This window comes from Phyllostomus hastatus, unplaced genomic scaffold (assembly GCF_019186645.2).
Source record: "Phyllostomus hastatus isolate PE091 unplaced genomic scaffold, TTU_PhHast_1.1 phas_scaffold_78, whole genome shotgun sequence".
NCBI lineage: Eukaryota > Metazoa > Chordata > Mammalia > Chiroptera > Phyllostomidae > Phyllostomus > Phyllostomus hastatus.
Window position 1 is genome coordinate 13,214,338 of NW_025334041.1, and position 72,089 is coordinate 13,286,426.

The 72,089-nt window shown below is 44.0% G+C and overlaps 1 long non-coding RNA gene across 1 annotated transcript; it reads right to left on the reverse strand.

Moving 5' to 3' along the window:
* Nucleotides 1-11,572: 11,572 nt before the first annotated feature.
* Nucleotides 11,573-29,648, reverse strand: LOC123811046. Its single transcript, XR_006784340.1, has 4 exons — nucleotides 29,514-29,648; nucleotides 26,861-27,007; nucleotides 11,929-12,065; nucleotides 11,573-11,834 (listed from the first exon to the last, which is right to left on the reverse strand). It is a non-coding gene; the product is annotated as an uncharacterized LOC123811046 (long non-coding RNA).
* Nucleotides 29,649-72,089: the final 42,441 nt, after the last annotated feature.

Consider the following 72,089-nt stretch of genomic DNA (forward strand, 5'->3'; position numbering starts at 1 on the left):
TACTGCCACGGCTTAATTTCATTTTACAGATTGGGAAATGGCCCCAAAATTGTTGTTTCCCCAAGTTCACAGAACTACCAAGTAGCAGAAACTGCTCAAAACTAGGACTGTGTGACTTAAATAATAATAACAGCCTTTTTAGAGCTTTCCCATGTACCAGTCACTTGTTAAAGCCTATGGTTCAGGTACCATTAGGTTCGTTTTGCAAGTGAGGAAACTAAGGCATCGAGAAGTCTGGTAGCCTGCCCATGCTCACGCAGCTAGTCAGGGCCAGAGCAGAGGATCAGGCGAACAACCTGACTTTGGAGCTTGTGTTCTTAACTATGACCCTGTGCTGATTTCTATCCCCTTTCTGCACTCCACAGAGTTAGGGTTGGCTGGATACAATTCTTTTCTCAGAGTAGCTGATCTGAACTTTTGATAGCTCAAGGTAGACACTTCTCTCCCCTCTGTTGTCTTATCTTTCCCTTGATCTTCCATTGTTTGAGCAGCTGCTGGCTTTGATCTGGGAAAGGATGAGCCTCGCTGCGGAGCTGTCTCCCTGCTTTGTTTACGAGAGCGAGAGCGTCTTTCCAGGACTCTGTCTGCCGAAGGGGTGGAAGTGCCCTGCCAAAAACTCCAGCTCTCCGCACTGGCTGTGTGGCCAACATACCTCCCGTCCTTTCGACGATTCCTCTGTCCTGGACGGAGAGCGGTGTCTCATAACAGCTTGGAGACACTACAAAAGTTTCCCTGGCAGGATGAACGATCGACTCGGCAGTGTGTTCTAGCCTTTTGGAATTGCCCTCCAGTTTTTCCAGGCTCGATCTTGTAAATCATTTCATCTTGTACAAATACTGGGCTGTGAGCACAGATGATCTCAAAAGCAAGGGCTATTTGAAACTCCGTTTAAGAATCTATCCTCCTTTCAACAGGTTAATGTAACTTGAATTTGTGAATTAAAATTTTCTTCCATGCATGCCAAGGCACAGGTAGTTTTAGGGTCTTTGAAAGGGAGTAGAATATGTGTCTGTCTATTCCAGGAGGCTGTGGAAAAACTAACTTGTCTGTGTATTGACAACTCATTTATTATTGAAAGCTTTTAAGCCTCTACTCTATGCGGGTGTTCATGAGGTGACTGGAAGTTGAGGGGAATGAAGTAGGAAAAACTGAAATGTTTTGAAAAAGATGTGTAAGCCAGAAAGGTCATTTAGAATATCCCCTTGCTTCCTGTCATCCCATGAAGATGGAAATCTATTGTGGTTTTCAAGATAAAGGTAAGACACAGAGTTGAGTAACTATTTCATGTTGTAATCTATGCTTGTTGGCCTTGCGCCCACAATGACAGAGTTGATTGAAGGCGGGCTGTGGTAGCAAAGGTCCAACAACCGCAGATTGGTGCATATCCCATCAGCAAGGAAGCTTCTGTGACATCTCTGTACTTTAATGTGAAAACAAAACAGTTGCCCACACGCACTGACTGTACACTTTTGGAATGAGCATTCTCGAGTGTCAGATGTGAGAAATGCCCTTGTGACGTTGGGGTGAAGGCAGACGTATCTACCGTTTAAGCGTGCTTGGGATGGAAGACCTAACTTGTTTTTCAGGGTTAGAGCACATGAGATTCACTGTGACCTAGTGAGTTTAACAAAAATGTAACAAAACATTCTGTGTCAACTTAAAAAGACAGGAAATGCTTCCCATCAAACTACATCCTGGGAGTGGAATTTTGTAAGTTGTTTTGTAAAGTGATTATGCTAACAGCTTAGCACAAGGAGACGTAAACTGATCAGCTTGGGAGGAAGAAGAAAAGACCGGGGCACCTTTATAGGCTTTATATCACGAAGTGTAGGTTTCTAAATAAATACATGTTATCTCTTTAAATTTCACAACATTTTCTCCTTTTCCCAGGAGACAGAGGTTTAGAGATGTGAGTGAATATTTCCAAGGCACAACTGATCGATCAGTGGCTGAGCTTATAAAGAAAGTATGGCTTTCGAACTCTAAAACAAAAGCTTCTTCAAACGAGGCTATCTTGTTTTCTGCCTAAGAGAGTTCCTAGTGGGGGACTTCCCGTCCGCCCCTGCGCTAAGGCTCCAAGTGTCCCATCTAGAGCTGCCTCCTGACCGAGGAGGGGCAGTTGCCTAGGTCCTGAATTAGGCTGCCTGACCCAGTAGTCCAGCTCTGCTGGTCACTAGTTGTGTGGTTAGGAGCGAATTACTGGAACCCTTTGTATCTCAGTTTCTTAATCCATAAAAAAGGGGATAATATACATGCCCAACTCGTGGGACCTTGGTGAGGATGAAATAGAATGGGAAGTGCTTTGTCCAGTGCCTGGAAAAAAATGTTCAACATGACCATACATTTTCTCATTGATTTGGAGCCTACATTATGCTTTCACATAATTTATTTAGCATAAAACCACCAGAATAAAACATGGAGATTCTTGTGCAAGGCAAATGTAAGCAACTATGAGTCTAATTGAATATACCAAAGAAGATATAGGCAATCCTAGGGAGCGACATAGAATAGCTTACTATATTCGCTTTTCAAAAAAATTAGAAATTCAAAATTAAAGAATGAGACTGGAGCAAAGGTGAAAATTATGAGCAATTGCTATGAACCCTAACTCCCTTTAGTGACCAGGCACCCAAGAGCTATTAAGGAGAAGGAACCAGACTCAGGCAATGTGTCTCTGTTGTAGTTAATTTCATCACTATTATTACCACTGGCATATTTTTTTTAAAGGGGGCTTTAAAAAAAAGCTCAATCTGTGGAAAATTGGGTGTCATATAACCTCAAAAACAAGCTATAAAATGCATCCTGAGCCAGAAAAAAAATAAGTTAACTATCTTATGAGAGTATTCTTAAAAAGAAAAAAGTTAAAAAGAATAACTAAGTTTCTTACTAACTATTTGATTTACATTGGACATTTTGAATTTTCCATTATGTGAAGGGTCTAAAGCTTTTGCCAAGAGCGATGAGAATCATGGGAAGGAAAAAAAAGCCAACAAAATAACGCCTTTGTATAAATGTCATCAATTTCTGCACAGTCAGAATGCATATTAGTTTTCTTTGTACCCATAGAAAGCATGCTGACCAGGAGACTCCATCCTGGTTATGTTACAATGGGACCTTTCCCAAACAACTCAGACAACTGAAAATTTCTCCTTAAAACTGAAGGTCATTTTTTTTTTCTTCTAGATTTTTCCCTAGGTGAGTTGAGCTTCTGACCATACTCCCTCTGGGGCCCTGCATTTCAGGTGTATTTTATTTAGCATTTCACCTTCAGCGGTGATATCATTGTTCCCTGCTTGCGGGGGCGGGAGGGGTGGTTATGGAGGGATTAAGGGAAATAAAGGTCAGCCCTTCCCCATCTCCACCGGGGCTGTGTTGTCTTAGTTTTGATCATTTCTCCCAAATTAAGATTTCTGCATAAAACTCCCATGTCTGTGTTTGGCTGGCAGTTTTATGGCTGACCAAATTGTGCACTGGCCAGTGTTCTGGTTGGCTGAGTGTTTACACAGGCTGTTAATCAGAGGAGGAGGGGGCTGGATGTGGGGACTGTCTGTGAGCCGGTGCGGTCCTGCTTGCTGTCGTGTGCAAGGGCCTGCACTTTGTTACTACAAATTACATAATGACATGTTACATTTCAAAGTGTATTTTTACTTCAGGGAAAATTAAACCAATAAACAAACAACCCTGGTGGAAAAAAAAAAAAAGAACGAAAAAGCAAAAAAAAAAAAAAGATCCCTGGTTTCCAGATCTTCCTTTTCCAAAAGGTTCTTAATTAAAGTGTAGCTATAAACAAATCTTTGTTTTATTGAAAAGCGAGCAATTGCATATAAAAGCTATTTTTGAAAATTAGGATTTGAACATTTGTTGGACCGGGATCTGGTCGGTGTTACGTGTTTTATGATCTGTCCAAAAGGAAAAGGCAGGCTTGTGGTGGTGATGGTAGATTTTCAATTTTTGATTGCTAATCCCTCTCAAATGTTGCTCCTGCCCTGATTGAAAGGAGTGTGTAAACACAGGAATTATCTTAGTTTTTCCAGGTACGGATTCAAGCAAAACTGCTTAGTGTAAGATGATGTTGCCAACTCTGGATTTTCAGTCATGTAGAAAATTGGGCCTCTTCCGTATTCTGTGTGCATTTTAGTAACTTTGAAACAGTTTAAAAAAAAATCCACCCCTCTAAATCAACTTCCAAACCTTTCACTGCACACCTACAAATTCAATATTAATTCTTTTCTGTAAACTGTTGAAGTTAAGTGTATGTTCAGGATCCAAGGTTCTAATGATAGTCCTTTTGGTAAATACTCATGCTCATATATTATTCATTTATGCATGTATGTACTTGCTCAACTTTTTTTCCCAGCATAAATGGTGTTATCAAAAGAAAATGTGTCCTCACTCTCTTTCCCCCGGCTAAGTGGAGCACTGAGAAAAAGAACAACTTATTAAACTGAATTTTGAATGAGTTATTTTCACCAAATGAATCGTGCCCCGGATCTGCTGTTATCAGAACCATTTGGCCTGGAATTCACCGGGTTTGTTCAGGTGCTGGGCTGCTAGGAACAGCAGCAGCCCGGTAAATTGTTGGATGAAAGATTGCCCCTCTTATATTTTAAAAACATCCCATGATGCTTACATTTCTTAGGCAAAATTACGATGGGACTTAGGTTAATTTATCAGTACAGTCTACAAAATGAGAAATCACTAAGAGCAATTGAGATAGACTGTCTACATCTTCCTGTTCAGTTTATTTATTTTTAAATTCAGGATGTTTAAAAAGAGACCCTTTCTCTTTAAATCTTTGAAATAAATGGTGCAGTTTTGAACCTCACCGTGAAAATTTTGATTTTGCAAGGACTGAAAAAAACTTAAGAAGAAAGAAGAGCAAAATAAAGGCCAGATATGTAGTGTAGATGTGTTTTAGATAAAATGGGACCATTTTAGACAATGCTATTTGCTAACACTAGCCATGCAAATGCAGAAGACACCCCTATTTTATTTTGTGGACAAAAAAATGCCTTTCTCTAACTCATCTTGGGTTCTTGGCAGTTCCATTTGAATAATCAATTAAGATTACTTTATTATGTAGTAAGATTCTTAACCCTGACCCCCAAAGATCATCCACTTTTCAAGAGGTTTTGTTTTTGCCTTCAGATGTCTCAGTGTAAGTAAGAACTGTTGTCTGGAACATTCTGGCGGGACTTGACCCTGACTTTAGAGGGAACAAAAAAAGACCAGATTTTTCACTGGTTGACTGAACTTGCTTTCACTGTCCGTAAAGAAAACAACAGTCCAAAGTGAAGAGTCCAATATTAATCCAGGGCTCTGATTCTATGAATGACTAATCCAGTGAGAAAGAAAAGTTGGAGCCAAGCAATAGTTTAGAAATTGCCCAATAAGCCAAGGCAGTCCTGCAAATGGATAAGAAGTCTTCATCCTGGCTTTTGGCGTAGCCAGCATTTGCAGAGATAGGTGAGGGAAAAGTACACCATAGCTTGTTGACTGAATGAGTGACAGTGGGTAATGTAGTAACCACAACAATAATGAAGACATCCCCCCATTCTTTTGGATTGGATATGCTCAGTTTACCTGGCTTGACAACCTCTTTCCTCTGCCCTCTATGACCCGTTTGAGTCAAGGCTCCAGCGGAAGTCCACCATCAGCAGTGCAGCTCCTCCGCACTGACCCAGCCAGGGGAGAGACAGGCTCCAGGCAGAAGGAAGGGTGAAAGTTCAGTTCTCAAATGGCAGTTCAGATTTAGAAAATGGAATGAGAAAGAGTGGTGGCGGCCATCTCACAGCTCCTTTCACCTTCGACTTAAAATGTGGCTCTTAAAAGATATCTGCGTCTATTTCTATGCGTGTATGTATGTATGTATGTATGTATCCATCCTTCCCTTTCTGTCCTTCCTTTCCTGCCTTCTTCCCTCCTCCCTTCATTCTTTCCCAGAAATGAAACTCGTGCTAATGCAGAAATCTGAAATGACACCTTAAAAGCTGGTATTACTTTTATTTTAGAGGGGTACTTTTTTTTTCTTGATTGGCCTTACTAACTCTCTTCCTCTCTTCTACTTGTCTTTCTTTGATACTCGTCCTTGATGTGACTTATCAGAGAACCTCCTTGAAAATGTTTCTGTTTAATAGGGCCCAGGGAAATAAAAGTCCACTTTACAAAAGATGAAAATGAAGCTTTCTGATATGGACATGGCCGTTCATTTCTGCAGAGGTCCATGTTCACATGCATGCAAATCTGTTGAAAATGGTTCAAATTTTAAATTCTAACTAAATTAAATTAAAATTTAATTAAAATTGTCCTTCTCAATTAATGCCCCATCATGGAGCATTACACACTTAAACTCACTTATGTGCTTTAAATGCCGTTTCAAATTCTAATATAAATATATTATTTTACTATAAATATTTATAAGACATATATAAAGAGAGAGACAGAGACAGAGAGGGAACTTAATGTGTATTATAACACCATGCCACCTGAAAAATAAAAGTTTACTTGAAAGCTTCACTGGCCTTGTAATGAAACAGGGTAATCAAGTCACATTTTATATCACGTCTATGCCTATGAGTGTGGCATGCAAAATGCTATTTTGAATATTTTTCTGATTGAATGAACAAGCTCACAGGTTCACTATTTTATATTCTCTTAAAGACATGAAACTGATTTTGCAAATACTGGTTTAAATGGGCACTATTAAGTCTTTATCAGTTCTGAGCATTTCAGCCTTTTGCATCCAGAAATTTCTCAATCTGACAGAATAAGAAATGTATTTACATGGCCTAAGCTCTTAAATTGTCCCTTTCAATTAATGCCCCATCATGGAGCAATCTGGAAACCATTACTCAGTAACTCTTCATTATAATTGCTTGCAGCTGAGTATCCAGCCCTTGGTAATATAAGAATAAAAGAAAACTCAGTTAGTAACAAGTGCAATTGATTCCATTCAAAATTCCCCTGGTGCTTTGCCATGTTTGGCCTGCATGAGAGGAAACACGAGGGTTTTTTTTTTCCCCCTTTTGGGGCCAGGAAATGAACTGGCAGACATAAGATGGTTTGTGTGGTGCTTGCCTTCACTTCTCAGCTGGTCCTAGTTAAAAATGAGACGGTGGGGCTCCTGCTTTCTCCCCGATCGGCTCCATTTTTTTTTTTTTTGGAGGGCTTTTCTGGTAATAGATAAGACTACAAAACTTCAATTTGCTGCAAACTAACAGCATCCAGAAACTGTCACCTTCTTTGGCCACAGACGATCTGGGGCCTTACCTCTGCTAAGGAGTGAGTTTTTGACTTTGATTCACTCTCACCTTGATCCCGCCTTTATGAGCACCAAGTCCCTGGTGCATTTTGTACAGGTGGAGAGGAGAGTGTTTATGTGTTTGGAGGCTATCAATCACCAACTCGAGAAATGTAAAGATCTAAATTATGATAGATGGAAATGTGAAAATGTGATATGGTCAACTCCCCCCACCACCCAATACCCCGCCCCCACCCCATGTAAATCAGAAACTTGGCTTTCAAAAACGGTAGAAGGAAATGTTCTGATCACGCGTTCCCCAGAGAGACGTGCGGCCCGGAGCTGACTCCACACTCCAGTGAGCAACAGGGACGTGGGGACAGTGAGTTCATAATATCCTGTCCCTTTCTCCCCTACGGATGACCGAGGCCAGGTGACAAGCATGCCCTAACTGCTTCATAAATTAAAAATGTGTAAACTATAAAATACATTTTTATTATAAAAGGAATCAATTCTCAGCATAGAAAAGTTGAACCCAATAAAACTCTAACTGCTCTTACTTCATTTCCATATTTTGCTTTCCTAATAATAGAAGAAAAACCTCTTTGTAAAGTTAAATGACATTTAATTTGATTTGCTGTCGAAAGAAGATTATAAAATTTCCCATGATGTAGGACAATTGCTATAAATATTTTAGCATACTTCTCATATTTTTTCTATGCATTTATTTTTTGGGCGGATGCTATTTTCTACTTTCATGTGATTATTCTGTATTTTGTACATTTTTGCAAAATTTAAAAAATTGCCATTACAGTTATTACTAATTACATATTTTGAAAGCCCCCATCAGGGGGTTTTAAGGGAGAGAGAAGTGCTTTCATAATGGCCTCAACCAAGAAGAAGAGCGGAAGAGTTTGTACAAGTCTTGTTGACCTTTGGAGGGTCCAGAAGCTCAGGTGAATAGGAGCTGATACAATGTCAGCTGGTGTCACTGACTGCGCCGGAACCAGAGCCCCCACCTTCCCAGACTCTCAAACTCTATAGCAATTAAAGGGAACTGGGAACAAGAATTAAGGGAGAACATTTTCCAATACATACATACATACATACATATATATACATACATGCATGGATACATACATACATACCTACATACATAAAATATTTAGAGGCAGGTTTCACAAGGGCAGGGAGAATTGGATTGTTTTGTGTGCTTGATTTCACCTTCCTCTGCCAAAGAGATGGGAAACCATCAACTGAGTTATCTGGAATGTCTGCTGATTAAAACCTGTCAATCTCCCTGGTACTATTTTAAATTTTTTCCTCTACTTTTCCCCTCTGTAGATATGAAGAAATTCAGCCTATTAAAACCTGGATTATTATTTTTTTTAGATTTTATTTATTTATTTTTAGAGAGGGAAGGGAGGGAGAAAGAGAGAGAGAAAGAAACATCAATGTTTCCGCATCAATGTGCGGTTGCTGGGTGGGGGTCATGGCCTGCAACCCAGGCATGTACCCTGGCTGGGAATCGAACCTGCGACACTAAAAACCTGGATTATTAAAGTCTTTAATTAAAAAGAAATTTTTTAAATGTGACCACGAAATCTGCTGATGTGCTATGACTGTCCAGTAACTGTGAATTCAGGCCAATTAACTTATACTAGTGGTTCCCAGCCTGGGGAGTATGGATCTGATGGGTGTACAGTCCTTTCTCATAAAGAAGATGTGACCAGTAGCTTAGGCTTTTGCGTGTGAAATAATTCTAAAATTTCACCTTTCGAGGGCTAGTCTGGCCCAGGGCTTTGGCTGAAGGGACTTGCAGACGCCGGCATGTCTATCAATGTCCGCTGTGGGAAGTCTGGTCTGTCTGTCACGGGAACTGGTCATGGGCGGGTCCTGGCTTGTCATCCATGCCAGGCGGGCCTGTCTGCTTGGTTACCCAGGCTGTTTCCAGGACTTTGGTTTTGTTTCAGGTTTTCAGCGCTTTTCCTGACATCTTCTCTGCCTTTCCACCCGAGGCTGTATTTAAGCAAGCAATTCTTCCTTCCCTAATCAATCAACAGATCTTTCTGGAGGTCTCGTTGAGTGAAATACTCCATTCCTGCCCGAGGTTGCTGATTAGCACTGTCTGTGGTCTGGATTCCCAAACCCAGAATCTTGACGCTGGATGATATTTATTTATCTGTTTATTTTCTAAATAGCTGGAAAATGCACACAACATGAAAATGACCATTTTAACCATTTTTAACATGTGTAGTTCAATGGCATTGTAGTTCAGTGGCCTTCTAAGATGTTCATTTTTCAGTGAAAATTATATCTAGTATGTTGCCTAATTTGAAATGTTGAGAAAAGGTCATACTTTTAGAGGAAGTGCAAGACATGTAGGCCTGTAGCTTCTTACTTCTCACTGTAGATTGAATTTATTTTGTTTATCTGTGTGTCTAGTGATAAATTCTGATTGTGGATTGCTTTATTTAGCAGATGGAAATCCTATGACTTGGAATTGTCCCCGTGGACAAGAAGAGCATTATTTTTTTAATTTTAATTGTTGTTCAAGCACAGTTTTCTGTCTTTTACTCCCATCCCAGCCCACCCACCCAGCCCTCCCCAGCTCCTTCCGATTTCCACCCCTTCTTGTTTTTGTCCATGTGTCCTTTGTAGTTGTTTCTGTAAACCCTTCCCCTTTTCCCCTGAAATTCCCTCCCCTCTCCGCTCTGGTCACTGTCAGCCTGTTCTCTATTTCAATGTCTTTGGTTATATATTGCTTATTTGTTTATTTTGTTGTTTGGGTTCCTTTAAAGGTGAGATCATATGGTATTTGTCTTTCACCGCTGGCTTATTTCACTCAACATAATGCTTTCCAGTTCCATCCATGTTGTCACCAAGGGTAGGAGCTCCTCAAGAAGAATATTATTAATAATAGCTGACTCTCAATCATTTGTGGAGATGAAACACCAGAGGCCCCTTGGGCAGCCACCATCAAATGTGTTTGATCAGGCCAGCAACATATTTTTAAGAGTATAAATGAATTTTCATTATTGTAGAATAAGGACAATTCGTATAGGAATATTTATTCCACACTTCTCTTGAAAACCGGTAGATCTGACGACACTGGGCCCCCTGGGCCTGGCAGCCACCAACCAGGGCCGGGGAGCGGGGCCCCCTCGAAGGCGGCAGGTGCTCCTCAGTTTGCCCCAGGTTCCACTGGCGGCTTCACTCTTTATGACCCCGTTGACCCTGTCTGCTTTTGGGGGTGTGACCTCCACCAGATCGGAGCGCTTCTTGAAATTCCCTAATTGCCCTTCTATTCATCACTGATGACAAAACTCTAATTCTTACTGCTGCTTTATAGGCACTTGGGTGTTGATTGCGAACGAAGACCTTCATGATCCACTTGGAATAAAACATCTCCCAGGAGAGAATATCAAGGAAGGTGTGGAGGAGGCCCTTCTCCCTTCACTGAAGGAAGGAGACAGCTCCTTTCACTTCTTCTTCCTGCCAGTTGGCTGTGAAGATATTAATGGGTGAAAGGAAGAGGAGAGAGAGGCCAGGGAGCAAAACACAGAAGCAAAGAGGAAGACTAACAAATCCTCAAATGGACCTTGACCTGGTCAATTGCAGAGTGTTGTAATAATGTCTTGGAACATCTTTCCAAAGATTCAAATAGCACGAGGCACTGGAACCCCAAGAAGCATACAAGCGGCCCAGGTGCTTCGCCCCCAAGGGGACTGTGGGCCTCCGGTGAGGCCTTTCACCTAAGCCGTACAACATCTCTCAGGAAGGCTGAAGGCTGTGGCCCTTCAGACCAGTGAGTGAGAGAAGAACTCCCTCAGAACTCCAGTCACGTCTGGGATCCTGTTTATTCTACTTTAGGGATAAGGAGTGAACTCACATATGACAGCCCTTCTCAGGGGTCACAGAAGAAGGGAAACCAGGAAGGAAACCAGTCCCTGGCCAGAGGCTCAGCTGGTTGAAGTGCCGTCCAAGGCTGTTCGATCAAGGTGCATATCTAGGTTGCAGGTTCAATCCCACCCCTGTGGGGTCCATGTGGAAGGCAACTGATTTTTTTTCAGAATTTAGAATTTATTTATTTATTTTTAGAGAGGGCGTGGGAGGGAGAAAGAGAAGGAAACATCAATGTGTGGTTGCCTCTTGGGGGCCCCCTACTGGAGACTTGGCCTGCAACCTAGGCATGTTCCCTAGACTGGGAATCGAACCAGTGACCCTTTGATTTACAGGCAGGCACTCAGCCCACTGAGCCACAATCAGTAAAACTGATTGATGTTTCTCTCTCATATCAGTGTTTCTCTCTTGCCCGCCCCCCCTCTCTAAAAAGCAATGAAAGAGGATTAAAAAAATGAATGGAAACCAGGCTTAACAGTAACAACACAGAACTTTCCTTGACTCATCTCCATTCCCTTGGCCTTGTGTTGTGGTCTGGGAGGAAGAGGTGATGGTGCCTTCTCCCAGCTTCCAGATGCCTTCCCTCCACAGGGTTCCTCGATTCAGTTTAGATGGGCAAATCTCGCTGAACTGTGAGCAAACCAAATCTGAGAACTCTTTCTCAATGTTAAAGGTTTCCAGCCTCTAGTGTCTGTAAAAGCAAACAAGATAAAGTTAGACTAAAAACAGAAGAGTAGGAAAAAGCTGTCCCAGGGTTTACCATAAGAATCAAATCCCTCCAGGACCTAGGTGATTGTCACTGCTCTGGGCTCCTCGTGTCACGCAGAGCCATTAAAGAGTTTCACATAGTTCTCCAGGTTCTGTCGTCTGTGCTCCATGTGCATCGGTGCGTGCCTGGGTCCACACCATGGTTGGACTGACACTGAAAGAAAAATCGCTTGGTTCAACGCAGCAAAATCAAACTACTAGATGAGCCCCCCCTGTGACACCCAGGAGCAGGGACAGGTGACTTGGCAGGTGTGGAGCCAAATGGCAGCCCTGGCTGTGTCCTTAAGAAGTGGAAATTTTGTGGGCTACCTGTTCCATCTCTGCATCCTAGGCATGTGCCCTAGACTGGGAATCGAACCAGTGACCCTTTGATTTACAGGCAGGCACTCAGTCCACTGAGCCACAATCAGTAAAACTGATTGACTTTTCTCTCTCATATCAATGTTTCTCTCTTTCACCCCCTCTCCCTCTAAAAAGCAATGAAAGATCATTAAAACAATGAATGGAAACCAGGATTCACTCATCACAGTGAATCCTTACCTTCCTGTCATATCTGCTGGGTTGTTTTACATGTACACACACATGCCAATGGTAACAAAGGAGCTATGATTTCTTGGTAATTTGTTTTGTCATGTTTTTTTTCTTTTCTCTGTTTTCTTAGAAGACTCTTCCTGTGAACAGGCGAGGATTCCCTTTACCAAGAAGTTAGAGAATGAGGCATAAAAGGCTCTAGGTAGCATGTCAGCCATGTTTCCTTTCCATCTCTGTTGTCCACCAGTGAGAAGACGTCCCAAGGCTGTAAAAGCCACTGTGGCAGACGCTCCCTCTTCTCCTGGGCTTATGCAGCTGACTGCACGTTCAGCCTCCATTGCAACTGGGCGGCTGTGTGACCAGGCTCAGGCGGTGCAACATGAGTGGCCACGATTTGTACCACTTCCAGGCAAGGTTCTGCGTGCTCACTGCCCCTTCCTCTGGGTAGTGTAGAAATGATTTCTCCAACAACAGTGGGAGTTGCCTAATGAAGATGCCGAACCACAAGATGAAAAGAGCCTGGATCTCAGAATCTTTCTGTGGAGGGAAGCCTTCCAATCAGGAACAGTCTCATTGGGCCGTGATGTTAAGTGAGAAATTTGTTAAACCATGGAGATAGCTGGATTCTTCTGATGTAGTAGTGAGCATGACTTTGAAAAACACAGACATTACTTTGGGGCTCCTGAAAAAAGAGATAAGGAAATAGGCCTAGAAACATCCCACAGGAAATGGAGAATGGTGTTTATGACAGAGGGAGAAGGAAACAAGAACCACAGGTCCTCAGCAATCTTCAATGTAAACTAACATCTGGAGTAGAAGAAGAATTCCGAGCTGTGGATCACTCAGGGCGCACCAAGTGTTCTACACGCATCACATCCTTGCAGCCTGGCGATATTGACATGTCTCTGGGCAATCAGGAGCCAACACGACTTGTGGATATTCAGCTGGGAAATGTCAGAACCCAAGACTGTGCAATTCTTGGAAAAGCTTCTAACTGGCACAGAGTGCAGCATGGAGTATGTAATTAGGTCTATCCCAGAATTAGACAGCTTTTATCCATGCAAAGCTGGAAACAATAGAAAGCATTTACATGCTGGAGATTTTAATTACAGAATGGGAGGGAGAAAAATAGAGAGAGAAAGAAGGGATGTTGTGGCACACTGGTTACAATACTCTGTGAAGAGGAGGAAGAAAGTCTGCTTTCACAGAAACTCGCGGTAGGTTCCCAGCTTCGAAGGGAGGGGACGATAGGAATGAAAGAAGTAGGGATGGATTACCCTCAGATTATCATTGTAGGACCTTCCCAAGTCTTTCCCTAATAATTGGATCTCCTAATAGGTGCATCATTTTGCAGCCCTGAGATGGGACTGAATTTGCAAGGATGCTTTTCCCGAAGCTACTATACACCTAGGGGACAATCTTTGTGGAAATAGTCACCGTGTGTATGGTGTGATCTGGCATAGCAACCCCCCTCCCCAAGCCTCAGATATGGAAAACTGAAAGACAGACACAAGGAAATATTTCTACTTTCAAATATCAGGAAAAAAATTTCTGCATCTTAAAAAAACTATAATGATCAGTTACAGTTAATAAGATTGGAGCGATATAAAAAGTGAATATGCATGAACTATTAAAAAAATTCAGTTAAGCCCAAAACTCTTATCCTGAACCAAAATGTCTTAGATGTTTCAACATAAAAGATGAAAATAGACTTCGAACATTTCTATAGGTTTGGGAGTTCTGAACTCTGGGAAGGGGGCTCTTCTCGTCCTGGTGGGGCCATAAGTTAAGTAAGTTTGTTTAGACCCTTTTTCCTCCCACTGCGTAAATTGTCTTTAATTAGCTCACTGCACGTGGAAGAGTGCTTTGTGTCACCTTCTAATGCCGGGGAACTAGCTGGGAGGCAGATATCTGCGTTTCTCCTTTTTCTTACTGTATAATGTAACCTCGATGTCTCCCACTGACAGTAAAACACATTCAAAAGAATACATCACAGACACGATTTATGTAATTTCAACTGTGTGCTCATGGCATGAATCAAATATTTAGGTCCTACCGGTGAAGCACTGATGTGTCGAAACACTACTTGTCTCTGCAGTACTTTACACACACATACACACTTGCACGCACACATGCACTTGATTAATATGTGCATCTACTGTGTGCTCTGAATTCTATCATATGCCAGCGAATGGTTCGTGCGCCATATTGAAAATGCTCTACCCAACTGTCTATCTTGAGCTGAGCGTATTCCATGACGTGTTATTACTGTGCTGTGGCTTCTTTCTCTGAGGGTAGGTTTTGATGGGTAATTTCCAACAAAATGTACACACTTGACTATGCCTGACTTAAAGAAACGAAAGATGGGCATTACCCTAAATGTTAGAATATTAAGTGTTCAGTACATATAGGCACTGTTGATAAAATAGTGGAGAAAACTGCAGGCCAATACCAGCAAGGAATTAAGGATTGAATTCTTTTGACATGACGAAGGGCATCATACATTCATCCTCAGCCTAGGAAAACTGGCCAATAACAGAATGAAGAGTGACTGCCCTGGGACTGGAGAGAATGGAAGTGTGGTTACAAATGTATTGAGTGCCTCCTGGCTACTCAGAAGCCCTCCCACCCGTCCTGCAAAAAAGCACTGACCTAAAGCAATGGTTCTCTGAGGGACCGTGTCCACAGGACCAGCAGCAGCATTGCTAGGAATGCAAGTTCTCAGGCCCATCTCAGACCCTTTCAATCAGAAATCCTGGCAGTGGACCCATCAGTCTGTCCTTTAACCAGCCTCTGTTGGTTCTGTTGAGAACTAACAGTGGAGAACCACTGTGTGTGACGTGTTCTTGAAGGTGACTTGGCTGTTCTTGGAGATGACTTCAGTCTTCCTGTCCCCTCACAGCCTCAGCCTCCTCTTCCACTCTGTGTCATTCAAGTGTTTATGGACACACATTCTTCATACCAACTTGTCCTTAAATTCAAGCTCAAGTGAAGACACAGCCACCTATTTCAATGCCAGAGAAAATCGAGCTGGGTTGACTTTTGCTGCTGAGAAGCAGTATGTCCATCTCCAACGGCACTGTCTTGAGTCATTTTCAAGGGTGATTTTGACTGTGGTCAATTTTCACCTCATTGTGGCCTCTTTGAACCCAGACAGATCCCACCTAACTAGTCCCCACCTCTCCATCTCACTGTTTTGGCTTCTAATTAAGAAAGTGTCTGTCTTGGTAGCCCAGCTCACACTGAGCTCCTCCCTGAAGATTCAGCTAATGTTCCACAAACCCACCATATTTAGTTAAAACTGCGGCTAGATGACCTGCAATACCAAAGATTTTTGAAGGGGAAAAATGTTCTCTCCCTGTTTTCTGAGTGCTTTAAACACGCCTGAGTTTCTTCTGGTAGTTGTCATCCTATACATGGAATGAATGATCATTTTGCATCATATGCATTTTGCATCAAAATGTTGGTATTATTAAAAGGCTTCCTGTTTGATTATGAGCTTGGATATCCCAAGAGAAAGGCAGATCTAAGAATTTTATTAAAGCCCAAAGCATTTTTCTCTGGAACAAATCCACAAGCTGTTGCTCCAAAAAATACAAGAGAACCCTGTTATTTTGCAGCCAGGGAGGACAAGGAGGGCTTGTCTAAACAGTGCTTTGGATGTGGGGGTCAGACTGCCCTACATGATCCCTAAACATTGTGTTACAGCCTGCTCCGCTGGGTTTAACCAGGTTCCACGGATGGAAGTGAGAGGACTGACAAGTGACAAAGAGGTGAGTGAGGGAGCTGTTGCTTACAGGAGGGCTGAGCCTTGCAGTCTGCCTGGAACCTGATGTCACATACAGATAGTACACTTTGTCACCGCCATCGAATGGCGGGGGGTTCATAGATGATAGCCCCATAGGGACCTGGACAGGGCCACCTGCACAAAGGTCTCTGTCTGGCTCCTTCTTTATGTCTGCTGCCCAACAAGAAACCAGTAGCAAGAAAAGATTTACACTTTGGTGGGCAAAAGACAAATGATCTCAGTCTCTGGATTCTTTAAGAGTAAATTTTTGTGTTTCATATGGTTAAAATTGATCACTCCATTGACTGGTGTATAGGATGGGCCCAAACTAATGACGTTAGTGATCAATGAGGAAAGGCTGTGCACAGAGAATTAAAAACCACACTGATGGGTTGCTATAGCAAAAGGCCCCTCATAGCAAGACATAAGTCAGGGCTGGTCCCATTCAAGGAAGGCTGGACTGAGAGCCACCTCCCCTGGCTCTGACGCTCTGAGCTGACTCTGTCACAGACCGGTGTGAGAAGCACGGCTGATGAAGTAAGCCCTCTGACAATTATATTTCTTTCCACGGAGATGCTGACTTCTCTGTTCTGGTGTTTCCTATTACTGTGACTTGACTTTACTCCTAAGAAGTAGATCCTAGGGTGTTGCTATTTTTGTATAGTTAACTCTGGCTATTAGCTCTTCCTGTTGAAGTGGGTAAGAGAACCAGACCTTGGCTGTAACCCACTCAGAGGGACAGAGCACTGCAATCCCACTGTTTCCCTGACTCCTAACATGTGCTTGGGCCATTCACCTCCCTATGTAACTGCTGCACAACCAGGGCACTTGGACCTATGAGAACTACTACCCCCTGCCCCTGACTTCCCAGCAAATATGTGGAGAATAATACAAGGGCATTAAATTAGACCTCATTACCTAGCCAGTTGGGCCATCCGGCTCTCCCGCACATAATAATGAGGTCTGATTTATTGTGATCATTATTCAGGCATTACAGGTCACTAAATAACATGCTCTGCCCACACATGTCTTCTGAGCTAATAAATATCCCAAGAGGAAACATTCTTGAGAGCATGAGTCTCGAGTTTGGATCGGTAACTCCAGTCTCATTAATTGTGTGAAGCCACTTGGCCTATTGCTCACAAAATCTTGGGAACAGAGATGAGAAAAGTCTAACGAGCAACGTGGAGGGGATGCGAGGGAGAGACAAGAAGAGACTGTCCACTGGATTTTTTGACCTAGGAGATCTGGCCAAGGACGGTATACTGGTGGAGGAGACAGAGCTGAGGATGGCCCCCAGGCACGTCAACAATGATGCCAACGCTGTAGCCCAGCATGCAAGATGTGAGGCCTCTCAGGAGTGGGACCCGTGTTCCTCTCTCTTCTCCTTGTACATGCACTAACCATGGGCCACTGGAGGCTTCCAGAGTCCCCTGTCATCTCACTCCCATCTCTGGGCCTTTGCGTGTGCTATTCCTCTCTGTCTGGAATGCCGCACCCCATTCACACTTCCCCTGCCTGTGGTATCATCCCGTTTGGAGCTGTAGATGTCACCTGCCCCAGATGGCCTTCCTCAATCCCATAGTGCCAAGTGTGCATTCTTACACAGCATATCATGCTGCGAAGCTTTTGCTGGCTTTCACTGTGTCCTTCAGTAGACTGCAAGCCCCTCACGGGCCCAAGCTGGGTCTCACTGATTGCTGTCCTCCTGATGCCTGGAGAAGGACCTGGTCCATAGCAGGTATGGACTAGCTGCCCAGTGAATGAAAAATGAATGCCTATGCACAAGAAAAGAAGAATACTCAACACAATGCTGTGATTGTGGTGTGGTCTACAGGGTGGTGACTTTTTCTCTCTGCCACTCTCCACTCAAGGAGAAGAGGCCCTTTCCCAGTCTGGACATCACTTTCCTGAGCCTCTCACTATCTAGACATACATCCAATTGGAAACTTTTTGAAGGAAGGAAATGAGATCTGGTTAATCTCGCATCCCTCAGAGCCCAGCTTGGGTCTTGACACATAGCAAGTGTTCACTGAATGTTGGATTGAGCTGTTGGCACTCGTTGCTGGGTTTTCCTGCTCACCAGAGCCTGGGGACATGGGGCCACCTTTCTAGAGTGTGTGGGTAGAACATGGTTTGTGGCTGGGGAGAGTGGAGCTTCTTGTGGCCCTGCTCTTAGCAGAGCTTTGCCAGTGGGCAGGAGAGAGTGAGGCGCAGGCAGGGTCAGGTGCTCTCTGTGACGCCTGGCTGTGTGCTCTCCTTGCAGTCATAATTTCAAATCATTGGGTATTGAGGTTTCAGCTTTAGACGTAATAGAATTACTAGAAAATGACAGTGTCAATGGGTTGTCACCAGTCCTTTATTGATAATGCCCATATTTATCTTTTTAAATTGCCATATATTTTTTTAAAGGCCTATTTGCCTCGAGGAAGACACTGGGGATTGGGAAAACAGGATTAAAAGGAATCATTTTTTCTCTCTAACTCACAAGGTACAGTATGTAACTGGTAAGTACTAAGTAAGTCTGACCATATATCTACATTATTTATAGGAATAATTTAGGATTATTCGCTTTATAGAAAATTTAAAATCCTTTAAAAATTACAGAAATTAAATGAAATCCGGCTCCTTGAATAATCCATGAACGCAGCTTCACACAATCAATACTTTCGCCTTTCTGGGATGACAGTACATCTCGAGACTATTTTCTAACTTAATAAGATTAGAAATAATAAACTGATATTATTTCTTTGTGAATTGGGGCCTCTGACCTGGTAATTTAATGCCTTCATTATTGCACTAGGAGAACGCCGGGAGACCCGCTGGGACCCATGTACTTGCACTTCCATCCTGGCTCGGTGTAGACCGATTCCACTCGCTTTTTTTGGGATGTTGGGTTATGTGCAATGGAGGAATATTCTTCATTTATTTTTAAAACACTGATCATTGTTTTTAGGAGAGTAGTGCATCTGCTTAAAATGGAAAACTGTTATTGATTGAATAACAAAGACCAAAGATGACCAACTTCTGAATTGTATTACTATAGATATTTTCAGGCTGGCCAAGAGGTAAGCTCTCTGTAATGGGGCCACAGGAGAGACTTTTTGGTTGTGTTTTTGTTTTTGGTCTAGCCTGAGCTTGCTGCATTCTTGTGGTTCTCACTTCTTTTTGCTGCTCTCTGGGAGAAAACTCAGGGAAGGGTATGAATATCTAAATTGCCTGGGGGTGAGGGTGGGGGCGGGTAGAGGGGGCAGAGTGAGGCTGAGACCTAAATCTTATCCTATTTTCTCACGAGCTCTGCTCCTGCCCCTTCAGAGTTGAGGAACCCCCTGAGTCTGCTCATGCCAAGCATTTTCCCATGAACCTTTGCCATCGGCCTATGCAGCTCGGAGGGAATTTCCTCCCTGCTGAAAATGTGCTGAGTCCACATCTCACCCCAAGAGACATGTCAGAGCCCCTCTGTGAGGCCTGTTCCCAGAGAGTCACCTATGATTAGGAGCCAGTGGAGGGTGTGATTCCCAAGGCTACGAACAGGCTCTAAACTGGAAAATGCAATGAAATGGATGGGAAATTTCCTTGAAAAGATGTCCTGGCTGGGAAGGACTGGGCTAAAAGAAGACAGAACATGTTCTATTTGTGGAATGTGGTTGAAAATGCTGAACACTAAGGGTAGGAGGAAATTAGGAATTCCTTAATGGACCAGGATAATAGGAAATTGAAGTCTCTCTGGGAGAATGGAAGTTATTTGCCAACTCGGTCTCTTGACCATTTATGCTGTTACCATTTATGCTACTTATTCTCTGTGGGTGGGTGATTTGCAGAACCAGCTCTATCATCGGGAAGCTCTGTTGAAAGTTATGTGGCAGGGATGACTTGGGCCCAGTTAGTTCTGGACTATCCACAGTAATAACCATGGCAGCCCACTGGGATCCAGATGCCATTGTAAACACATTGCATTCATCTCCTTTACTCCCTAAATACACCACAATTGTATGAGGTGGCTATTACCATTCCCCGCTTGAACACTTGATAAGACTGTGGCTTGCCCAACATTATCCAGATGGAGAGGTGAAGGTCATGTGCTCAAACTACAAGCTCTGTATTACTTGGCCACACCAGAAAGACACGAGAAAGGGGCATGAATAAACAACATGATCTCAGAATCACATACTTTCCAGGGGAAATATTTTGTTCTGTCTCTCTTTTTCTTTTCTTTTTTAAAAATATATATTTTATTGATTATGCTATTATAGTTGCCCCATTTCCCCCCTTTATTCCCCTCTGCCCTGCACACCTCCTCCCACCGCATTCCCCCTAATATCCCCTTTAGTTCATGTCCATGGGTCGTACATATACGTTCTTTGGCTTCTACATTTCCTATACTACTCTTAACCTCCCCCTGTCTATTTTCTACTTACCATTTATGCTACTTATTCTCTGAGCCTTTTCCCCCTCTATCCCCGTCCCCTGCTGATAACCCTCCATGTGATCTTCATTTCTGTGATTCTGTTCCTGTCCTAGTTGTTTGCTTTGTCCATTTTTGTTTTTGTTTAGCTTGGGTTGTTAATAGCTGTGACTTTGTTGTTATTTTACTGTTCATAGTTTTGATCATTTTTTCTTAAATAAGTCCCTTTAACATTTCATATAATAGTGGCTGGGTGATGATGAACTCCTTTAACTTAACCTTATCTGGGAAGCACTTTATTTGCCCTTCTATTCTAAATGATAGCTTTGCTGGATCGAGTCATCTTGAATGCAGGTCCTTGCCTTTCATGACTTGGAATACATCTTTGCAGCCCCTTCTTGCCTGCAAGGCTTCTTTTGAGAAATCAGCTGATAGTCTTATGGGCACTCCTTTGTAGGTAACCACCTGCTTCTCTCTTGCTGCTTTTAAGATTCTCTCCTTATCTTTAATCTCAGCTAATGTAATTATGATGTACCTTGGTGTGTGCTTTCATGAGTCCAACTTCTTTGGGACTCTCTGAGCTTCTTGCAGTTCCTGAAAATCTATTTCCTTTGCCAGATTGGGGAAGTTATTCTTCATTATGTTTTCAAATGTTTTCAATTTCTTGTTTTTCCTCTTCTCCTTCTGGTACCCCTATGATTCAGATGTTGGAATGTTTAAAGATGTACTGTATGTTCCCAAGCCTCTCCTCCTTTATTTTGAATTCTTGTTTCTTCATTCTGTTCTGGTTGACTATTTTTTCTTTCTGGTCCAAACTGTTGATTTGAGTCCCAGTTTCCTTCCCATCACCATTGGTTCCCTGTACATTTTTCTTTATTTCACTTTTCATAGTCTTCACTTTTTCCTCTATTTTGTGACCATATTCAACCAACTCTATGAGCATCCTGATTACCAGTATTTTGAACTGTGCATCTGATAGGTTGGCTATCTCTTCATCACCTAGTTGTATTTTTTCTGGAACTTTGATCTGTTCTTTCACTTGGGCCATTCTTTTTTGTCTTGGCATGCCTGTTATATAGTAAGGGGTGGAACCTTAGATGTTCACCAGGGTGGGCAACCCACATCTCTGTGTTGTGACACTGTATGTGGGGGAGGGGTCTGAGAGGGTACAGTGCTGCTTGCTCTTCTCTCTGCCGGATTTCAGTCACTTTGCCCGCTACCCACAAGCAAATTGGGCCCTTCTGGTGCTAATTCCCAGGTGGGTGGGTTTGTGTACATTCTAGGACCCTGTGGGTCTCTCCGATGGACTCTCCTGTGAGGTTAGGTGTCTTTCCTGCCGCCTCAACCCCCACAGGTGTTTTCAGTCAGAGACTTTGAAGCTTTATTTCCTGGTGGTGGAACCCTGGGTTATGCAGTCTGTCTTGCTCCCCAGTTGTTCCTCCCAATTTATCTGCACATGATGTGGGACTGCCCAGTCTGCAACCCACTGCCTCACCCAGTCCTCCAGCTGCGCTGCCTTGCTGCAAGTCCTCTCTACCTGGCTGCCCATCTCCACCCCTCCTACAGGTCTGAATGAATGTTTCTCCTTTAACTCCTTGGTTGTTAGACTTCCATATAGTTCGATTTTCTGTGAGTTCTGGTTGTTTTTTGTTTTTTTAATTTATTGCTGTCCTTCTTTTGGTTGTGTGAGGAGGCCCAGTATGTCGACCTACACCTCCATCTTGGCCGGAAGTCCTCTTTCTCTTTCATAACTGGCCCTAGTTTTCTAGCACAGTGCTTTGGAAATGTAAATGGGAACTAGTTATTGCTAAAAAGCACACACACTTCTGGCACTTCTATTGAGCCTGTAAATGCCCTTGGACATGCCTGTGCTGGGGAAAGCCTCATAGTGAGCACAGAGCACGATCATCAGATCTGACTGAGCTGGAATGGGTTTTCCAAGACCCCTGGGATACCTTTGCTCATGGGCAGTGGAATATGACAGGAGAGGCACTTGATGAGTGTCTTGGTCCATTGCAATATATTCTCAAACATAACAAACTCTGCTAGACACTAATAAACAAACAACCCCTGAATCAACAAAAACCTCATGATACCACATGGTTATAAGAACAGTGGAAGATTCACGATCAATCCTTCTGCAGTGAGTGCAAAACTGAAAGTTCCCACAGTAATGATGACAGTGGCCAACATTTATTAAGTGCTCACTCTGAGTCAGACACTGCTCTGAACACTTTCTGTGCAATGCCAGCTCTTTGCATGCTTACAGCAAGTCTGTAAAGTGGATGTTGTTGTACAATTTTCTCTTCTCATATCTCATTGGCTGCAGTGATTCACATGGCACAACTAGCTGTGAAAGAGGCAAGCTGAGATAAAACTCTGGGCATTGTTATTAAAATTAATAGAAAGAATGAATCCAGGGGGACAGTGAATAGTCTCTGCCCCACCCCCACCTTGAACAAATGAACTTATTCTCAGAGTGGCCTGAGAAAAAAAGCTCTTCTTTCTTTCCTCCGACTACATTTTATAAGGGTTGTTGATTTCACTGGGAATTCTGAATAAAGAAAAGTTAGGAAAGACTGAGTGAGGGATATGAACAATCTTGAGCGTTGCTTCATAAAACTTCTTCCTTTGGGTGGAACCAACACTTTCATCCATAGAACTCTGACAGTCTGATTCTAGAAGCCATGGAAGCTCTCCACCTGTTTATTCAACAAGTAGTTTTGAAAGCCCCTGGTGCATCAGGTCCTGGGTATACTAAGACACACAAGACAAACTAGGGGCTCGCTGTTATGGAATTTATGTTCCATTTGGAGGAGGCAGTGGTAAACAAGCAACCAAGTGAACTAAGTAATTTCAAAAGTTGATAGATACTATGAAGAAAGAATATAAGCAAAACCATGTAAAACTCAGTAGCTTGTAACAACAAACATTTATTGTTCTTGATTACCACCTACATAATTTGTTGTCCAGTACAACATGAAAATATGGAGGCCCTTGATAAAAAAATATTATGAATTTAAAAATAATAATAGGACAGCCATAAAATCAAGCATAGGGCCCTTCTGAGCAAGGAGCCATGTATGACTGCACAGGTTGAACAGCCATGGGGCTGCTCTATTTGCAGGTGTGTGGGTTGGCGGGGCTTGGCTCCAGGCTTCAGGTTGAGTTCAAATCTGCTTCACAAGTCTCTGCCCATATTTTCCTTGGATTGGGAGCTATTAAGACATAGCATCTCATAGGAAGAGAGAGGCATGCCAAATTGTGCAAAAATATTTCAAGCCTCTACTTACAAAATATCTGCTAACATCCCATTGGTCAAAGGATTTACATGGCTAGTTTCAAAGTCAAGGGGTGGGGAAGTACACCAAGCTTCCCACCAAGAAGCTATGACAAGGGTATGCACGCAAAACTCTATCAAAAGAAGAGGAAAGTATTGAGAAGCAATGATTCTGGTAGGCATGGTAAGAGTATGAAGGGAAGTAAGAAATGTTAAGAATGCAAGTAACATCATGTTCTTGTTTACATGGTTAAAAAGATGACTCGGGCTACAATTAATGGGAAGAATGCATTATAAAGGGCAAGGCTAGAAGCAGGGAGACCAATGAGTCAAAGAGGAAGATTCTGGCTTTGATCACAATAGTGGCAATAAAGATGAAGGTGAAGGACAGATAAAGATAAAAGATATTATGATTTAGAGGTTCATTCAATGGCACCTTCTGCTGGGTTGAATGAGGTAGGTAAGTGAAAGAGATGAATGTGGAAAAAAACCCTTAACATTTTTTAATAATGGAAAACAGATTTGTTTGTACTCATGGTGGTGACATTTATTGAAGGGGTGAGGGGAGGAGGGATTAATTCATGGATCTGTGTTCTTGGCCAGGCTACAAGATTCACAAGGAAGCAACTAAGACTTATTCCTCTCTAAATTCTTAGATTTGTAGAGTGATTGGCACATAGTAGGTACTTGATAAATAAACCAAAGAAGTGGAGAGTAGACATTTAGTAGAGTGCATGACATCCGTATTAACTCATTCTTTCAGTTAATTCATCAACTATATACTGGTCACACTCCCAATAGTTATTCATCCCATCAAGGATGCCATTAACATCCCAAACTGAAAAATCATCTACTATGTGCAAGACAGTGTACTAGGTGCTGGTAAACAAAAATGATTATAGTGCCTGACCTCAAGGAGCTGATGGTTTAGTGGAAGAATCAGATGAAAACACCCAAGATTATAAAGCTGGATAAAAAAAAAGTGCACAAGGTGCTGTGGAAGTGGAGAAGAAAGCTCCAAACACAGCTTCCTGGGGAGAGGTCCAGGGAGTCTTTTCTAGAGGAAGCGATGCTTGAACTGTCTTCAAGGGAAGCTTGAGTCAGGCCACAGAGGATGCTAGACATAGTGTCTAGGCACAGGAACAGCGTGTGAGGAGCTCAGAGGCTTGACTGAGTACAACATGTTTAGGGAAGTGCAAGAAATTGAGGTGTGGGGAGTGCTGGGTGCATTTGGAGAAGCAGGTCAAGGGTAGATTGTGTAGGGCTTTGCATTTCATGCTCTGTGCTTCAGGCTGTAAGCATTTTAAGGAGGCGAGTGACGTGATTTGTGTTTTGGGAAGAAGTTTTTTGGTGCAAGGTGGTGGGAGATTGGAGTGGAAAGGGGCTGGAGGCAGAGAGACTGTTAGGAGCCCTTAGGGTAGCTTGGCCGGGAGATCATGGAAGCCCAGTCTAAGACAATGGCAGTGGGAATGGGGAGATGTGGGTGGTACGAGTGACCCCTTGAACAGTGAATTGGCAGGGCAGACTGAATATGGGGGACAAGAGAAAGCAAACCAGTGAGGCCAGTTTCCAGGGTTCTGGCCCGGGTGACCGCATGGGGGGCGATGTGGCCATTCACAGCTGTGGAGGCTATGGAAGGGAGAGCGTCTGGCCTGCAGAAGCCCTTTGAGCCAGAGTCCACAGCTGGGAAGCCTACAGCTATCTTCAGGGAGAACCCAACAAAGCAGCCGTTCCAGGAGCGCAGTGTGGTGTCAGCACCGCTTCCATGGGATCCCCTGATGCTGGCATTTGTAAAGCCTCAAGTTAACCCAGTGAATCTAGTCACTGTCCTTCTTTTCTCTGTGAATCTAGTGGAAAGTCTGCTCAGAGGTATTTCTGCTCTAAGAGTGCTTACACAGTGGTCTGGGATATGGGGCCCTGTGGCAATAACGGGACTTACAACGGTCAACCTTGGCACTAAGAACACTTTGCGGCTGTGTAATCCTTTGTTGTAGGGAACTGAACTGTACATGGTGGGGCCAATTTAGCAGCACCTGGCCTCTCCCTCCTAGGTACCAGTTGCAACCCCAGCGAGAACAACCAAAAATGACTCCAGTCATTGCCAGTGTCCCCTGGAGGGCAGGTATCTGAGAACAATTCTTACCTTTTTTTCTCAGCTACAACAATAGTAATATTAATAAGGATAGCTGAACATCTATTTAATATTTTTTCAGGGACTCTGCTACTAACATCACTTGGATTATTTAATTTAATTAAAAAATCCTATGTGGAGGATTCTATTTGTTTTCCATTTTACAACAGATGAAACCAAGGCCTGCAGCTGTATCTCTCTAGCATGGAGAATGCCAAGGGATTTTTCTTGCCATTATATTATAGGTGAATTTCAACCCCACCATCCAGAGAGCTCACAACATCTGCCCAATAATTACTCCACTGTCCTATGGAAAAACAGACGTCGGATCCCTGAATACTCACTATATTTTACAAATACTCACTGCATGGTAGGTGCTGAAATAAGCACTTTCCAGATATTAACTCATTTGATTCTTATAACAACCCAATAGGGGAGGTCCTGTTATCAAGCCTATTCTATGGTTGAGGCAATGGAAGCAGAGAGGCTGAGTAATTCACCTGAGGCCACACAGCTAATAAACAGCAGAGCCAGGGTTCAAACCCACACACTCTGGCTCCAGAGTCCAGCTCTTACACTATGCTTGAGGCCTGGTAGTGGCTGAGGCCACTGTGCTATTGGGTTTGGAAGAATATCCAGTAGTCATGAATAAGTCAGAAGGGAGGTGGCAGTCGGGTCTTTAGAATACATCACAATGTACAGCAGATGGACAAAAGACCCCTCCCTCACAGGCATGTTAGAGTTCAGCAGCATAGCTCTTGAATCCCTTCCCAGCTGCCCTCCCCTCATTCCAGGCTCCTGTGGCTCCCACTGACCTTGGAGAGTTGAATCACGTTCATGGGGAGCTCCTGTTGCCAGAGAAGTCTTTAGTTCAGATGGGGGCAGGGCTGCTCCAGGTAACAGCATCACCAGGCAGTTCTGTCCTCAAGACAGGTGCAGCACTTTCTCCATTATCGCCTCTACTGGGGACAGGGAGGGGAAGCTCAGACAAGCCCTGCTGGGCATAGTTCTCAGAACCAAGGAGCAGCTGAGTCTGTTGTGAGTACAGAGACGAGCCAGGACATGGGAAGGTGAACACATGGGTACACTGTCTTGGGCGAACTGGACAGAAAGACAGATGTGGCGGGCAGTAGGCCATAACGGGCCAGTGACCATAGGGCTCAGCTAACATCAGGAGAAGCAAAACATTCATAGCACAGCCTCCTAAGGGACAGGATGGAGTGATGACAGGATACTGGCAATGGCTGTCTCAAAGCAGACCCAGAGGGCCCCCTTCTCTGCAGGGGGTGACCCAGGAGGGAGAATTTCAACATTGACCTGACCTTTGACCCAAACCTAAGCCAAACTTTCAGCAGGCTGAAAAGAAGACATTTTCAGATCATCCCAATCGTTCTTTCCAGATTTCTGCACCCGGCTCTGTTCTGTGAGGGTCCATTGTCTTTGAGTAAAACTCAGAAGGGCCATCTGTGAGCCTGCTGGGCTGGCCCCACAAGAAGCAGGGAACAGCAAACAGCCCATGAGGTCTCTTCTCTCCAGAGATGCTCACTGTAGTTTCTAGGCTGGAAGGTCTGATGAGACAAATAGCTGGACATTGTGGGCTGCTTGCTCACCGCGGTCCCCAGAGCCTCCCAGAGCTGGGGTCATGGAGGGTCATACACATAGCTCTGAGCCTGGCTCTCCAGGATGCCAGAGCAATTTGCTGGCAAAAAAAAAGTTAAATCATTTATCCAACAAATATGTGTCAAGAAAAGCCCTGTTTTAGACAAGAAAAACTGGGTTGGGGTGGAGGGAAGGCCAATAGATGAGAAATAAAAGGACGATGAAGCTGTTGCCCTACTCCAAGGGGTCCGAGGGTCAGATCACCAACCCCTTACATGAGTGTGGGTTCTTCTCTGTTGTCAGGTATGTGCAGAAAGCCAGCTGCCCATGGTCTGTAATTGCTCTGGAATTAGAATTATCACCCCAATAACTGTCCCTGTGTGACAGTTGGTTTTGGTTACCCCCATTGGTGGCCCCATCCTAGTAGATGTTCCAATGGGCATTTCCTTGAGCCCAGGGAAGAAGATGAGGGGGCAGAGGCGGCATGTCCCTGCCTAGAAGACTGGCCATTGTCTCTGTGGTGCTTTGGAGCTGAAGTCATACTTCCACGTGTGTAGATGATCTCACTGGGTCATTAGAACAGCCTTGTGCTGAGATAGAGAGGAGCCTGAAGCATTATTCATCTGAGGAAGACACCGTAATACAACCTACCATCTGCTGAATGATTACAATGTACAGGGCACTGAACCAAGTCATCTAGGAATATTTGCTGTTTAATACTTACAGTGACCTTGGAGGAAACTACATTTTCTGCCATTTTGGTGATAAGGAGGATGAAGTTCAGAGAGGTCAAGTAATTTATTCAAAGGCATACAGTTAGTTAGTGTCACAGCCAGGATCTGAACCCAGGTCTAGGTGGTTCTAAATTGTAGGCACTAAAATCTGTCTGCAAGGTATTCGTGAGTTGCCAAAGGTACAGTGGTGGAGCAGCACCCTCAGCTCTTGTACCCCACTTCAGGATCCTTGTCTAGAGCTGGCCCTGTGGACTCCCTCAGAGGGGGTGGCTTCTAGCTTTTCTCATCCTACCCACCTGCTCTTCCTGTCCAATCTGCCCAGATGGGATAGTTCCTTTCTTTGCTCACTAATGAGCTCTCTAAGCCCAGGCAGAGACCTGGGGTGCCCGATTAGGGCAGCAGTGGGAGTCAGCTGGGAACACAGGCCTCTCCATTTCATTTTGGGAAGGCACCAATTCTGGACCACCCAAACTGCTCCTTAGCCAGGGCTGCACTTGGTAACTCTGACATGGAGTTGGCAGCTTTCCTCCTCCTCCTTCACCTCCTGATGACTCTCCTGGGCCAAACGCTCAAGAACCATAAGACTCTCAAAGCTCAAAGACCAGAGCATTGCCAGCTGACGAGGCCCCTCCACCAGCCAGGGATGTGCCCTGCACCTCTTTGAGTTATTATGGGAGTCAGCTGCCACCCTTGCTCTGGCAACCCAACATAGGACAGTGCTGGCCCACGTCACCTCAGTCTCAGCTCACTTGGGTCTGCACCAGGGCTGCCCGCTCCATCACCAAGGCAGCCATGAGCTCCCAGTTGGCAGCATCTCCCCTCAAGGTCACTGTTGGAGTTACTGCCATGCGCAGGTTGGTTAGAAAGGGTGAGGCTCATTCTGTGGCTTTAGCATCATGTAGTTCTGGCTCTGAATCCCACATGTGCTGCTAAAGAGCTGCGAGACCTTAATTAATGTCATGTTTCTCATCATGTCTTTATCTGTATGATGAGGCTAAATGCACCTACCTCTCAGGGTTGTTGGGTGGATTAAAGGTGATGCTGCATGTCAGGTGCCTACCGCAGGGGCAGGCACATCACAGCCCTCCATGGATAGGAGTCCCCGCCCCCCACTCATGCACTCACACATTCATACCTCTTCCAGCAGCCACGTGTCCAGGGTGGGATGGCCTCTAGAATAACTGGGCCCTTAGGCACGCTTTTCTAGGAGGAGGAGAGGGATAGGGGCAGCTCAGTTCCAACTGGTTTAGAGTTAAGGAGCCCTGGTGGAAATGACCCAGCTTCTTCTGGTCTCTCCTGAGCACGGAGACCCTGGGGGATGGGTGGGGTGAGTGGGGAGGGTGGAGCATGTGCAGGCCCTTCCCCTGGCCTGACTGTGACGTGTCCATGTGAGCAGGGGTGAAGGGGAAGTTGCGTAACCATGGTTCCCGGTGGTTTGGGAGACAGAGGACAAAGGGTCACTTCTCCACACAGAAAGTACAGGTTCCAACCCCTCAGCTCAGCATTAAAGACTTCCCTGAGACCCCAAACCACACTTTCAGCACAACATGGATTTCTCCCATTTACAGTTCCCAGTAAATGTGTGCTTTCCCACCTCCACACCTTGGCCTTCTGACCTCTTTATGCTCTTTATCTGCATACCACGCCCTTCTGATCCCGATCTTTATCTATTACCTGCCTGGTTAAAATGCCTTCTCATTGAGGGTCCTTCTTAGCCTCTTTGGAGCTTAGGGTTGCAAATAAGTAGTAATGAAAAGCACCTTTTTTGAACAACCAACACCCACCCCCGCCACCACCACCACTGGAAGGGGTTCACCCTCCTTCCATTCACCCTGAAGAGCACCCACTATGAGAAGTGCCTGGAGACAGGGAGGCTGCCTGGTAGGATGGCTATTTGTCTTCTTATCCTGCTCCATTTGGAAGACTATAAACTCCATGAAGGCAGAGACCATATTTTATCCACTTGTCAACTGTATTCTAACAGGACGTTATCTAACCTGGGGTTTCCCAGTCTCCACTGGTAACTCATTGTTGTGGGGGCTGCGTTATTCACAGCAGGGGGTTTAGCAGCACCCCTGCCATCCATTAGATGCTGGCACTGCGCTGTCCCCAACTGTGACAACCACAGATGTCTCCAGACTTTACCAAATTAATTCAGGGGAAGTGGAGTGCAGACCCCTGGTTTAGAACCACTGCTCTAGCTCTTAATGAAAACATTTAAAGCCCTGGCTGGTGTAGCTCAGTGGATTGAGCTCAGGCTGCGAACCAAAGTGTCGCAGGTTCGATTCCCAGTCAGGGTACATGCCTGGGTTGCAGGCTGTGACCCCCAGCAACTGCACATTGATGTTTCTCTCTCTCTCTCTCTCTCTCCCTCCCTCCTTCCCCTCTCTAAAAAATAAAGAAAATAAAATCTTTAAAAAAACCAAACATTTAAGACTATTTTATTATACAAAATTACAAGTATACATACAAATAGAATGAAAGAAGGGCAACGAACCATATGTATTCATCATTCCTTTTCAATACGTATTAATATTTTGTGAATCGTATTTCATCTACCACTACCTACTATTTTTCTGGAGTATTTGAAAGCAAATTTCAGGCAACATGCCATTGTGAGTAAAATGACAGTTTGCCTGAGATTTGAATACCTAAGTATATAACTCTAAAACAGAAGGACTTAAAAATTATCACAATACCACTACATCTAACAAGATAATAATTATTCCTTAATATTATCTTATACTCAGCCAGCGCTCAGATTCCCATGATTGTCTCAAATCAGGTAGACATTTTTTTAAAAAAATTGTTTTGCTCACATTCAGATTTAATAAGGCCATGAAATGCACTTAAATTTCTTTTCACCTATCCTTTTATGCTATTTATCTTGCAGAAAAATTAATACATGTTTTTAATTACTGGCAGTGAGAGGTGCTGAACCAAATTTTAAAGGAAAGGAAGAGGGTTTCTTAAAGTCAGTGTGAAATTGCCTTCCCTGAAAGCAGTAAACAAATTCGCAGCCAGCAGCCATTGGCATTGGTTTCGTTCCCTCAGAGTCACCATTGACATGTCTGTTGACTAAAATATCACTTACTTCATGCTTCTATCAATAAATACCTTCATTTTATTTTTAAGTGTATTTTTAATGTTCAAAATTTATAAATTTATTTACAAATAAATAAATACTATTTGTAATAATAGTCTTCTCTTAGAGAGAAAAATGTTTTATGTAACTCAGAGGAGAAGCATCTTCCCCTGTTGTTTTTGCTGCTTGGTCTTCCATTCCAAAGTCGAGTGGCAATGGGAAGTCATCTCCTGTTGATCTTGCTTGCTTCTCTGACGATCAGGAAGGTCAGATATGTAAAGCAATTGCTTGGCCAATAGTCCCTTTGATCAGCGGGGCGCTCGTGTTTCAGCATATGTTTCCAGACTTTAGATAATGACTTTCTCTTTGTGTTTACAAGATTATTTCTACAGCAAAATAAGAGTATGATTTATTTTTCTCTGCAAAAGTAACCTCAGGGTGATAACGAAAATTATCTATCTATCATGTTGCATTGTTGTTTGCTTGTAGAAGCTGCAATTTGTTTTCCTCCCTTGAAATGTTTGCTTTCCTTGTGACAAAGAGAATATTTGGAGATATATTATGTATGCATTTGCTCTATGCATATTTTCTTGCCCTTGGGTAGAAATCTAGTGTCCATGGAAGAATGTGGCATTTGACTGAGAGCCAGAGAGCCTGGTAGTTTTCCAACAGTTACAGTTCACGGTTCTGCTTGAAGCAAATACCTCCAACTGTGGATAATGGACCTTCCTTGAGAACCTGAGACAAGTTGCTGGTTAATGTCTCTGAAACAGCCTGTTAAGACTGTTACTACAAATTAGAGTCTGGATCATTCCGAAACCCAAATAGACTTCTTTCATCTTCCAGATGGCCGTCTGATTGGGAGCTGGGCAGGATCACATTTCAGGTTGTGACTTAATGATTCAGGACAATATTTATGGTTATTACTTGACAGAGGGCAGTGAGGAAAATTAAAGCACAGCCCCATGCTTCATTTATGACAAAAAACAAATTCATGGCAGGGTTGTAGATTAGAGATGGCATCTCCAAGCTCCAGGCAAAATCCAGGCACAGTTCTGAGATAAGCCAGCTTGGTGAGGCTGGCGAGTCCTGGTTTCAAGACTTCTGTTGGTGCATTATCTCTAGAAGCAACCAAATAGTTCTCTAACAGAAATCTTGTGCAAGGTATAGCTTTGAATGAGAGATTTCAGAAGAGAAAACTAATGCAATTGTGTTCTTTGCTGATATGCCGGTTATATGCAGCGGATATATATTATGTTTGGGGGCACATTTTTGACTTTATTATTAGTGTTGGTAATATCAAGAAAATATACAAGAGAAAAGATAATTATGTCTGCTGGTGTGGGCATTCTGTTTATGGAGTGTGCAATTTCTGCATTAACTTTTCCTTCTAAAACATGGTCTACATGATATAATATTTATCTCTTACATTACCCAGAATTTTAGGAATTCTGTAATTGAGTGCTATGGGGAAGAGAAAGACAAGATAGGGAAGACGAAACATAGAAAATAAAGTTCAAGTCAGTTAATGAAAGTGTAGATTGCCTAGAAGAAAAACCAGGGGAAGGTTTATCTCGCTCCATTAATCCTCTTCTCTGTGAAATGAGAATGCGCATATTGTTCTGGGGGGAAAAAAGAGAAAAACTCAACCATATGCCATTAATACATTTGACCAACTGTGACATTTTTTAAATAAGGTTTTAACTGGTTTTATTACACTGACTGTGTAATTTCAAAACGACTCTGTCATCTATCATATCTTTTATAAACAAACACTTTGTTTAACCAAGCCCATAATAACCTTCACACACAGAAAAGGTTGGCATTTGAGAGAAAGAAATCCTCCGATTGTTCAGAAAGGGGGTACAGATTCTTTGGCTAGAAACATACCAAAAAGAACAAAGAACAATTACTTTGAAAATAGTTTTTAATTTATCACACCATTCCCAATAATTGGATATCCTTTTCTGTGGTTTGTTGGAGTGGCCTCCCAGTGCCTGACACCCACCCCCAGAGGTGCGCCATCTTGGTTCCACACTCACAGTCTGGCTTCCTAAGCGACAGCACAGCAGGGCTGGTGAACACCACGGAGGTGGAGTGGGCGGGGGTCCCTGCTGACGTGCCGAGGGGGATCTGCTGGAGAACTTGTGTTTGGGCTAGTCTACCGAGGGGGTCACAACATCCTTGTGAGGCCTTGAAGGAGGGTAATACCTGCTGAACTGAGCCAGTGGAAGGAAGGAGGAATTCCTGGATATGTCAGCAAAAAAAATTTTTTTATCAAGTAGCCTCCCCTGCAATTTTATAGACATATTGATCTGAAAAAGCAATACAGATAAAATTTTCATGTAGGAAGGGGAGTTTTATCCTGAACCGGTAACTGCCGCATTCTTTCCCCTGGGGGCTCAGTTGTCCTTGTGAAGATGGGAGCTGAGGTGAGACGCCATGTGGAATTTTCCTTTGTGCAGAAGGGACAGGGGACATTCAGTGCCTTTTCTGGACCTTGAGATGAATAAAACCTATTTATAACAGACCAGCTCTGTGCTCAAACTCAACCAAGCAGCAGCTCCTAGCCTGGTAAACTTTCAGACGTGCTGGTGGGGGCTGAAGGGGCAGATCCACGTGGAAGGCGTTACACAAACTCAGGGAGAGGTGGATGCAGGCAAAGTGGAGGCCAGTCTGCCAATTAGGGGAGAAGTGAAACAGATGACACCTGACACTGGGCGGAGGAGCCAGGAGGGTTCAGCGCTGTATTGGATTCTGTTTTCACCAAGAGGTCAGCTTTAATCAAGTTCCCAATGTAAATATTACCAATATAAACTAAATAATGGAGGTTAAACGGCTGCTCTTGAGGTCAGTGACTCTTGGTCAAGCTGGAAGATTTCACATCAAATGGACCAGTTGGAATTTACCTGGAGGCCCTCAGTGCCCCGCCGTGAAACCCGAGCTCACTCCGCTCTTCTGGCTGTTGGATGGAGCGCAGAGAGATGTGAGCATGGCGGGCTTGTCTCTGCTTTCAGCTCAGTGGTTGAAAACCAGATGCACCGGGGCCCCGGGTTTTCATAATCACGGGGCTGCTGTTTCTCTGTGGCTAAGAATCAAAGCAAAGTTTGATGCATGAGCTGATGCATCTGCTTACTGAAGTCACCAGGGGAGGGCCCCTAGTGGGCCAGGGGGAACCCTTCTTCCCCTTGGTCCTGGACGCTGCAGTCCCCGATGAGGGCTTAGGCAACCCTTCCAAGATGTGCAACAAGGTCTTGCTATGAGATGGGGCCACTCTGTCACACCAGAGGCAAGCCTGGCTTGGAGTTAAGTGGACAGAATCCTGATTATCTGGGCATTTTGAAGATGTGCTTCCCTCTTCCTGTCCTTTTGCTCCATCTGGCCTGTGGAGTCATACATAGGCAGCATCCGTGTCAGTCTCTGTCTCCTGCTATGCCTGCTGCCCCGTTCCCCAAGCCATTGTCTTTACCCCTCTCACACTATCTAGAAGTTTCCCTGCCTTCTTGGAATTTACAGTCTTTGGTAGAGAACAGGACAAGAAGACAAAAGCCATCCTACAAGGCACCCTCCCTACCTTCTGGCACTTCTCACAGTGGGTGCTCTCACAGAATGGATGGAAAGAGGGTGAACTCCTTCTATCAGGGGGTTCCAAAGAGGTGCTTTTCATAACTACTTATTTATAACACTAAGCTCCAAAGAGGCTAAGAAAGCCTTTACTGAGAAGGCATTTCAACGAGTGGCTATTAGACAAAGATCAGAAGGGGGAGCGTTCCAGATAAAGAATAAAGAGAACAGAAGGCCAAGGTGTGGAGGTGGGCAAGCACGCAGCCTTTAGTGGGAACCAGGAAAGGGAGAAGCCCATGATGTGCTGATAGTGTGGTTTAGAGTCTCATAGGGAGGTCTCCAATGCTAAGCTGAAGGGTTGGCACTTGCACTTTCTGTGGAGAAGTGACCTTTTGTCCTCTGCCTCCCAGGTCACCAGGATCCATGGTTGTAAATGTTCCTCTCCATCTGTCCTCATGTGGGCGTGTCATGGTCAGGGCTGGGGAAGGGCCTGCACTCCCCCGCTGGGGGTCTCCATGCTCAGGGGAGAACACACACCCCAAACTTCTCTCCTGCCTTAGCCTGGTGTTTGTGTTTTTAAAACAAAATATATCACCTCCTCCTTTTGCTTTGACTGCACTGTATGAAAAATGAAATTGTCGCTGAAGTTTCTTTGACTCTTCCAACGTGCCAACCATTATGGACTTACAAACCTCACTGCATTCAGTCCTCACAGCCATCCCACAAGGCCGAGAGTCTAACCATTCCCAGTTTACAGATGGGAAAACGGAGGCAGAGGTTAAATAACTTTGCCCAAGGTCAAACAGTGGTAGAGGTAGGGCTCGAACTCCAGCCTGTCTGACAGTAGCCTGTGCTCCTGACCACAGCTCATATTACCTTTTCAAATGAAATCATTAGATTGCTACCTTCTCAGCATGTGTAGTTCAAAAAAAAACTTTACATTTTTTAACAGTTTCAAATTTACAGAAAAATTGTCAAAATAGTACATCGAGTTCCCACATAACATATGACCATTCTCCCATTATTAACACTTTACATTAGTATGGTATACTTGTTACAGTTAATGAACCAAGATTTTTTATCCATTATTCATATTAACTGAAGCCAGTACTTCATTCAGAGTTTCTGGATTTTTGCATACTGTCTCATTCAGACGACCGCATGGCATTTAGTAGCCATGTCTCCTTAGACTGCTTTTGGCTGTGACGGTTTCTCAGATTTCCCTTGTTTCACCATGCGAAGTTTTGAGTTCTCATTTACTTCTGTGAGGAAATTCACAATTTGCCATCTGCATGTCTTAGCCCTTTGTCCCAAAAATGGGCTTTTAACCAGAGATGTGGGGAAATTCCCACGTGATTTACCGTTAGGGCTTAATCTAAGTGCCTAACCCAGCATGGGGAGGTGGTGTGTTACGCCAACTTCTTCCTGTTGAGGAGAGTGCGGTGGCTATTTTCCCAGTGGCTGCTTAGCAGGATCTGGGAGGTGCATGACTGTCCAGGTTGGTGCCAGGCTCGTCACTGAACCATACACTCAGGAGAAAAGCATGTGACCCATCCTGTGGCATTGACTTTGTGCCTCATCTAGTTCAACACAAACCCTCAAGGGGAGGGCATGGTTGCTGCCAGTGAAATCCACCCCCTGTCATTTTTATGGGCATGCCCAGCCATGAACCCCTGGAGAGAAATGACTGGAATAACCACATTATCTCTTTGAAGGCAAAAAGGAGAGGAGGGTGAACCTGGAGATGGATGTGCTGAAGCCCTAGTCTAAACAAACAATCTGCATAAATTTGCATTTGCATGGGAGCTTTGTTATAAAATGTGGTCTTCATTAAAGAGAGAGGCTGGTGATGTACCTCAGGAAGGCCTGACACTTGTGATTTCTGATCATCTGCTCTCCGGTCTCTTTAAAGTCACGTCCTGTGTACGAATATTTGCCTTGTGTAAATAATGTAACGAAGTCACCTGTAATGAAGGCTGCTGAAATCTACAATATTATGCAAATATTATATGCATTGTATAATTAATGGGGATTAAAGATGCATATTCACATGTGTAATTTCCAAGGGGCTTAGACACAAATGTGTCCTGGTGAGATGCTTTGGAAAAAATGATTTAAAGGGGGTATCGTGGTTATGGACTCATTGTAACTCACTGATCCCAAAGGAAAATGGGACAAAGAGTAATCAAGAAAGACGTGAAAGAAATTCCTTAATGAAGAGGAGGGAGGGGACAGCTTCCTTGCAGAGGATGGTTTTGCAGAGGTTGTCATCTGTTCCCATGTAAAATGGAGGAAAAGAAGAGTAGGGTGGTCCAGGAGCTCCTTCAAGACAAGAAATACGGAAGAAATAGGCATATCTATTCAAAACAGAGCCCAGTGGTGGACCAGCCACAGGAAGTCAAAGTCAAGGGCTGGCATTCCAGACTCTGGTTGTCAGCTGTCAGCCCTTGACCTGGCAGAGGTGACATCCTTGCTCTGGACTTTATTTTCCTCATCTGTGAAACTGGAGCGTGGAGCTAGAAAGTACCAACGGTTATTTTTAGCTCCCATAATTTTTTTGGTTTGAGGTTCCTACAGGGAAGGCTCCATCAGTCCTGGTTTGCCTGGGACGGTCCTGATTGACGCCCATTGGCCTGGCATCATTATTGACAATGCCCTTTCGCCTTGACGTGTCTGAGTCTGGACACAAAATATATGGTCACTGTGTCCACAGCAGTTTATATGAAAATTTCATTTGATAAACAGCTTAGACTGTTTCCCACGATACTACAGTTAGTAACCAAACATGAAACAGAAAGACGTGGCCAAACAACTAGCTCTTTTTCTCTCAAGAAACAATAGTAGTAATAATTGTTCTCATTTATTGAGTTGACCACATGCCTGCCCTTTTTGCCTAGGGTTTTCCAAGCATTACCTAATGTAATTCTCATTGTAACTCCAGAAGTCAGTGAGATGCCACTCACTTCCCTTTTACATTTGGGAGCATTGAGGCACAAGAGGTTAAGAATACCCACCCAAGTCAGGATTTGAACTTAAGTCTCTCCGACTCCTGGGAACAAGCATTTAGGCTTTCTAACATGCTGTTTGAAGTATAAGGCATTTTATTAATATCCATAGTATCCCCACTCCCCCAGGGCTCTGAATAGCTTTAGCAGCCAATCTTCTTGGCTGTGAAAGCACAGCCTTTGCAAGTTCCAAACCATCCCATCTGACATTTGATGCACACATGAAAACCTTCCCAAGTTGCCATGATTTCATCTGTGCAACATTTTTTGCTTTCCAACAAAGGCACGCAGACCCCTGGGTGGTTGAAAGAGTCTCTGGAGCTCTAACACTTTTTGATATTTACTAAATGAGGCCCGCTCAGAGATGCTGGGACAATTGCGATGTTGAATAAACCACGTCGTTCCTGTTACCCAGCGAGGCAAACAGTTGAGTGATAAAAGCAGTCCCGTGGTGGAAAATCATTTCCAAAGCAGAAGAGGGTTTGAACAAAATAAATGATTTGAATGCAAGACATAAACAACTAAATAGGCCTGCAAACGAGACCAGTAATGAGGCATCTGGGACACCAGTTCTACTCCTGATGACTTTCAGGGCGAGCCTTGATGCCTTTCAGATTTTCAAAGACAAATAAACCGGTGACAGAAGAACAGCAGCTGTGGGCACAATAAGGAAATTAGTTGGAGCAGATTTGTAATTAAGCCTTGAAAATAGATCAGTATGATCCCTCCCTGCACACAAGTACCTTTTGCTTTTTGCCTCTTTTCAAAATCCCATTTTTAAAAAAATAAACACACACTTTGGCTCCACTCATGCGTGCCCTGACCTGGGATATTAGCTAAAGATATGACCTTTTGTGGGAAAAAAAACAAGAAATTAGCTCACAAGAAACACAGAGCCCTGCAAAGTAAAATAACATTGACTTTGGGTGCTCAGTTATTTTTATTTTTGTCATTGTATAACTTCGGAAAAACGGAAGTGTTGTCTCTGTTCCAAAGATTGTACGTTTCTGTACAATGAAGGAAGGGTGAAGGACCCTGGGGGTGTGAGGACAATTAATTTTCATTTCCTAATACAAGAGCAGAGTGAACATTTTATGATCTTTGTGACTGTCCTTACATCGTTTAACAATGGCACCACAGACAAATAAAGCCGAGGTTTCAAAGATAGTGTTATCCTCTGAAGGTTTTAAAAAAATACAGCAGTATTTTTTGCATGGAATGAACTTTCGTGTTAAATATATTGATTATGTCTTCTAGGCTAGCGGCGGCCCTCTCCCCGCTCCCTCACGGCCCCCAGTTAGATCAACCCTCCCCGGTGTCACGGCTGAGATTGCCCAGCAGCTATTACAGGGGGGCAGACCTAGACAAACCTTCTTGAACTGGAAATTGGCGTGTGGTTCAGAGGAGCCCATTCTCACTTCCTGGTCCACCCCGGAGAGGGGAGAGGGGGCCCTTCCTCCGGCCCCCCGGATCCCAGCCCCTCTTCCCCTAAATCACTTGGGGCCCAGAGGAGCCGAGGGGGATTGGGTCAGACCCAGGTGTCCCGAATCATTAAGCACTCTGGCTCCTCGGGGGCGGCCAGGCTCCCTGAGCTTTGACAGCAGTGAAATGTGACAAGAAAGTAAATATCCCGGCGCCCCCCTCATCCAGAGGTCAGGCGTCCCTCCACCTCCGCCTTCTGGAACTCGGTTGAGAAGCAGGAAGGAAGCAAAACAGGCCGTAAGCAGCGGAAGCACCAGTCACAAAGCAATGCACTTTAACTAGGTCTAATTGACTCTTAATTAAGACACACTCCTAACAAGCCTATTTATGTAGTCTCCCAGCCCACAACAAATTAAAAGCAGAAAATTAAAGGGGGACGGACGAGGAAGGAGGGAAGAGAGATTAGTCGTGATCAAGCTGAAGGCGGTAAGAAATGATGGCAAACAGCCCGACATCAAAGGACGAGATACAAACGGGCTCCTGAAAAGCAGCCCCGGAATTAGCAAAATCAGCCATCCACAGCCGTTTATATCGGGTCAAACAGCACCGCACATCTGTTACTGACACCATAGTTCCTGCTCTAAAAGCCAAGACCATGTGCAGGAAGGAGAGAGCCGCGCCGGGAACACGGAGACCTTGGCCAAGTGTCCATCTCCCGACTCCTGCTGGAAATCACCTGGGGAGCTTGTCGGAAACACAGAGCTGGGGCCCTGGCCCCGAGATTCTTTCTGATCGAAAACATCCAGATCCTCAGTCCAGCCCTGCATTCTCACCAGGCCCCTCCCACCGAGAGGGTGACTCAGAATCACATTTTCAAAACCAGTGCTCTCTCCTTCACCAAATTGGGAAATGACTTGGGCAACTCAGTTATTGCTCTGGGCCTCGATGCTTCTGAACAGAAAGGGTTTAGTGTGTCATCTCGAAATTCCCTTGCAGCCTGACCTGCCAAGAGCACACACAAGTTTTATGGTCAAGTCTCAAGCAGCTGCTGACCAGCCAAGGGAGCCCTCGTGAGGGTGACAGACGGACTCCTTTTTCAAAACAGGAGGCCCAGCAGACTGTGTTCAATGGGTGTTTCTAAACTTTTTTTTAAAATTGCAGATCCCATCGGCAAGAATTTGGGGGATATTCACTCTCAGTACTTTGCATTTTTATTTATTTATAACTTATGCATGTGCTACTAAACTAGTATATTTTTATATCAATACATATATAAAATAACATCAGAATTAAAGTGGAAGCTCTAATATTTGCATACCCCACTCTTAAGATCATTGGGCATACATTTTAGGACAAATTCTTGTCAACATCCAGTAGAACGTGAGCTAGTTTGAGAGCACGCTTTGCTTTGTTTGTCATTGTATTCTCAAGGTCCAGCACCATTCCTGGCTCATGGTTCAGGTAGGTTTTTGAATGATTGAATGAATGAATGAATGAATGTCTTGGGATTTGAAGTGGCTAAGCTTCCGTTATCAGGAGTATTCACCTACAAGCAACACCTCTTCTTCCATGGGAGAGGGCAGTGTGGCTAAAGACAGAAAAGAAGGAAGCTGAGCAGGATCGCTCATATTTGAGGAAACTGCCTGCTAGAACTTAGGGCGTATGATCAATATTTATGAAGCTCAGAAAGCCCTCTCTGGGGCAGGAGAATGACTCATAGTTCATGAAAAGGTAAAAGCACTGGCTGTTCTAAAATAGGCATGTATTAAATACCATATGTGTTCATGAAGGGTTTGGGGTATGTGTGTACCTGTGTGTAGGTGTGTGTTGAAGACATTCTTTAGGAAGTACTAGAGATTTCCTTTTCCAGGGATATGCCCTGTCAGATGCAGATTATTTAACTGACTTATTTTTTGGTGAGGGAACCAGGTAATATATAGTTTTTAGGATTTTATTTATTTTTAGAGAGAGGAAGGGAGGGAAAGAGGAGAGAAACATTGATGTGTGCAAGAGATACATTAATTGGTTACCTCTTACACCCCCCCCCCCCCGCCCCCCAAATAAGGACCTGGTCCACAACCCAGGCCTGTGCCCTGCTGGGAATCAAACCAGTAACCTTTTAGTTCATAGGCTGGCACTCAGTCCAGCCAGGGCAAGGTAATATTTTTAAAATGTACTTTAAAAATTATTGTATACTAGATCTTCTTTACGCAAAGACATTCACAGTCTAATTGCTTACACAAAACAACAGCATTGTGGCTTATGTCAGATGAAGAGTCACTTTGCAAAGCCCCACAGGTATGTATATTTAGTATTGTTTGCCGAAGTGACAAGGGCCCATTGGTCATCAACACGGCCATCTCCTTAGTGAGTTATAAGGGTCACTGGCAAGTGCTGGCACTTGAGAAAGAATTCCCGTGGGAAGGAGAGGGTAAATGTATCTTGGAAGAAATGAAAAGGGTGATGGATATCTACTTCACTTAATCCAGTGCTTCTCAAAATTTCTGGTTTTAGGATTCCTTTACATTCTTGAAAATTATTGACGACTTCAGAGAGCCCATGTTTATCTGGGTTAAACCTATACATAGGAAGCGTATTGAAAATTAAAAGGGAGAAATGTTTAAAATGCAATTCATCAGTCATCAGAGCAATGAATCTCCACATCATATAGCCTCTAGGAAACCACACTGTAAATTCACAAGAGGTATGAGAATGCAAAAACAAATAATATTTTGGCGTTATTATGAAAATAGTTTTAACCAGATGAACCCACTGGAAGGGTCTTAGGAGCCCGGGGCCCCTGGACTACACTTTGAGAATCACTGACTTAGTCAATTTGACAGGCAAACACCTGACCCATGTCCACTCCTGGAAGGTGTCAACCAAGATGTAAGAGTGACATCTGGCTGGTGAAGACTGAGGAATTTCATTTGGGTAGAGGCTCCCTTGGTGACAGCTGGTGGCCCACCAGATTATGACAAAGCACGTACCGCGGTGTGCTGAATGTGGTGGATACGGTATTTATAAGAATGGCCTCTTCACCTCTGAAATATTTGGAACTGGTGACCTCCCCTTCTTGATGTGATCCTTGACACAGTGACCCAAGCTCCTGTGAATTCTTTGCTGTGGCCATCTCTGGAAATCATTAGCTCCCGGGCACGGGGGAAGATTTCTGAAGGGCAGATGCTTCAGCGCTCCAGCCTCAAGTTTCAATAGCAGTGCTTTTTTGAACTCAGATCTTTCCATTTCAGCAGGAATTTTTGGCTTTGTCGTAAACATGGTAGAAGCAACACCTGTGCTCTTGGGCAAATACTTAACATTTTATTATTTAAATGTTAACTATATAAATATATGAATATTTGTTGAATGAATTAAATATGAAGTATGAAATCAGCTTAATGTTATGTACTATGGTCTTGGAAGGACAGATCCTTTCTTAGAGCAGAAGGGAGGAGAACCTTCTCTGTATCGGTGAGAGAAGGGGGCGAAGTGGACTTACTCTAGAGAGGCCGGTCATTGGGACATCGGTCAGGGGGCTGGGGACAGAGGTGGTTATAGTGTAAAATAAAAATGTGAGATCTCTTTTTCAGAAAGGAAAGGGGGCTATGAATATTAATTTATTAATATTATTAATTGATTAAATTGAAGGTATGAAAATATAAAATATGTTCCTATTTTATACACTCAACCTATCGTGGTGTTTTTCATTTGCTAACATGTCATTTCAAAAAAAGAAGAATTTAAATTTAAATTATTAGCATGATTTTCCTGTTCGTCTTTATATTGTCCAATGCCAGTTTTAAATGTAAATATAAGAGCATTTAACTTATGTGTGGAATTGCTGAAATTACACAATTGGTTTTTTGTAGCCTGTACATGCACATGTATTTAACTCTTACCAGAATAGGAAGTAGAAACAGGTCACAAAACGAGCTGAATTGTTATTTCATTTCTTGAAACATGTGATTCTACTACAAGCTTGAAGCAGGCGGCTTTCTTAACACTCTCAACTCTGTGCTCATTGTGCGTCGTGCTGAACTCCACACAGGCCGGGTCCACGGGAATGCGGCGTTCACGACGCATCGCCAGCACTGTGCGTGAACAGGGCAGCAAATGTGTGTGTCGTGCACATCTCCTCTGCTCTCACACACGCTCCGCTGCCCCACTGGACCTCACAAGTTCAAGAATTTCAAGATGGCGACAGCTGAGATTTGACCAAACATGGGCCCCACCTGAGCATGGGGCCGTGTGTGACCGCACTTGTCACATGAAGCTGCCTGCTGTTACCGTGATGAGAACGAAGGCTCATTCTGGCCAGAGGACCTGCTCTTGGCTCATGGTTGTGCACAAATCCGTCACAAACATGGGGTGCCCAGGCTCCCACGGGAGAATGCCCTTCCCGCAGGGCCAGGAGGACAGACGGCAGCTGGGGGAGCCCACCGTGATCTGCCAGGTGCATGAAGAAAATGAGTGAATTCCATCTCCTACTTACTTTTGTATCTCATTCTTTTAAAACGACTGTAGAGTGTATATGTGTTTCCCAAATGCACAAAACATTAGCGGAGTACTGTGTATACATAATTTATATATACACAAACATACACAGGTGTCTGTGCTCAAAAATGTTTTACTGAAAGGAGTACCTGAAAAACCAATCTGAGGCCACCACTGCAGAAGACAGCATGAGGAATAAGTCAAGGAGGACAGTCAAGGAGGAAGGAGGAAAAGCCATTTTGTTTGCCTAGCAATGGTTTCCCAAGAGAAGGGACAGAGAAGAAACAGAATACGGCACCCTGACTGGGTCAGTCCTCTCCCCCATCTGCCTTCCTCTAGAGTCGGGGGTGGTCAGGTCTGGGTGAGTCCAGTCAGACAGCTGGGACTTGAGTTGCTGAGAGGCTCTTGGCCGCCACGGGGCAGAGTTTAAGCTGTGTCCATGGAAGCAAGGCAAGAATAAAGCCCAGGGCATCCCTGGCCCCTGGCAGATTCCCACAAATAAAAGATACAGATGATCTGAGTCAAAACGAGAGCAGCCAAGTCAGTAGTAATAATTTGGTGAGTTCCAGGCCATTAAATTTGTTAGGAGGCAGCTCTCATTCCTCCCATTCTACAGACTAGGAAGCAGAGAGCTAGAGTTCAGTGACTTGCTGGGCGTCCCAGAGCTAGCGCTGGCCGGGTACGTCTATTCCCCTGCTGACCCCGAGGTGGCAGCAGGCTAGGCATGCAAGGGGGCGCTGAGCAGAAATGCCCCTGGGAGGCAGGAACTAACATTGTTATCATCCCCATTTCACAGAAGAGGAGGCTGAGGTTCAGAGGAAGGCTGCGGGGGCCAGCTTGCTCTGGACAGAAGTTGGGCGCATTGGGGTCCATGGGTGTTGGTCCAAGTCAGAGACTAAAGGCCAGTTGCCCTGGCTGAGATGGCGACCAGTGTGTTATTTCCAGGGAGCCCAACTGTCGAAAGGGTTGGGGGGATCTAAGAGGGTGGAAGGTGAGCCCTGGTTTTAGAAGTGGGTGGACACAATCTTTATCCACTGGACAGGAGGTTATAAATTCAATTTACCTTTCAAAGCACACTCAAGGGCATTAAGAATCGGTTAATAATGATCTCTTTGGTATTTACAACATCCCTAAAAGGTAACAGAGCTGCTTCATGTCCTATTTATATCTACGCAGAGCTAAGGAGTGGGGACAGCGCCTTCCCACCTCTGCCTGAGAGAGAAGCTGTCCGACTCCAGTCCTGCACTGGCTCCGACACGGTGCTGCAAATAAGGCAGCTCCTCACTGTCCTGCCATTTCTTACTTTACCTCATTTGGTTAAGCCGCAGAGACTCGGAGCTTGGAACTTTCGTTTTCTTATCTTGAACATCATGTACTGTTCCAGCTCACAGACAGCCACCCAGGAAGGAAGTGTTTGTTCCTTTTAGGCAGAGGGCCTGGCCGGCCACATGGCCATGCTGTTGAAAAGCTCTGTAAGTAACATTATCTCTATTGTGGTAAAAAGATCTATCAGAGCTGGCAAGTGTACAGCGTTAGATGTTGTAAAAACTGCAGAGATGAGAGAGGGAGGGTAAGGGGAGGAGAGAGGGGGGGAATCAAGCATGAGCCTCTTTTTCTATCCATTTTCAGTTCTTCTAAACTGAGTTAAAACTCAAATCAATATATCAGGCCTCGATCTATTCAATATTCGCCGGGAACCTAAACTATGGTAATCTTTTATTTTAGTCAACTCCTTATTCCAGTTGGAATTATACACTTGTCATTTTTACTATTATTTGAAATGTTTTTGTTCTTCTTCTTTTTTAAACTTGGATGACTCGTTAAGAATTTCATAAAATATGTAGGTGTTGCAATAAATGCATTCTTTGGGCTGGGAAAAGATTTCGCATGGCGTGTTTCCAATCTTGTGTTTTCATTTTCCTGAGGCTTCTGGTTTCTTAGAATGTATACTTTAAATGAGCTATTTACTGTTGACTTATACTGTAGAGAATTTTGAGAAGTTCTAAGTTAAAGGGGTATAAAATATTTCAAATGGCGCAAAATATATTTAAAAAATGGGACATGGAACAACTCCTGAATCCACCTAAAAAGTCACGTCAACTAGAGATTTTTGCTTTTGTGGTCAAAAGGGCCTGGTTACTGATGCAGAATAGGCGGGAAGGACAAGATTGTGAATTAGGCAGAAAACAAAATCCACACCCTTTTCTTTTTATTGTAGGAAATAAAAAACTTCACATTCAGTTCTCGACTCTTCAGGGTCATGGTGGGGATGGAAGGGTCGTGGATGATCTAGAAAGGCGTTCCTGCTGCTCATCTTTGGTGTCCATCTTTGGTGTCGTCTGCTGCTCGTTTGCACATGTGCTGAGTATGAACAGGACTCATGAGAAAACACGCGATGTTTCAAAGAATGTTCTTATTCTGAAACCTTGATTCTACGGACTGGGAAGCTGACTAGTTGAGCCCTTACTCAACCTGTGTTGTCCGATCCTCTTCCCAACCCGGAGCTGGGCGTATTCTTAGGTTGACATACAGCGTGTGCTTGGTTAGAATTCCTCTGTCTCCCGCTCCCTTGCCCTACTACCTGTGCATGTTCTCGGCCTCCCTTGGACAGCCTCTGGGAGTGGGGGGCAATGTTCCAGCAATAACAATAGCTGGCACTTCCTGAGGGCTTACCCTGATCTTTTCCATTTACCCTGATCTAAGCTCTTTAGGTGTACTATAGTATTTCATCTTCACCACAATCTCATAAAACAGGTTCTCTTAATAACCCCATTTTAAAGTTGAGAAAACTCAGGCACAGAGAAGTTAAGTAACTCGCCCAAGGAGGTGAAGTTTGTAAGGGCTTAGTGGGATTTCAACCCAGGCAGTCTGCTTCCAAAGCATGTGCTTACAACCGAATATTCCACCCACCCACTCTCTGCAAAAAGGCAAGGAGAATAATGGTTGGGAAAAGAATGGGAAAGGAGGGCACAAGGGAGGCTCGTGGGCTGGAAATGATCTGTTTCTTGATCTAGGTCCTGCTTCCATGCAACTTGTGAAAATTCGTGGAGCTGAATACTTATGCACTTTTATGTCTGTGTATTATACTTCAATTGTATCAAAAATAGAAAGGAGAACATGAGCAAAAAGAATGAAGGCACATATATTTAACCAATGATAATATTGAGTAATCTGCCTTAAGTAATCTTATTATTAAAAAACATCTCTAACTGAGGAAATTTGGCTCCCATGCAGGTGGCCGGGTGGGTAGTCTAGAACGTGCACTCTGGGTCGGATTGTCTGGGTTTGAGTTTAGGGCTTGCTTCCAGGTAACTTTGGGTTAGCAACTTGATCTCTGTCCATGTCTCAGTTTACTTATCTGTGAAACGGGGATAGAGTATTCCTACTTTACAGGGCAGGATCAAATGATCAAATTCTCATGAAGATTTGGAAATAAAGTGAAGGTTTTCTGCTCTTCTTTGATGCCGTGGAAGACTTGGCACAGAGGGAGTTCCCGCTGGCTCAGGGAAAGGAGCCTCGGAGATAGTAACCATGATCCTCATTCATACATGAATGACGTGGAGGCATGTAAAAGCCGTTTTGTTGGCAGGATCAATGTGTACCCCTTCTCCAGGTAGAAAGTTCTTCCTTCCAAAACAAATTGTATAAGCAGATCCAAGGTTAGCCAACCTGACACTAACAAATCGACTGGTTTCCTGCAGTTTAGAAGGTGCAGACATTAGAAAGAGTACATTGCCCCACCCCTGGCATAATCGTTATGTTCCAGAAGTGAAATGTTGAAGTGAAAATGAGTGGGTCTCTGTTATTTCCTAGCGTTTATGACAAAGGCTGAATTCCAAGGAGAAGCGAATGAGGGAACAAAGAAGTTAAATTTTGATGATCTGACTGTTACTGCCTATCCATCAGCTAGAGGTATTTTTAACCTGGAACATCAGCAATGTTTGTCCCCTGCGTTTGTACCCTCCACTGCACGGAGCTAGCCCACAAGCATTTATAAGATGCTCGCAGTGTCCTTCCCATGCCCTTCTGTGCCCAGTGTCCTGCCCTTCTGTACAAAAGCCCATCTGACTGCACCAATGGTCAGCTGTGCTTGCCACAATTCTGTCAAAGCAGACAGATTAAACATGTCAGGTGACATATGGAAGAAAAGGCTTTCTGATTTATTATGGAACTTTTTATGGGTAAGAGTTATTTCTATTGGCCTGGTACCTGCTCTCAAGGCTTGATCACATTTCAAGGCACTGTTGTAGCCATTTACTCAACTATTCCAGGTCCTCAGATGTTCGTGTGCACGCGTCTGTCTGTGTGTGTACACGTCTGAATACATTTGGAAAGGCTTTTGATTGCAAAGTGAAGTTGCAGATGAAAAGCGGCCTCTCTCCAATCCTCACTTCCAATGATTTTAAGCATCGCTATGGCTATCTTAATTGGGAAAAAGGCTTAGGGTCACAGTGCCACAAAAATTTTTTTCTAGTTTATTGTGCATAAGTTTGAAAACATTGTACTGTTTATTTAGAGATGCATATAGAAAGCTTTTTCTTCCTCATTTCTTTTTGCAAGTAGGTTTCTGTTGTGTCTATTTCTTGCAGGGAAGTTTTATATATATAAGGCTTAGTGGTATGGGGAGGTCAGATTTGGGGGTGATCATTCTCCCTCTAGCTTTTCAGATGACACAGCAGATGAAGGATAATTTAAGAAGTACAGAGCTGGGCGATGGGTCTCGCAGAACTGCCGGGCTGATGGGTCTGGAGGAAAGCTTATCCCCAGTCAGGTAATTTACGGCCGAAGACGAGCTCAGCTCCCCGCAGGCAGCACCACCTGAGTTCTCCCAACAACCCCTGCTTTATTAGAGAGAGCTGGAAGGCTGCAGGCTGGATAAGTTACGGCTTTCCGGTGGCTTCCCCCTTTCTCCTTTTCCTAGTTGTGATTGTTATTTATTATTTGTGGGTAGGGATGAGAAGGTTCCCTTTGCCAACTTTTGAACCCTCTCTAAATTCATGGCTCTGCATTGTGGACCGTCCCTGAACCTCCCTGCACTCGAGTTCCTATTCTCCTAACATTCGGCAGCTTCCTGTTGTGAACAGAGCAAGGCTCTAAAAGGTTTATTTTAAAAGGTGGAAAGAATTCCTTAAACATCAAATAGCTCTTTTTAAAAAAAAAACAAAACAGAAAGCAACCTATGTGGATGAGTCCAGCGTAAATGAATTGAAAACATATGCTACAATTCTCCCCACCGGCCCGGGTTTATGCAGCAAGTTCATGGCTGAATTACTATTAGGCTTCATTGGATTCGAAGTTGGTAGGAAATCATGGGGAAAGGGATGAGCCCAGACATATTAGTTCTTCGGGTTTCTACTGCTTTGTTCCTTATTTAATATAAAATGGGCTCTGAAGGCTGGAGAGAAGAGGAAAAAGCAGGAGACATTTATAAGCAGCATATTGCCAAGTAAGAACTTTGTATTAGGAAACAGAGCGTTTTGGCTAAAGATTTAAATTCTTGGTTTAATGGCTGTAACATTAGGAGGTGGAAATAACTTTGAAATCTCTACCACCTTGGAGTGCTTCTCATCACCTTCACGCCTGCAGCTAACTCGGCGTCTCCTTCCCAAGCTTCAAGTCTTGTCCTTAGGAATCCTGAGAGGTTATTTGTGTCTGCTACTTCCTACGGCCAATTGACTTAAACATGTCTTTTTGAAAGTGAGCCCTGCGGGTACAGAGACAGCCAGCAAAGGCAGCCTGGGAGAACACAAAGGAAATTCTAAGAAATTCTCTTCCTTGTGGTCCCCGAGTTCAGGGTTGTCACATGCTGCTTTGGCCTCAGGAGACAGCATAGCGGGCTTTGGGGAGTGGGGTGCATGGTATGGGGCAGAATTCAAGAAAAGTCTACCACACGAATGTCTTAGCTGACGGACAACAAATGCACGCGGGACGAGTACAAAATGACACTGTCCCGTGTGCTCGGGACAAAGGTGCCCAGACGCTGCAACCCGACGGAACGTGTATGTTCAGGAAGATCTCCCACCACGGGTCTGCCTGCTTCCCCACCCATCAGAAGTGGGCTCACCTTTTGCCACCTGCCTGGTGGGGTGGATGTGAGAAATCCCACAGAAAGCCAAGGGGTCCCTGGTTTAAAGTCAAGTACCCACATAAAATACTGAGCTCCAGTAAAATGTGTTTTTATGTGAGAGCCAGCCACTCAGGGGGGAGAGGAGGTGCATTTTTGCCTGTAGTTAGCAACCAGCTCTAAACATGCTTTCTATTCCTTTGTGGAGAGGAAAACACACTTGTTAAAAGTTACTTTGTGATGACAGAATGTGCTGAAAAGAAACTGCCAAGATCACCGCGTTGCCCAGGCCAGGCCCTGGCGGCCCGTTGCGGGCCGGGAGTATCTGAAGTGGCGGTCCTTAGAGAAAGCAGGAATTTTCTCCTACCACAGGCTGTTGAAACCTCCTCCTTCAAATGTTTTAAAAGCTGCAGAGAATTAAAAATAGAAGCTTTTTGGAGGGAGGAGACGGTCCTTTGGGGGCACTCTGTTTGCTTTGGTTTCTATCTCCCTCCCTGGAATGCAGTCAAAACCCAGAAACGTCAGCATGCCAGGAGTGGGCCTTGCGGAGAAACGAAACCCCTTCACACAAAAGTGAGGGTGAGGAGCTCCTTCTGGGTTCTGGTTTTATAATCATTTCTGTTTATAGTAGGAAAGAAATGGCCCCCTTCTTGAATTTGGCCCATGTAGTCTTTTCTTAACTGCTCCCCTCCTTATACAAACATTATAGGGCCTAGTCTTCAATAGGTTATTATGGAGCAGCTAATGTTAAATACAGACCAACACTGCCGGCCGAGTGGGAGGACTGTCCCCCAGGTGGTAAAGTGCCATTCACGCAGAGGAGGTGATGATTGCAAATGGCGGCCACCAGAGTCAAGATAGTTGATTGCATGGGTGGGAAGAAGAGTGCCTTGCATGCTCCTTTGAAAGTTCAAGAGAGGGCATGCAGGGGGGTGTTAAAAGGCAGCCTGTAGGCCACTGATGCCTGGGGCCCTGATTTCAGCCACGGGAGTCCTAAGAAAATGAGGAGGGGGGTAAAGGTCTTGGGTCTTTGGACAACCTATGGCTTTTCTCTCTCCCTCTCTCTCTCTCTCTCTCATACACACACACACACACACACACACACACTCACACTCACACTCTCAGAGTTTTTCATCTGGGATCCACAGATTGTCTGAACCTGCCTGGCACTTCCTCCCTTTGCTCAGGACTGCTTGTGGGGAGAACGGCCCGCAAAGAGCGGTAAACACACACACACACAGAGGGTCAGCGCCGCAGCACCACCCCTGCTCTGGCTCAGCGGAGAAGCAGGGGCTCGCTTCTTTTTAAAAAAAGTTCAGTTAAAATTTAAATATAATTTAAATGTTTTATTAAATTATTGTTAACATTTCACACTATATTAGTTTCAGCTGCACAACATAGTTTGTCAACATTAATATACCTAAGGAAGTGGTTGCCATGCCAAGTCTAGTAACTGTCTATTGCTGTACAAGTTTATGATGATATTATTGATAACATTCCCCGTGCTGTCTGTATATTACATCCCTGTGACTTACTTGTTTTTTAACCAGAAATTTGTAATCTTATTTCCTTAACCTTTTTGCCCTTCCTTTCTGGCAAACATGAGTTCGTTCTCAAGTCTACGAGACTATTTCTGTTTTTTAGTATTTGTTCACTTGTTTTGTGTTTTAGATGCCACATATAAGTGGATTCATAAAGTATTTGTCCTTCTCTGATGGACAGATTTCACCAGGTCATTTGTTTCCTTCTTCCTCAGAATCTGCCTGGCACTGATGCGGTAGGCAGCCCAGGGGATGCCGTGGCAGCCCTGCTGCGGGGGGGGCCCTTCTCCCTTCCGGAGGCGGAGCTCGGACTGGGGTCTGTCTGTGCCCAGTTGAGGCCGATGCATATACAAGACGCTGAGGTGGATATACTTTAGTGACTTCCTTGCTAAGAAGAAAAATGTCGCTTGTCTCTCTGCAGTGAAAGAGGGATAATGAGAAATGTCCCTCCTCTTTTTACCTCACCAGGGTGATACGAAAAGGAAAAAGTTAATGTTTCTGATAGGCGCTGTCACATTCAGGTGACAGGCAGAGCGACATTATGTTTATTACTCTGGTTATCACTGTGTGCCTGTGCCCCATTGCGCGCTCTCTCACACATCACAGCGGTGAGGTTGATCTTCGCGGGGGAGACACAGCAGTACCGACTGCTAATGAGCAACTTCACGGGGCCTCACTAGGCAGCGACTTCAAATTCTACTCACCCTGGGCACTGATCGTGCCTCATTCCAAAATGAGGAAATCTGGAAGCATGGCCACTTTGAAAATAATGCTATGGGCATGGGAGGGCCGGGACAGATCTAAATGTTTTAAATTAATATTTCAAAAATCGCAAAACTTATCTAGCTTATGAGTGTTTGATTTATATAGACTTGTGCCGCCTGGTAGCTGCCGGCCCTGTGTGGCTAGTAAAGCATTCGAAATGTGGCTGGTCCGAGTTAAGATGCGCTCTACATGCAAAACACACGCTGGCTTTTGAAGAGATGCAATGAAAAGAAGCATGGAAATACCTTATTGATAATTTGTATGATTACATGTTGAACTGATAGCTTGCATATGTTTATTTAAATCTTATTAAAATTAATCATAACATCTTTTTCTTTTTTTAATAAAAAATATTATTTATTTTTTTAAAAAAGAATATCCATTGTAGGATGATCTCCACCCCCCACAATGGTTCCCAGAAAATTTAAAATGACATACGTGGCTTGCCTTGTATTTCTATTGGACAGCCCTGGTACAGACTACAGACGGAGAGTGAGGATATTGCAGACAGTGAGGATAATTCAGTCTGTCCTCCCCGAGTCACAACATCAGGGATGTGACTGACCCCAGAGGACTCTGTTGTTGTGCATTTCATCAGGAAGAATGGTGAAACACTATGAAATAGACGAAAGAGAAGTTGCTGAGTGTCCTAACGAGTCCTTGTGGTTATCTCCACCTTTCACTGTTTTTAAGTTTGTTTTTTCAAATAATTCTGCAAGTTGTAGAAAACTTTTAGAGTGAAAATAATTTTTATCTGTAAAATGCATATTAATTGGGTTGAACAGAATATTATTGATCGTTGCTCTGTGGATATACTCTTTTGCATTTCCGTGTAAATTCATCTCAGCATTCCTTATTGTCCATATATGCATGGTTTATTGAATTCTTTGACCCACGGTATAACGTCTTACTTGTTCCCTCATTAATAAATTAAAATAATCTTTGAAATGAGTGTATTTTATATTTGCATGAGAGTCCTAGTTTTATCTTTTTAAATGATACTAAAGAATTTAGGAATTCATGGTCTTTAAGGTTAACCCCAAATCCCATGATGCTGGTGGCGGAAGTGCTTCTGAAAGCCCCGAGATGGGAGAGAGAATGTGTTTTCTAGAACGTTGTTTTTTGTTGTTTTTTACCTAATGGTCAACTGCTGCTTCAACTCTACTCATCTATAGAGCAAACTAAATTGTGAGTTACTTTGAATTTTGTGAGCCAGCCAGGGAATCCTCCCGCTCACCCAGTAGAACATTTGATTCTAAGAGAAGATTTGCTGAGTTCTGAATAACGAAAGCGCCTACAGCGCGTTTGTGAGGCGCACACGGCGGATGCCAAGCGAACGCCCAGTTGCATAAAATCCCTAAGTTTAATGACAAAACACATTTAAAAGAAAGTGGGTTGTTATGGGTTTTTTTTGTTGCCCCCTCTTTTTTTTTCTTTACACACATTAAAACACCAAAACCAGCCCCATTTTTATTCTACCTTGTCATTTTCCAAAAAGAACTGGTTTCCTTCAAGGTATGACACGGTAGACCAAGCACATCAGTTTTTGTTTCCCATGTCCAGGTATTCCTGTGGAGAAAAAAGAAATTGATTCTCCCAAACACGAGCAAATTAAAAATATAAAATAGATGATTTCACCCACTCACTTTTAAAAAAATATTACACTTAGGATGTATATGTTTTGTTTCTTTTCCTTACTTTTTTTAAAAAAAAGAAGTTGGTTTTTATTAGCAGAAAGATCATTAAATTTTGCGAGTATTGGCCTCCAGCATGTAAGTTTTACAGAACACGTGAAAGTTTACTGGTCTTTCACCAGCAGGCACGGATGATTTTTATGCGCCGGTAATTCTGAAAATGAAACATTCACTCTACAAATGCAGAACAGTCCACTTATAAATTTTATGATTTGTGGGCTATTTTATTATACAAAGCAACCACCTTGGAGACTGAATTTAAAGTACAATTAAGCGATATTCTCACCTATATAATCAGCCCATATATAATTATTTTCTGTTTTGGTTCTTTGGGAAATAACACGAGAAGGCTTTGAGGCGGGAGTACATCTCTCGACCCTGGTATTTTTAATATCATAATTTACTTGGTGATATGATCAAGAAAAACAAAATATTCCTTTAAAAGTAATTTTCAGCTGTTTGAAATGAAGTTTTCAAGTTTAACTCGGCTACAAGATGCTTTTGTTTTTTAGATTGAAAATACTTTTATACTGTATGAGTATGAATTTGTGAAGTATTTACTTCAGAATAAGATAACATTCTTTTAAAAAGTTGATTCATTAAATAAAAACTTGATACAAATCTTTTCAAATTTCAAATTTGTTTTTAATGTATCTTATAAAACAGTGTTGGTGTATCTTAATTCTCAGTAGAACGGAGGATGAAACACTGATCTATTCAGTCTTCTATCATTATTCAAAATTAATGGAATATTGTACTTTAAAAATAAAACTAAGGTTTTATTTGCATGAAAAATTTATTTCTTATGGAAGAGCTTTAACCTTGACCCATTTGGCACAAAAAGGAGTTACTATATATTTAGCTCTTTCTTTCTTTAATTCTACTGCTCTTACAAGTTGATTTTACTTGTTTTCCTCCGTAAAATTTTGTTGCAATAATAATTGATAGTTAGTCTGTCTAGACAGATGCAAAAATACGGATTCTTTCTGGAAATTGAAGAATTAAAGAATCTTTTCCAGAAAATAGTTTTATTTTTTTTAATAACCTGATGATATTGAAAAGATTAATCAAAGGGTGATATCTTCATCATCTGCTAAAAAGATTTGAAAACAAAAAGTTACTATTTATCACATAGGACTATGATATTTATCAGTACTATTGGTCACATACTATTTATGCCGTACGGCTTCCTGTGTCAGGAGGTTCTCCATTGTCAACATGTCCATTATCCATTATCCATGTGAAAAACAGGTAAGAAAGGGGCAAATGCAGGAGCTACTGAAGTACTTCAGATCTTCATAATACGTAGTTCAGCCAGTCCACGAAATGCCTGTAATTGCTGGGCAAACTTTTGTATTTATTTATGCCTCTGAAAATTCTGATTCTTTATCAGGATTTTAAAAGCATCCTTGACCACCCCCTTGAGAAAAGATGCAGAATGCTTTGCGAGCTGGATTGCTATAGCTAGTAGCTTGTCTCTGTACCACCTAGATGAAAATGGAGACTTTTAAAATGTCTAAGTGTTTGGTCCATAGGATGCTGAATCCAATCCAAGGACTACACTTTTCATACAGTTTGGCAGTGCGTAACATTAAGGAGACATCGTTCTTTCAATCATATGCCATCTCAGGCCCCTTTTCTTCAAGTCTAAGGCCCCCCTTTCTCTTGGCCATCATATCTGCTTGTCCCCGCTCCCCCAGTGTTTCCTGCCTCCTCCCTCCGAGGCAGCCAAAGAAAACCTCATGGGACTCCTGACTTCCGGAGGCACAGATAACTCTGACTGTGGGTGGGAAGGCAGTACTGAGATCCATGTAAGAACAAGTCAATATACGTTCATACAATGAGCCCATGTCAGAAATAAGTTATTAAAGAAATATCGTGCTGCCGATAAGGCGTTTTATTAATTTAGAAGCCCCAGGTTCCAGTATTTTTTAACAATAATGTTTGTGAGAAAGTAATGAATCATTTACAATCAACTATGATGGAGACAATACTGTCAAAGCCCACGTCTGCTGGCACCATTCCAGACGTGTCCCCACAGTTGACTCCAATTTCTCATTCCTCGGAACTTTCCTGAATCCTGAAGTAAAGGTGCAGTTTAACCTGCCCGCAAGCAGAAGTTGAAGGAAATTGCAAAGCAACCTCCGAGTAATGAACATCTTGCCAGGAAAATGTGTCTGATCTCCAAGGAAAAGGGGTCAGATGAGAGTAGAGATGGCCTCCGCATTTTCTCCGTCACGGTTTGGAGCTCTTTGTCAGCAGTAGCTCCCTGTTTTGAAGAGTATGGAAGCCATTTCAAGAAGCAAGGAAGTTCTGGAGACAGAATTGGAAAGAGAGAACCACAGACAAGGATGTTACTCAAAATAGTGCACTTCTCATCTCACTATTTTCAGAATTTTTCTTTGCATCCCACACTCACTAATCACAACACCGTATAAAAGACAAACTTTTTCCAGATGCTTTGGTGAATTTACTGTTTTTTTCCCCCTATATAGATGGTAACTAACGTTTGAGAAGGGCTTTACAATTTAAAAAGCACGTAACTTTTCATTTTCATAATAATCCTTTGACGTTGCATAATAATAGTGTCATTATTATTGCAGTTGTTATGCTTATTTTTATAAATATAAATACTGAAGCACAGGCTGTTTAATCATCCAAGTAATTAGTGGCTGAGCAGAAATTTTAAAATGCAAACAACTGAACCCCAAATTCCCTGCTTTCCTCCTTCCTTTTGGAATGACAATGGGATAGAATAACACATGCATAATTTAATCATTAATAAATTGATTTTTTTTAGTAAGAACTTGGAGAAATGCAGTACATCATTTTGTGTATCCTTTAAAATCTTTTGCTCAAAGAACTTAAAGTTCGTACTTTCATGTGTATGGACTTACACAATATTTGTACCATTTTGAAATATTTAGGAGAGGGGGAAATACAGTTCTCTGCCATGAGAATAAACTAGCACCATCAGGCGAGGGGCTGACCCTACCCAAGCACCCTGATTGCTCCATGCACCGTCGGTGGCATTTATCAAAGTTGGCAATTGGAGGAAGTGGAACCAGCGTGACGCAGATTTAGTTGGGAACCTGCAGCATCCCTCCAGAGTGCACCAGGGGACAGACTCTTCCTCCTCCTGTTGCTCCCTTCTGCCCCCCACTCAGTGCCTTCCAGAATTCAGCCTGGGCTGTTAATGCCTGGTTTGTAATGTGAACACTGACCATTCCTATCTTACCGATGGGAGAGGTGAAACAAAGAGGGGTCATCAGACATTTACAGTGAATCAGAAGAGGATGTCAGAATCTTCCCATGATGCTGTGCGCTTGTTTCCCATGGCTTTGTGAGACTGTCTTTCAGCTACATTCAAAGATGAACATCAGAAAAAGAACCTTTGCAGCCTTTTTTTTTATCCCAAGGACTAGGCTCCCTTTCTGACACTGAATGGCTTCGCACCAATACAGGCCATTTTTCAACAACAGATGGGTCTACAAGTGACAAGAGCCCTCCTCATTCGTCTGGTGGCATGTGGATTTCTTCAGCTGTCTCTGTGGTTCTGATTGTCTTGGAGGGACCACACGACACTAATGCAGTTTCCTCCTTAATGTGCTGTCTCTCTGTCAGCCCTGATGTTCAGGCATCCACATTTAGACGCAGACCTCCAACAGGCCAGCATGAGAGCCACGGAGTTCAGTGGAGATTTGCCAAATCAACAAGCCAAGATTTGAGTGAGGGTAGTGATAACACAATTTCAATTTCATACCATCTGTCCCCAGATTTCTTTCACTACCAGGATGACCACTGGCTTTGGAGAATGGTCAAAATGCTGGGGTTCTGGAATGTTCTGCATGGAGTTGAAGGGAAGAGGCATCCCTGGGACCTCCATGTCTAGTCCTTGCCATGGGGAAGTGGCTAGGACCGCTGCCTTCCGTTAGGAAGAGACGTACTTGAAAGTCCTAATGAAAACAGTGTTAAACCTTCAGCAGCTGGCTCTGTGTCTGGGAGGCTGGGCAAGAGATGTCAGATTGCTCCACAGGCAAGAGGGAGAGAAAACATAGGCAACCAGGGAAAAGGGAGTAAAAGGTATGTCGACATTCTTCTCAGCAGGGAGCGTGCTTTCTTCTTGGGAGAGTCAAGCCTTACCACCTACCGTTGCACTGCAAGCCCCTCCAACCTCTTTCTCCAGGGAGGTCTCACCATTCCAACACGAGCCTAAGCCATATAACAAAAACAACAACAAGAAAGGCTGTTTTTTGGCCACTGAGTCAGAGATTTTTTTTAAGTGGTGGATTATTTTACACAAACTCTTGGGTGATTATTTTCTTTGCTCCCAGGCAATCTGGATTAATTGATACAATAAAGGTCTTGGAAGCCCTAAAATGTTGGTCCAATTCCCGACTCTGACACAAAGAAGCTAGACGGCTTGCAAGAGAATATGTAGAAAAATCAACAACAATTTTCCCATCTGCAAAACAAGGTTGGGACGCCACTGGGAACGCTGCGTGGCATGAAAAAATTGTGTTCTGAATGCTAAGTAGTCAGCAGTTGGCGATCCGCGTTGAGTCTCTTGACATCAGTAAGCTGATTGCTCACAAGATGATAATACTGGCTTAACTTTTAAATGTGGGTTTCAAAAGTGTAAGTTTCAAAGTCATCAGAGAAACAGAATATTGCAAGTGGAAAAAACTTTAGGCAAGAATCGCGAGGTCAACTTTCCTTATTTCACTCAAGGCCCAGAGAGGTTAGCGACCCGGCCCAGGCCGCCGGCAGGGTTAGCGGCAAGCCGGGACGAGAATGCTGGGCTTTCCTTTGATCTGCGCCACGTTCTAGAAGCCGCGTTGTTTTGTGCGTACCCGCTTTCTGTGAGGATTCCCCGGGGGGAGGATCACGGCGTGGGTTTTTCAGGGACCTAGATGGGTGATTTGGGGGTCACGTGCAAGGGCACTCTTTGAGACAGCTGCCTTCCCATCATGTGCAACACTCATTCCTCCGTGACAGAGAGGCCGGCATCTCCTATCAGTCGCCGAAGTCTTAGAAGGCATGAAAATAAACAAAGCCTGACAACTCTGTTCCCGTGTTATGACCTGTTCACCTTCCTGCCACTTCCAACTTCACTCCTCTCTGAGTGGCCTCCGTGTTATTGAAGTCAGCAGGCCTCCAGAAAGCAGGCAGCGCGTGCGCCGCAGCTGCCGGCAGGAACGGCCTTGGGGCCGGCGGGGCCGAGCCCTGTCACTCCAGGTGAGCGCTGGCACAGAGGAACTGAGGCCACCATTCAGACCAGTTTTAGTCTTGAAATTTCCTAGTGCTCCCCCTCCCATTTTCTTAATCACTTCATGTCTTGGAATCACTAAGCTTCTCACTCTGATCAATAGTATTTCTTGAAGCACTCAGGAGCCTACTTTATTTTGAAACTGGAATGTCCCAGCAGACAACGTGAACGAGAGCCTTGGTAACCCCTTAAAAAAAATTCTAAGTAAAGTAAATCCAACTTACAGTTTACTGTGAATGACATTAACCATCCTGTATCAGGTTTATTTCACGTCAAAGTAGAAGCAACTCAATTAAGCATCTGCCGACTGGTGACCCACATGTGGTATATCTATGCACTGGAATATTATTTAGCAAGAGAAACAAAGCACTGGTATACGCTGCAACACAGATGAATCTCAAAATGTTACGTCAAGTGAGAGAAGGCAGACAAAGAAAGACCACGTGTTGTCTGATTTCTTTTACATGAAATGCCCGGAAGAGGCAAATTATGGACAGAAAGCAGACTAGGGGTTGCTAAGAGCTGGAAGTGGGAACACAGAGTGAATGCAAATGGGCACAAGGTTTGTTGTAAAGTCAGATAATGGTGATGGTTGCACAAGTCTGTAAACTTTCCAGAATCATTGAATAAAGAACACTTCTAATGAGTGAACTTTATGGTTTGGAAGTCATACCTCAATAACGCTTTAAAACAATCATGCGACAGACTCCCCAGCTCTTAGCACGGAGGACGTCTTTGGAGTGATGTCTGGTGTGGCCGGGACACCAGACTGCCGCAGCAGCATCGGTGTTTCCCTCAGCCCGAGCACTGCACAGGGAGAGCCGGCGACCTGCAAGTCAGGGCCGGACATGATGCAACAATTTACAAAATCAACGGGCTGCCCTTGCCAGGTGAAGTCTGACAAAAGCCTCAGTTCAGGGACAAATGCACTCAAAGGGAAAAGCCCTCGGCAGTGGCAACAATTTAGATCTGCAATTAAGACACTTAAAGTGTTTAGGGCTGACAAGGAGTTAAAGTAAATGTTGATTCAGTTGTAAAGTTTTCAGAGCTGTAGCCTTGCAAAAGGGTCTTGCACAACTGCAGGGTTTTATTCATTTATGCACTGTTATTGTCTTAATATTCTGTTCTTTTTTTTTTTTCCCAGAAAATTTCCAACTAGCTCTGGGACCCTTAGCAGGGGAGACTGGAAACAGGTCTGAAAAATGCAGTCAAGATAATTTCAAAAAATCACCCTTTAACGAGTACCATATTCCCTCCAATTTTCCCTTATATATGATCCACCATTTTGCAAATACTGATGTATAAAGAATGCATTGAATGTGGCAAAAGTTGAAGATAGCCCCTGTGGATAAGACCTAATGGACACCATCCTGAAATAATACATATAGCTCAGCCTCCAGACATGTGTCTTCAATTTAAAATAATTCAGCAATCATGTTCAACCAAAACCTGATTACACAAAATGGGACTTTTTAACTCCCAGACTTGGATCAAATTTTGAGGCCACAAAAAAAAAAAAGAGGGGGGGAGAGATAATATGTGCCATGTTTATATACTCCAGATACTGTGATTAAAAAATCCACATACAAATTTAACTGTTTCTTTGAGCTTATCAAAGCAAAATTAATATTTTCCTCCTATAAATATTTGTCTCGCCTTTATGAGAACGTGTGTGAAACCTTTGGGCTGAGACACAAAGGGAAGGGAAGAAAGCCAAAAGCCAGTTGGGTTCCTCTGCTGGAATATTATGGTTCCCAAAGCACTGAACTAGGTCTCATTCTCTACTTTCTTAGAGGCCCAGGAGGGAGGAGACAGGACTGGGCAGAGCAGGCTCTCTCTGGGGTGGCACTGGATTGCCCCACATGAGCTGTGGTCCTCAGATGATGCTCTGTCTGTCTGTCCTCTTCTACCTTTGCTTTGTTGCCAGCTGCCTCCCTTCTCCCTTATCCCCCGGGCTGTTCTGCTTCCTTATAGGCAAGTTAGACCTCTGCCTGTGTTACGATTTCTGGGATGCTAATTCTTTCCCTCTGATAGACTGCTTAATACTTGAATGACCAGCATCATTAGGTACTTATTATTTCAAACCCCTTTGATCAGAAGAAACAGTCATATAAAAGGGTCGGTGAGTGAGGATTGTCACATAGAGGAGATCCAAGATGGCGGCCAAGTAGGCAGAAGCTACACTCACCTCCTACAGCACCAAACCAGATTGACAGCCAAATTGTAGATCAATCAGCCTGAATCACCACCAACTGAAGACTAGCTGAGCAGAAGAATTATAACCAAGCATCTACAGAGGAAGCCACATAGAGACTAAATAATATTGCATGTAAATTATAATTGAAAATAAAGTTTAGGAGGCAAAAGAAGATTGTCAAATAAATACAAACACCTAGTTCAATTTGAATTCAGATAAGCAGCAATTAATTTTTAGTATGTGTATGTCCCAAATATCGCACATGACAATGTTCTCAAAATTAGGTAGCACAAATCTGGGTGTATTTGAAATGAAGGGTTTTACTTGTGTTTTGGTTTTTAATAGTATGAACATATTTAGAATGGGTGATTTTTTAAAAAATAAAAGGTAATGTTTCTACTTTTCTTTTTGTTTATAGATCTTGTGGGTTAAAAGATGAAAGCAGGACCACGTTGGGCACTGGCCCAGGGAAGAACTCCTATTATTGTCTCAGATGCTGATGCCTGGGTCTGAACTTGGGAGGGACTGGCAGGGAGTGGCAGGTAAGCTCTGGTGGAGCTGTGCTGGGTGGGGAACCGCTGGTGTTGTTGGGGTGTATACAGAATGGTTTGTCTCAAGAAATCTGTTACTAAAAATAAAATAGCAAAACTTGCACATGACTTGTTTCCCTCTCCCATAAATTAGAGGGACTTCAATATCATCTCTTTAATAACTTCACTTTTAATCACTTGCATCCCAGGCGAGAGAGAAAAGTGGCTTGAAAATCAATGCTCTGGGGATTCAGGTAAATTGACTAGGCCCCCACCTACCTGTCATTCTCGAGAATATCAGCTGTCAGCATGTGCCGGGGCAAAGCACCGGGCTGAGATTCACTGCTCTCAGACCCTTCCAGCAGGGGAAACCTGGAGTTGAACTTTCTCAGCTCTCCGAGGTGCAATTTCCTGTTCTGTGGTGGACCCCACATTTCCTTCGGTTTATTAAGCTCACAGATTCAAGAAGAGACCCTATCTTCCCTCCTTTCTCTTCCTTCCTTGAAATAGCAAAATTAATGTTTAGGGTCTATCCCGTGACACGCAGGCTTGCTGCCTGCCCTTGGGGAGCTTGTAGCTCAGAAAAAGGTGAAGACGATAGAAAGGGTTGACAGGGGTCAGGGAGACGCTGGACAGGGAAGAAGGACAGGACAAAGAGTCGGGAGTAAACAGATTACCAATAGGACCTGCCACTGGGATCTATCGCGTGGTAGAAGCCAACCACAGCAGGTAGAAGAGAATGGAAAATTTGGCTGACGGTGCAGTTTCCAAAAATGCAGTCCTTGCCATTGTGCAGTGGGTGGGGACTGTCTCTTTCTATCAACCTTGGAAGCGCTGCTTCGAGACACTGTTCTGAGCTCCGTGTGGGGTCTTTTCTCTTTTGTAGCCACATTGGGGAGCAAAGGGAACAACAGCCTTAGTTGTGTTCAATTTAAGGTCTACGTACTGCTGTGGAGTGGTTGGGATCTCACGTGGACTCCCCTGGGTCTTGGCTACAGCATTCACTTCGTTCTTCCTTATATGAGTATTAATGACTCCCGAGTTTGCCTTCCCCTTTAGACTGTAAGTCCCGTGAAGACAACGATAGCATTCCGTTTGCCCCTGTCCCCTAACAGTACTCGGCAGTGTCTGATCCATCATAGGGACTCGATAAGTGTTTGGATGAATAAAAGGAATAGAAAAACCTTTCTTTTGCTTGATTAAAAAGATTTCTAACTAGTTTCTACTGGCATGATATAGATGTCAGTCTCCTTAAATTATGGCTTCAACGACAGATCAAAAATCCATTTCCAAATGGGTTTTTGGGTAGAAAGCACCTCTCTCTCCAGCAATAAAAAAGTCATTTGGGAACTGAAGAACTATAGAATAAGAATAAGTAATCTATACTCACTTATAATATGTTTCTAAGGCCAGGAAGAGCATGAGTAAATGAAACCCACAGATCATCTTTGCACCACATGAGCTCCAAGACTTTTTTTTGCTCCAAAAGCTGCCTATTTGTGAATTTTGCCTCCCTCTTATCCTGCATGTTTTCTCTTTGGATGAAAGCAGAGAAGCAAGTCATGGACAAAGTAGTTTTCCATCAAATCTTGGTTGTAAGACATGGAACTGTTTGCAGAGCTACTAAGAACAAAAACCATTGTCATAGAAACACCCAAAATTCAAAGACCAACATGTTGAAAAAAATTCGCATCTCAGAATCTATGAAATTCAGATAATTCTGCCCAATGCTTGGCCCAGGGCTTTGCACACTGTAGGTGGTCAGTAAATATTTGCCCAGTGAATGAGTAAATATGGATGACAAGCAGAATCCTTGGGTTTTATAATGCTTAGGGCCAGTCGTTGACAACAGCGGACAGATCTCTTCTTGACATTTTGAGTAAGCCCTGGGAAAGGGCAGGTGACTGCTCTCTAATTGCTAAAAGCAAAACCACACACACACACCAACAGAACACCAGGTTGCAGCCTGGGTCGGTCTACCCCCAGGGGAGTTAGGCCTCGTGTGTTGTTCAAGGAGGAATAATGAATTTTTCATCCCCACTGTCCCCATCACACAGGGATCTTTCTCTGAACAATCAAAGAAAAGATCGTTTTGTGCAAGAATCACATGTGTTCTAAACAGCACTGACATTACGAAATAAAACTGTTACATTAGCCTTTTAAAAGTACCCACAGAATCTAAGTCTTATGGCAATTTGATACCCACCTTACTGCTTTTAAAAAATATGGAAACTCTTGAAATTTTTATATTTCTTTATTTTCATAAATGCACTACATATTCTCTACTTCCCCTCCATAATTTCACCCAAATGGAATGTATTTTATGCTTAGAAGTCTTGTTACTGAGGACTTCACAACAAAAATATGTATATGATTTGAAATGGACATTGTATTCATTGTCCCTATAATGCTCTGTATTTAAAAATTCTACCCTTGATGTTTAACACATAATAATCTATGATATTTAAATTATTAAACATGAAAAGTAGAAGTTACTGAATAGTCAGTCACCTCTTAATGACATGAAGAGGCTTTTGGTCAAATCAGAATTCAAATAAGACCCATACATGACAATTAATTCACATATCTTAAGCTCCTTTTAGGCTTTAAATTTCAAGCTCTTCCTCTCTCCAATCTATTAAAGATATCAGGCCCCTTTCCCCTGTATTTCCTATAAATTATTAGTTAAATCTAGAAGCTTGATCAGAGTCAAGTTCAAGTTTTTGGCAACAATATGTTAACCAATAATACTTCATTTGTGTACTTTTCTTATTCTTTGAAATTTATGTCTGTATCTGTCTTTCAATTCAAGCAATTGAATTGCTTGAATTCAAATTGAAATTTTGCACACCCGTGTACGATTGAAAATCATATACAGGTGTACAAGCAAACACCTTCACAACAAAGGGATGGGAGATAATGATGTCAAATAGCATTCAACAGAGCACGGGGCAGGGAGGATTCTGTACAGAACCCAAGGGATTCACTGGGGCCATGTCCTACTACATCCTTGCCCCAAATTCCCTGGCAAAGGGAAACTGAGGCAACTCAGTAAAGGCAAGGCCTTTACCAAATACCCTGATCATCTGGATCGAAGATTTGGTCATCTCATCAGATAAAAACTCTATCCATCCGAGTTGCTGGCAGAGCGTGGGGGCAGCAGGCAGCTATGATTGCCGCGCTGGGCTCCCTGACCCACTACAGAAGTGAGGATTGAAATGGGATCCCCTTTCTACCTTCTATCTGTGCGTTTCCCCAAGTCTGAGAAGTAAAGGAGCAGGATGGCACCTTTAATAAGGGCAGCAGTACCACGGGGAGAGTGGGCATGGGCTTATCTACCCGCGTCTCCTTGGCAGCTTGCACCTCAGTCATGCCCGTGGTCCTGCATGCACGTGTCTCCTGAGCCAGGCATTTGTTGCTCAGACAGTTCAGTGTAACTTAATCTCTAAGAAGAGCCGCATCATGTCCTGGACCATAACTTGATAGATACTCGGTCTCCGGGTTCTGTTAAGTCGTGTTGCTTGGTTCTTCCTTTCGTATCTCTTCCTCTACATATTCTTCCTCCTCCCTGGGCCTTCGGTAGACGTTTCTGAAGTTTTCAAGAGAAAATTTAGTAAGGCTTGTTATGTTCTTAGTCAAGGGTCCCGGATTTCCTGTCAGTTTTTTCTTATAAAAGAAAATTCATTCTCCCAACTGACTCTTGAGCCAGGCGACCTGGGTTGGAATCCTAGTTCTGCTGCCTCATACTGTGTGACCTTGGACAAGCTACTTAATCTCTCCATGCCTCAGTGTCCTCATCTATGAAATGAGAATGATACCAAGAAGCCCTAGTGTTATAGGGTTTTTGTGAGGATTGAACTAGATAGAATGTAAAGAACTTAAAAGGGGGCCTGGTGCCTTGTAACAATGTTGTTTTACTGGAAGAAAATTCAGGACTTGTTGGCCTGACATACCATATGACCAGCTGCTTAAGCAGCCATATCCTGTGTCTGAGCCTCAGTTTCTTCCTCTACAAAATGACGAGATTAAGTCAGATGCTCTAAGGCCTTGACTCTGTGATATCCTCTGGCTGTAGTGGCAATGCAGTGACAGGACTGCATCTGATCTTGGAAATGGGCCTTATTCTCTGGCCCATTTGAAAGCAGGAGGCTGACAGCACAAATAGAACCAAAGCTCTTTAAGCAAAAGAGTGTGCCTGACCTTCAAGTGTAACCCAGAGAACTTCCACGAGAAACCATCTTGCAATTCTCAGGGGGAAAAAGCGAAGCTGTCTGATGGCTTTTGAGTTTACACAAACCATGCCTCCTCCCGTGTGCCTTGTGGGGCATCGGAAGGCAAGCAAATGAATGCTCAATGTCAGCAGAATTGTACGTATGTTCTGCATAAGTGCATCACTGGGACCCAGAGAAAAGACGTGAAGCGTGGGAACTGAGCCTCCACGTTAGCCCTGGCCAGGGGAAGTGGGGGCAGCAGTATAATTTATGGGAGGTGGCTGGTTAGAACGGCATATTTGCAAGGTGGAAATCTAGTGTTTGATACAAGGGACGGACAAAAAAGATTGCGAGGGGCTGTGAGACATGGCAGGGAGACAGAGGAACAGACTCGGAGGAGGGGAGCCGAGAGAAGGGGAGCTCAGGGGCCCAGCACTGCTTCGAACGGGGTCAGAAACCGCAAGTGTCACCCTCTGAATCCTCGCCAGGGCTTCTTGAGCGAGCTGTTGGTTCTGTGTGAGCCTCAATTACAGAGAGCCATGAGTTGCACATGGAAAACTGTCTGGCCTGTCCCTGAGCAGATGGGAAAACCACGGTGGCAATGAGATTAGTGGCTGCCTCTCGGAAAAGGCTCCTGTGCTTTCTGTCCTTGTCTTCGGTGCTATCGGAGCCTGCGCGGGGTGTGAACGCCAGGACCGCCATCGGGACGCTGTTCCATCACGAACAAAACAGCCATTAGAAAACAACAACCCTTTTCCTTCTTGCAGATTTAAGAGACAAATGCCCCTTTCCAAGAAATTGCCACCCGGTTTTCATTCTTGGAGGCCTGCCGTGGAGTAGGTGCGCTGAGAGGCTGGGAGCTTTCTTCTTCCCTCCCTCACAGTCCCCCTGGGTGCCCTGGGTGAGGTTATTGCCTCGAGAGAGCTGAGCACTGGGCACAGGCCGAACGGCAGAAAAGAGTAGAGAACCAGCCGTCCCCGGAGTGGAGCCTGCTCCCTTCCTCCGGGAGGCACGCCAGCAAAGCGAGTGGTCTCGGTTGAAATAGCAGCTAACCACTTCTCCTGGGAGGGTCCCAGGTGAGGGGTGCAGCTCAGGGGCTCCAAGCAGCCACTATAGCCACGCCCCCACTCACAGAGTGAACTGCACTCACCCAACAGCCAAAGGGGGTGGAAAGGCAGATGGGGACACCTCTGAAGTCACCCTCCCTTGAGCAGCAGGGGCTTCTGGGAGCCAGCTTGGGTTTCCCTGAAGTCTGGGCTTCCGGGAACTACATCACTAAACTTGTGTCCTAGGGGGAGTCATAATCCAGCTCATAGATACTTGAAATCATAATGATCATTATAACAACTATAATAATGATGATAACAACACTAGCTACAATCATAAAGACAAGCATAATAAAATCTAATACTATTTAATGTTTACCATGAGCTCACCACTGTGTTAAACACTGTACGTGCATTCTCTCATTTAATCCTCAACAAGACGGAGGCAGGTACTATTATGAGCTTCATTTTAGAGGTGATGCGGTACATGGAAGAGAAATGTCTTGCAAAGGTCACGGTGGTAGGTTGATTACCAGAGTGACCACAACCCCTTGCTCTTCCCAGGATGCTCACTGTGCAGTGTGACTGCAGCTTTTGGCCGGTCCCCTGGCTGGCTTTTGGCCCATAGACTGAAGCTTTGCTGACAGTGCCCAGTTCTGAGCCTAGACCTTCAACACTTCTGCTCTTTCCCTTGGAATTCTGCTGGGATGCCAGGTGGACAAACTGGAATGACCTGCTGGAGAATGAGGGACCACGTGGGGCAGGGATAAGCTGCCCCAACTGAGGCCATCCTAGACCAGTCACTGCCCTGCAGACATTGAAGAGTCCAAATGAGCTCAGGTGAGTCTGGCTCGGATTAGCAGAACCACCACGCTGATCTGCTGACCAGTGAGCAATAATAAGTGGTTGTGGTTTGAAGCCACCAAGTGTTGAGGCGATGGTTATGCAGCAATTAATAGCTGAAACAATGACCCAGGTAATGTTAGCATTCCAACCAGGTTTCTTTGCTTTTTAACTTCTAATCTCTAGTGACACACGCCTATGCTCCCCATCTTACTTGCCACAGTCTCTTCTCCAACTCTGCCTTCCTTTTTCCATAGGTTCCAGCTGCAGATATTTCTGGGTGCCCACTGACATTCATTTGCTGGCAGTACATATAGGAATTCCAACTCTAGGGGCAAATCTTGATGAAAAAGCCAGCAAATGTGACTGCAGTCCCTTCGTTGGCCATTGAACAGGAGTGACCATGTGGCCCACTTCTAACTATGACTTAGAAGAGTGGGCCCACCAGAGGGCTTTTGGAAAAGAATTCCTGGGGTTTTTTTTTTAAGACAGAAACACCAGAACATACAGTCTTGTTCTGATTTTGTTTGCTGTCCATCATCTCGCAAAATGAAGGGGGCCTACCTGAGGCTGAAGGTCACCCCGAGGAGGGCAGAACACAGATGCTGAGATCCCTGGGATCCTCAGACGCTGTGAAAGAACCGTGCTCGTGGTCCATGCTGTTTTTCCTTGGAATTTTCCCTTTCGTTTAAGCCAGCTGGATTTGTTTTTAAACTAGCAGCCAAAAGTCTCCTAATGAATGGAGAGTCGCCATCATCAGTTTAAGGGATCCAGGCATCTGGTTGCTGAGTCCTACATTCCTACAAAATACAAAGTGAAAGCCCTTCATTCCCACCAAATGACCGAACTAAATGGTCGGAGGGCCCTGAGGCCGACTCCCAGGGGGCAGGCCCCAATGTTGGGGGGGGCCCTGTTTCTGAGCCACTTCTGCTCCTTCGGTGGACTTCAGCAGCAGGGGTGAATGCAGGGTAGGGGTAATGGGAGAAGACCTTTGGGAAGTTCTGGGGAACACGACTGAAGAGTGGTCACAGATCCAAGGAGACAACAGATGCTCAGCTAATGTATGTGCTTGGGGGCATCCTCCCTCCAGCTGGTCCCAACATCTCCTCCCCACTCCTCCACTCCCAGGGACCACCGGCCTTTGTTCAGCAGTGACACTCGGAATATTTAACAGCTGGTGGGCTCAGATGAAGAGCAATCACAACCGAGGCTGCTGCAGTTCTGGGGTAGGGTCTTGGAGCCCCCTGCTTTTCGCTCACGGGGAAGTTGGGGATCATTGTGGGGAAAGAGTGTCCTTGATGAAGGGTCAGGGCAGACAGGGTAGAAGATGGATATTGTGGGGCAGATGGATGGGCAGTTGATATAGTGAGTGTTTACCAGTTTGAACTCATTTTTCAAAACTTAAGACAAATTTTAACATCCTGTTTAGCCGATCTGGGGCATAGCAAGACTATTCTACGGGGTTCAGCAGAAGTAACGCCTGCTTGAGTGTGGTCAGTGGGATGATAATATGGGTGTAATAATTTATAGGTTTAATTTGGGCATTTCACCTAAAAATGTCATATGGTGTGCTTGAGTGTGATAGTGTTATGTTACAGAATTACATGCTTATGATTTTGTAATGAAAGGTTTTGTAACAAAACGTGGGGCGTTTTTTTGTGCAGGACCTGTATTCTAATGCATACTATATTGTGTGTGTGCTCTGCAGCTAGCAGACCCCAGAGGCCGAAGGCAACTGTGATGCTCACTCATTTGCATAGACCCAGCCCTCAGCACAACCCCCAGCACACGGGCCACCTCAGCGCAGTTGGGTGAATTAAACAGAATCAGCAATATAAACTGAGACCCATTCTGTTCGCCCAGTCCAGGTTCTGAATAAGGAGGAATCTGACAGGTCACAGCCATTTTCCTCTGAAACAATCATTGCTTTGGAGCAGAATTATGGGGAGCTAAGGTGACCCCTGACGTTCCGACCCCCTTTGCCCTGAGATAGCTCAAGATTAGACTGCCTCATGGAGGAGAGCAGATGGCAGAGCGCGCTGTGGGGAGAGAGCAGCCCCCCTATGTCTCCGCAGGCCACCGAGCACGCTGTGCCCTGAGCTGCGGGGCCTCCATCATCATTAGTGATTCAACAGTTCTCATTTGACTGAGAAAGGGCGCAAATCCCGCCCCCCACAACCTTGCCCTGGGGAACTCCTAAAATAAGCCTGGAATCCCAGGACTTGGGCACGGTCTCCTTCTCCGAGGCACTGCTGCCGTGTCCTATTCATCTTTCCCCCAATGCCACACATGGCAGGGGGTCGGGGCCATCTGCTGGGAGCAAGGGTGAGGGAATGAATGAACGTGTGAATGAATGAATGAGTGAGGGCACCCTCCTTTGCAAGTTTGGGTGGAGAATGCATGAAAGAAACTTTAGAGTCCTAGTAATGTGTGTTCATGTCCAGGTCTTGTCATTTAATGGCTATTGGCTTCCAGTAAATTCCTTCACTTCCATAAGTTTGTTTCTTGTGTGCAAATAGGTACAATAAAACCAACTCTCAGGCTCACAACTCATGTAAAGTACTTAGTTGAACACCCAGAAGTGCTCAATAAATTATAACTATTGATACTTCTTCTCATTTATCTTCATTTTATTGTTTTAATATTATTATTACCATTCATAAACTCACTACTCAGAGATACCCTTTGCATGTTTTAGAACAGCCTAGTTTTTTTTCACCTAACTCATGTCCAGATAGATCAGCATTTAGATGGTCTCCCTCTGAGTAGTCTGTCGCCCGAGTCATTTCTCTTGCGCACTGAGGAGGAAGATCCATTTGAAACAAGCCTATGGGAGGATATAATGTGCAAAAACAATGGGCGCCTACTTTAGTTAATCTCCTCCCTCAGAATCTTTACTGAGCACCTGCAGCGTGTCACGCACAGCACAAAGCTCCTTGTTATCCTAACCTCTATAGCAGCCAGGAGGGGGATACCAAGGTTATCTTCGTTTTATAGGTGAGAAAACTGAAGCTCAGGAAGGTTAAATGACAAGGTCAAGGGAATGCAATGGCAGAGCCGGCACCATGAACTTGATGGTTGTCTCCCAGCATTCCTCCCTTCTTCCTCCACCAGGTGTAGCACATTATTGCTCTTGGTGAGATCAGCTCCACCCCCAACTTCAATGTGTGACTCTCCTGGGTTTAAACCAACCATGGTAATCCTATCCTTTTTGCCCAGTGATTGGCTCAGATAAACCAGACCATGGCCAATCAGTGCAGGGCGTTTCCCAAGCCAATCATATTGAAGTGGCCTGACTGTGTTTCATTGGTTGGGGGAGACTAGTTCTCCCTTTTCCCCTCCTGGAGCCTAATAAGGAAGCCCCAGTTGCAGCTCACAGCCTTTCCGCTTTGAGGGACATTAAGGAATCAGTCTGAGGATGAGGCTAAAACAGTGAGTGGAGAGAAGAGCCACTGACATCCTTGAATTCCTGCAACAACCAACTCAGAAGCTTGCTCTGCCTGTCGTCCAGTATAAGCCACTCAATTTCCTTTGTTGTTAAACCATTTTGGCTTGGTTTTCCTGTTAGCGGGGACCAAACGCTTCCTAAATGATACAGCAAGATTCAAGGCCCAGTCTCTCAGTGCGGACCTCCATGTGACCCCAGTTTCTGCTGGCCCTCTTGAAACTCACACCTTTATCAGAAGCCTGTAGCATCACTGGATCTGCGCCAGCAGGCAGCCTTCTGGGGCAGCTGGTTCTCTGGCCCGAAGGCTGAGGCCCCAGGAGGTAGCTGGTGGGCACTTAACGTCACTCTTTCGAATTTGTGATGGGAGGCCATGAGAACAAAGCTGATGACTATTTCTAGATATCAGATAAAGAAAACCCCCTCTGGGGGTGATTCCAGCCACGCGAGGCTTTACAGAAGGGCAGACTTCAGTGTGGACCAGAAGAGCAGACAGCCGCAGTGGCTGCCTATCAGGCCGCAGCACAGTGAAAACG